Source organism: Delphinus delphis, chromosome 20 (genome assembly GCF_949987515.2).
Source record: "Delphinus delphis chromosome 20, mDelDel1.2, whole genome shotgun sequence".
Lineage (NCBI taxonomy): Eukaryota > Metazoa > Chordata > Mammalia > Artiodactyla > Delphinidae > Delphinus > Delphinus delphis.
The window spans coordinates 56,293,673-56,365,179 of record NC_082702.1 but is presented as its reverse complement, the minus strand read 5'-3'; positions in this window follow the sequence as shown (position 1 = coordinate 56,365,179).

Sequence of the window (71,507 nt, the reverse complement as noted above, 5' to 3'; positions counted from 1 at the left end):
CATTGAGTCTCATTTGCAAAACGAGGATAATAAGGCAACCAGCTCCTTCGGTCGGGGTGAGGCTTATGTGGGTGAGGCACGCGCGTGTTCAACCCATGCTGGCTTTTCCCATCGCCATTTGGTCACCAAAAGGGACTCTTCGCACCAGCCTGGCCAGCTGTAACCAAATCAAAGTGGAGGAGATGGAGAGGAAGAGGGAGGAAGGGGGTGGGGGGAGAAGGCCGGGGGGAGGAAGAAGCTGGCTTGAGCGCAGAGAAGGCCGCCCTAGAACCTCCAGGCTTCATCTCAAATACCGGCTTTAATTACATAGGGGCCGGCAAAGAAAAACACGAACTGCAAGGGGGTCATGACCTCAGAATATATCTTTAAATATACAGAGGAAATTCCCAATTTGATTGTGCTGGATGGGCGATGTTTTTGTGCTCTCCCCTCACTAAAATCTGCTGCGTGACCTTCAGCCGAAAATCAGTGCTACCTTGACACTCAGCTTTGAACGTTGAAACAGGTTCCTAGCTGATGTCTGTGGTTGTGGGTGAGATGCTCACCCCTATGAGTGGTCCTGCGGCCCGAAACCCAGGCCCCCGCCTACCCCTGTCACAGCGGGTACACCTTCCGTTCAGGAGAAGAACTGAAGAGGTGCCTTAGGAAGGAGAGAGGTGGAGCCAAGTATACCGGCATCTCCAACTTTCAAATGAGGTTACGGGTCTCACTCCTTACTCAGTGGAACCTGGGCCGCTAGGCCTGGTGGTTGGTTTCCTTGGCAACAGACCTGTCCGTGACCGCACTGCAGACAAGTGACTCAATCAGGTCCCCACATTGTTTGTGCCGCTTTAATCAACCAAACTTTTTTTTTTTAATTTCAACCGTTTTCATGGAATTTTGTTTTCCGAAACGACTTGCACATTTCTCAGGCGGTTTAGTCATAGTTTGAATTTCTTCAGATGCCGCAGGGCTGCCGCTGTGAGTCTGGACCACTGGGCTGGCCTTCATTCATTTCACCCGTTATGCTCCAGAGCTGCTGCGGGCGCTGGGGACTCACGGGGAGACAGAACAGACGAGCTCCCTGCCCACCGGGAAGGCCAGCACGAATCCCAAGTGACGTGGTGCTGGTCTTAGGAGGTGCTGAGTGCTGTGGAGACCAGACAGGAGGCGCAGGTGCTGAAAGATGGGCCGCATTCCTCCGAGATGCAGGGTATTTGCCTCGGTGCTAAATTGTCCCCGCCCGCTACTCCTTGCATGATCATGTTGATTCTTTTCTATAATATTTTTCTTTCTCCTACTGTGGTCATCCTTGAATGGGAATTTCTGAGCAACCAGGAGAAATGGCAGGAAGTCCAGTCCATTGAAAGCCCTTACACTCCCCCCAGGCCCTCAGCGGTTGCAGGCTGTGGACCTACTTTGCTTATCTGGTTGTCACGTCAGTGCCCATTAGAGCTGAAAGGTAAAAGGACTGCCCGAGGTGGGAAAGCAGCCGGCGATAAAAAGCAGCATCTGGGCTCTTAACCCCTCGTCATGGCTCAGAAACTTTTAAATTTACTTTCAGATACGTGCCTAAATTCTGAAGAAAAGTTCCTGGCTATGAAGGCTGTTTCTGCTGTATTCTGACTTAGATGGGTTTTCCTGGATTAACCGGGAAACTTAAAAACTAAACGAACGGTCGTGAGAGAGGAATGCTTTCATGGCAAAAACAACATGGTGCCTGGGAATGTGTCCTGCCCCCAGTGAACCGCTGGCTGTCCAGGCCTCGGTCCCGCGGGCACAGGGCAGCACTGTGACAACGGGTCCTGAGGCCACACTGTGTGCTGGGCACTGGAGCTGGCCATCCTGCTACAACAAGGGGGACCCTCACCGTGCCTGGGGCAGGGTAGCCTGGGTGGGGAGGCCGACGGGGCTGCAGATCTCAGTGTGGACGAGCTACTTAACCTGGCTTTCAACCTCAGTGTTTCCGTCTCTAAAGTGGGGATAAAAGTGCTTCGTCAGAACGCTGAGAGAAGAAAATGGGTTAACCCATGCGAAATACTTAGAACAGTGCCGGAGGGCTTCCCTGGTGGCGCCGTGGGTAAGAACCCGCCTGCCAGTGCAGGGGACACGGGTTCGAGCCCCGGTCCGGGAAGATCCCACATGCCACGGAGCAACTAAGGCTGTGCGCCACAACTACTGAGCCCACGTGCTGCAACTACTGAAGCCCGCACGCCTAGAGCCCGTGCTCTGCAACAAGAGAAGCCACTGCAGTGAGAAGCCTGCGCACCACAACGAAGAATAGCCCCGCTCACCGCAACTAGAGGAAGCCCACACGCAGCAACGAAGACCCGACGCAGCCAAAAATAAATAAATAAATTTTTTTAATTGTAAAAAAAAAACCCCAAAACAGTTCCGTGATGTAGTAAGTGCCCGATGATTGTTACTTTCATTGCTACTGTTAATACTTAGCTTGGGAGATTTGTGAATTAGGCATTGATGTCAGTTTTGGGGACCTACAGCTGACGACCCCGCACAGCGCCGGACACATCAAGAAATAGCCACAATGAATGAATCTCCAACGGGCGTCACTCTGCCACCCCTCAGAATCAGCTGGTGACCTTGAAAACTCCCGCTGCCCCAGACAAATAGATACCAGTTCGCCCGAATCTCAGGGGTGGGACCCAGGCAGCAGGAGACAGCTCAGCTCCCAGATTATCTCGACGTGCGGCCCAGCCGGGACCCATGTTGATCTAAAGCACACGTTCTCGGAGCGGGTCCTCAGACCAGCCGGGAGCTTGGGAGCTTGCTAGAAATGCAGGTGCTCGGGCCCCACCCAGACCTCCTGAATCAGAAATGCTGGGGAGTCTTTCACAAGATGGGTTACTGATGAGAACCTTCCTTACACCTGGAAGCACCTGGGTCACGGCAATGGCAGAGGGCGCTTCCCGCAGGGCTGTGGGCCTTGCTGGGCCCCACGGCGGGCAGATCACCGAGGGTCCCTCCCACGCCCAGCTATCTCTTTCCTGAGCCCCCAGCTCCCACACACCCTCCCCGCCGACACAGCCGCCACTCCCGACCCTGCCGCCTCCTTCGCGGCTCACCAGGAAGCAGCCTATCACAGCCATTTTTCTCCTGTCTCGGCTCTGCTGTGTGGGTGATAAAGGCGGCCCTTCCTTGTGGCGGCTCCGCGGCTAATTAGATCCAGATGCGGCCTCATTAGGCCGTCGGCAGCAGGGCCTGGGCCGGCGTTGCGGGGCGCTTAAGCCCCCGACTGCCCGGGGGCAGGTCTGCACGGGGACAGCGGCCCAGGCGTGGGTGTGCCCCAAGGCCTCTCGGTCCCCAAGGCTGGGTCATGGCTGTCGTGCGCGCGCGTGTGTGTGCACGTGTGTGTGTGCACGTGTGTGTGCATGTGCGTGCGTGCGTGTGTGGAGCCCCAAGCCGGGGAGACAGGAGCACCTGCTGAGGAGGGCGCAGGTGTGCTAGGGCTACCTCAGGGCCGCTGGGACACCTCCACGGGGAGCACCCTTCCTCCAAGCCCATCAACCCAGCTGTCCCTGCAACCTCCTCAGGGGGACTGTCCCCTAGTTCTCCCAGCCCAGCGGGGTCCCCTGGAAGCCACTGGACTTTATGGCCAGGCTCAGACCTGCGGGGCGTGTTCCCTCTCACAGGGCTTGCCCAGGAAGGAAAGGGTGTATGTTTTCCTCCGCACCTTAGAAGCTTCTAGATCGGTAGTTCTCCAACCATAGTGCTGTCAAGATCACCTGGAGGGAGGGCGTGTTCATGGACACACTGCCTGACCGCACGCCAGCATTTCTGGTTCAGGCGGTCTGGGCTGGAACCCAAGAGTCTACATTTCTAGCAAGTTCCCCGGTGACCCTGATGCCTGCTTGTGCAAGCACCTCACTGACACTCTCTGATCTGCACTGACACAGGGTCTCCAACTTGGCTGCAGGCAGAAATCACCTGGGAAGGCTCCAGTGTTTCGTGACCTTCCGCTCTCTATGCTGGAAAGTAAGAAAGGGTGGTGGCCTTTCTTACTTTGGGGTGGCCTCGCCAGTCATTTCTTCCGCTAAGAGGGGAGACAGACAGGCAACACTGAGGACAGAGGGAACCAGTCAGGAGGCTCCGGAGATGCCCCCGGGACTTGCTGGTGGCCCTTATCAGTCCCAGTTTGCAGATGTGGACACTGAGGCTCAGGAAGCGCTGGGACTCGCTTGGGGTCACTCCTAGTCAGGCCCCGCCTGATACCAAGTTGATGCTGTTTCCGTGAAGTCCTGCGGCCTCTCTAGGGGCTCTGTGGCCTCGGCTCTGTCCCCACCTTGGTCTTGGGAGAGCGCCTTCCAAGGGAGAGTGCCTGGAGAAGCAACGCAGCGCTGAGGCTGTAACTGGAAAGCCCACATGTGGGCAGGGTCGCTTCCTGTTCTCAGAGCCCAGGATGAGTGATCCCACCTGGCCCAGTGGCCGCCATCCTAACTACGATCAGAGACCCACGTTCCTTCTGGCTCCTGGCTCTTCGACCACTGGTTTCCGAGGCGGACACGTGCGTCTGAGCCAGGCTGGCAAGAGGGCAAAGAGAGCGGAGGATGCAGGGAGGTTTGGGACCAGGCCGGGGAGTGGTGCCCGTCACTTCTGCTCAGTCCCGTGGATACAGCCTGGCCCATGCAAGGGCCGCTGGGAACGTGGTCCAGCTGGGAGCCCAAGAAGAATAGGAAACCAGGTGTGAACTGCAAGCAGGTCTCCACCACATCTGAAGACTGAACTTAAAATAACACCAGGCGGATTCCACTCCTAGATATGTTTACCCCTAAGAAATGAAAATCTTTCCACGAAAGACTTGGTCGCAAAATGTTCGTAACAGCCTTAATCGTAAGAGCCCCGAACTGGAGACGGCCCAGTGTCCATCTGCAGGTGGGAGGGTGACCGCGTGATGGTTCTCCATGGCGTGGGGCCCCACTCAGCAGGCACAGTGGACCAAGTGCCGACCCACGCACACGTGGGCAAATCCCCGAAACGCCACCAAGCACAAGAAACCAGAAAGGAAGGGGTACGTGCATGACCCCACGTGTGAAACTCCACAGCAGGCAAAGCCACTTTCGAGTGACAGAAAGCAGATCATGGGTGCCTGAGGCCGGGATGGGGAGACGGGTGGGTGGCAGAGGGCTGGGGGCCTTTTCTAGGAAGGCAACGCTCTATGTCTTCACAGGGGTGGTTACAGGGGCATGCGCCCGTGTCAAAGTTCATCAGACGGCATGCTTGTTCGGGTTGACCCTCGGACAGCACAGGGTTTGGGGCGGTGGCCCTACACACAGTTGAAAATCCAAGTATAACTTACCGTTATCCCTCCCTATCCATGGTCCCTCTGTATCCAAGGCACCGCGTCTGCAGATTCAACCCGCCCGGATGGTACAGGACTGTAGTGTTCACTATTGAAACAATCCCCGTACAGTGGACCCATGCAGTTTAACATACGCGTGTGCAGGCAGCTACCCGGCTTCACGGATGCCATGTCCGTGTTTTCTGCCCCGCACCCTGGGAAGCTCCCTGGGAAGCATCTCATCCCTCGTGGCCAGTGCCGCACCTCACGGATTGCAGCCTTTGAGTAAGTACCAGCAGTACCCAGATTTTACTGTTCAGAAAATGGGGTCCCAAAGAGGCTAAAATTTCCTGGAGGTCAGCAAACCAGTAAATGGCAGGGATGGGATTTGAATCCAGGCAGTCTGGCATCAATGACCCTGATCTTCACAGTCACATGATTCTGTGTCCAGTTAGCCTTCCATCCAGCCATCTGTCCATCAGGAGTCCCCCCAGCCATCCTGCCAGCCCCCCATCCATCCACACACCCAACCATCCAGCCATCTGTCTGCTCAGCCGTCCTTCCATCCAAACATCCTTCCACCCAGCTGTCCACCCACTGAGCCATTCAACCAACTCAACCAACCAGCCATCATTCATCAAAACAAACCACACTTATTGGCCGCCAGCTGTGTGCAAGGCCCTGGAGACGTGACAGTGAACACACACTCCTCACACTCCAGGAAGCTGTAGTCCACAAGAGGAGACTGACGTGACAGTGGACCTTGGCGGGTGAGCGGGCGTGAGCCAGAGTGTACACAGGGACACAGCTGGTGGCCAGCGGAACTGGCTCCACCTGGAGTGAACTGTCCTTGCACATGGAAGCCAGAGCTTGGCCTGGAGGGCCTGAGAATTTGCTGAAAGTCCTGCCCTGCTGGGGCTGACCCAGGAGCGAAATTGTGCAATCATGCAGCTTGCCCGCAAACCTCTCCCTCTGTTTGGAAAGTTCCAGCACCCACACCAGGGGCTGTCACGCCATCCTCTGAACGTCAGAGCCTCCCACAGAGACTTCCTGACCTCCAGAAGGCTCTCCCTGTCATAGCTTACTTGTCCCCTGCTCCAGACCTCAAGTCCCTGCCTGTGCTGATGACAGTGGGTGTTGGCGCCTTATTCAGCTAACCCCCGTCCCTGTTAATATACTAATGGCGGTCACCCCGTTAGAGTAGCAGAAGGTTACCACCCAGGAAAAGGGCCCTGTTCCTCAGAAGGTCTTGAAGGGGATGTGTTACGTGGTGGTGTTTCAGACACCAGACTGGACAGTCCGCTTCAGGGATCAGCCTCTCAATTTCCTTCCGGGAACTCTTCCTTCCCCACTCTCACTCCACGAGACTCAGGTGGTGGATGGCACCACTCGACTCCCATTTCAGGGGTGAACACAGGACCCAGACAACCCAAGTCACAGTGATCGGTTGGGAGATGTCACATGATGAGCCAGTGAGCATCAACCCCAGGATGTCGTGGGGACAACGGAATAGAGCACGCTCTTCACGTTTGCATCACGAGACTGGTGGAGTATAGTCGGAGCTTCCAGAGGCCAGGACATGGGGGAAAGCTCTGTAAGTGAAAACAACCTAGAACAAAGTAGAACCCCGGGAAGGGAGAGAGGCAGACTGCCACATTATTCAAGCACCTGGATCGAGCTGTACCTGAACTCCTAGGACTGAGTCCTTGTATTATTTGAGTCATAAAGACTGTTCTCTTTAATTTAAATGCGAAGTGAGTCTCTGTCACTTAAAACGGAGAGAACCTTGAGCGGGGGGATCACATAGAAACACAACACGCAGACTGAAGCCCTGACGTCACTCCCTCTGAGAACGTTCCCCAACGCCATCCTCTTGTCTTCCACGTAGATACAGCACCCCTCCAGGAGGGTCTGGAGATGCTGCTTCTGGTAGTCGTGTGACCCAGAGCAAGGCACTTGCCCTCTCCCAAGCTTCCTATCCTCATCTATAAAGGGTGGGTAAAGCTAGCAGCCACGGCGCACCGCAGCGTCGCTGGAGAATCGGCGGGCTGCTGCAGGGAGGCCGTGCAGAGCTCACCTGCAACCTGGACACGCAAATGCGGGGGAGGGGGCTGACGCGGGCGGCGACCTCGTCCCTGGGCCCTGACCCACTCTGGTCACCGCAGTGACTGTGCTGTTCTCTGTTTAGGCTTTGCAACCCCAGGGCATCTCATTTCCTCAGTGAAGCCATGCGCTTGTCAGCTTGTCATTATAATTTCAAATGAGTGAAATTAGGCAATGTGTACACATAGGTCAGCTTCCTCTCCCGATGTCAAGGAGAGAAGTGGAGCAGGGGCTGGGAGAGTGAGAGAGAGTCTGGAAGGACATAACCGGAGAGCTAAAGGTGAATTATTTCTGGGTGATGGGATTTCAGACGATTTTAATTTAATTCCTTATGCCTTTTTGCTTAGCATTTTCCCAGTTTTCTGTCAGGAAGGTGTATCCCTTTTCTAATCAGACCAAAACTGAATTTTATTTTAAAGGAAAAAAGGAATTTAAAACAGAAATAGCCTGGACTTCAAAGTTGGCGGGAGGGAAGAAGTCGGCCACTGACATAATACGAGGGGATTTTCCTCCTGAGGAACACTAAGTTGCTGGCGTTCTCCTTGTCCTCTGGAATTTCATTCTGCTGTACTTCATCTAACATGGCAGAGAACATGAGGTCTTCTTGCTAAGCCTGTAAAGAAAGTGGGCTGCTAAACCCCAGTACGGCCCGGGCGACAGAAAGGGACAAGCCGCCTCTGCCCCGCCTCACTCCCCATCAAAGATGATCAGAGTTTTCCGATGATAAACTCTGCTGGTACGGAAGGAAGAGTTTTACCTAAACCTAGGCTGCAGACGCTGAGCCAGGAGCTCCAAAGCTCTCCACACCCTCTTCCATGCAGACATGACTAATGGACCACCACACTCCTCCCGCCGAGTCTGGGCAGGGCTTTGTGGTGCTTCTCAGGAAGCCACCTCGGTGGATCGAGTTGGCATAGGGTGTGAGACGTGTGTACCCTCCCCAGGCCTCAGGGAGAGTGTCAGACTTGGGGAGTAAGTGCTCAGCCGGGGCGAGGCTGGGAGCCCCAGAGCCGAGAGCAAGCGGACCTGTTTTGTGGCTCAGGGCAGAGCCTGCCGCAGGATCACCTGGAGAGCTTGTGCGCAGATGGGTACAGTTACTGACTCAACGGGTCTGGGGTGGGGCCTGAGAACATGCATTTCCTGCAGGTTCCCAGGGGATGTGGATGCTGTTGGTCCAGGACCCCGCTTTAAGAATCACTGGATTAGAGCAAGAAGAACTGAGAATTAGTTACTTAGTGAAGGAGATTGACTAGGCGCCGGTGGTTCTCAACATTAACTGCGTTCAGATAAGCTGGGAAGCAACAAAGCCATCCGACCTGATTCCCCACCCCATCCTCGAGGCTTCGACTTGGTTGGTTTTAGCTGGGACCAATGGGGATCTCTTTTTAAAACCTCCTCAAGTGATTCAAAGATGCAGCTAGATTTTGAAACCACCACTCTAGACCTCTCTAAAGTATTAGGTTTCTATTTCCTTTACCTCTTGCTCCTTAGGATGTCTTTTCCTTTTTACTTGTTTCTTTTTTGGGCGGGGGAGGGTACACATTAGTTATAAGTGATCATGGCTGTAACACAGCAGCTCCTAAGATGGAGTTTGGTGGTGGACACTTAACAATTACTTGTTGAATGACTCATTCTCTGATGAGTGACACAGAGGTCCTAATATGGATCTAATAGGAACTACTGCATCTAGTGGGGACTACTGAGATGACAGCCCTATGAAGTCTGAAGAAGGGATACACAGTCTTGTAAATCCAGAACATGCTGTCTGGTCCACGAACAAGGTGGTTAAATTGGCCATATTGCAAAGCTTGTTATAATGAGTGTAATGGAAGGAAGGAAGGAAGGAAAGGGTGAAGAGAAGAAGGAAGGAAGGGGAAAAACACGGCAGGGAGGAAGGGAGAGGGCAGGAAGGAGGGAGGCGTTGTTCCGGAGCTCCCTAGCTGTGTTCTAAAGTTGCTGTCCCCCAGCTACCAGCTGACCCCTCAGCTGAAGTGCGCTCCCCCCGCCCCACCCCAGTCACTCCAAATCCCATGGCTCGGACCCCAGTCCCATGATAACCACACTGCATGTCCGCCGTGTGACCCTCCCCGCTCCCTCAGTCTCAGCTTTGAACCGCACAGATGAGGAAAACGAAGCTCCCGCAGGCGACACTGGACAAAGCTAGGGTTGGAACCTGTGATGGTTTGATTCCAAAGCCCAGTTCTTTCCAGGAAACCGAGCCCAAGGGAGCCCAGCTTCCACATGGAGCCGGAGTCCAGACTCCAGAGCCCAGGTCTGAGGGTGGAGCCTGCCAGGAGGGCCCCGGTCTGGAAGTGTCCACGAGGGAGAGGCAGACTGCACAGGGGCCTGGGCAGCACAGGTGGGGACCTGCCGCAGGTGCGGGCACAGGCAGGCCAGAGGGCACGGGCTCCACGACCACCGGGCTTCTCTGTGGGTTTGAGGGGGCTGCATGCGGGACCCTGGGCCGGGAGAGGTGTCGCCTGTGTCATTTCCCCGTTATCCTCGCCCTGCGGGCTACCTGCATTCCAGGACGGCTGGAACGCCATCCAAGGGGGCAGAGGACAGGCCGAGATCCTTCTGGTGGGAGTGTGCCCCGAGGAGGAAGCAGGAGGAGGGGCTGGCAGGCCCCAGAGCCCAGCCCGAGGCCACACGCGATCGAGGGGCTATTTTTAAACCAATACCAATCTCTGCGCTAGGGCCAGGGCATGGCAGGTCCCTCCTCCCAGGGGCACTGCTGCAGGCCGGGGAGAGCGAGACTGCTGCAGCCCAATCACAGTTTTGGGCATTGAGTCGTCTTTCTCTAAATAAGTAAATTAGCTCTAATACCCTTATTTGCTATCAACCTTATAAACCTAATGCAAACCAGATGGGCCTCACTTCCCGAGCCCCCCATGCCGTGTGGCCCAGCCTCCTCGGGTCTGCCCATGGCTAACTGGCTTCCTTGGCCCCCGTGCCCCTCCCTCCTCGTTCCCACGTTAACAGCCCCTTGGAAAGGAAAAGGCTTTTGGGTTACTGCCCGCGCAAGAGGCTTCCTGGGGTCCTTCCAGGCCCTCCTGGGAAGCAGGCTCAGGAGCCAGAGATGACTCATTTTCAGGGTCAGCCCAGTGGTACCTTCCACTGCCCTATCTCATACTTTATTATTTTGTAGTAAAAAAGCATTGAGGGTTTTTCTTCCTTATTGCCAAAGTAATGTTTTCATTTCCGACACTGAAGAAACATTTGAAAGAGACATAAAAAGAAGAAAAATGCAAAATCGCCTATGATCTCTCCGTAGAGATAGTTAACATTCTGGGAACCAGCCATCCAGACTTTCATCTCGAGCAGAGGTCGGCAGATTTTTTCTGTAAGAGGCCAGATAGTGAACATTCAGGCCTTCGTGGCTCATACCATCTCTGCTGCAACTGCTGAACTCTGCTTGTAGAGGAACTATGCCAAGGAATGGCTGGGCTGTGTACCAATAAAACTTTATTTACAAAAAAATCCCACGGACAAACAGGCTTCGGGCCACACTGAGCCCAGGAGCCGTAACTTACTGACCCCTGCTCTAGGTCAGTGCCGTACGACAGAAACAAAGTCTGAGCCACACTGTAACTAACGTTTTCCAGGAGCCCGTTAGAAAAAGTAAAAAGCAGGTGAAATTAGTATTCATAATAGGTTTTACTTAACCCAATATAGACAAAATACTATTTCAGCATGAAACACAATTTTAAAAACTTATCAATGAGATGTCTTACATTTTTCGGTACCGAGTCTTCAAAATCCAGATCTCATTTCATGCTGCCAGCGCATTTCAATTCAGAATAGTCACATTTCAGAAGTTCAGTAGCCGCGTGTGGCCAGTGGCCACTGTGCTGGGTGGTGTGAGACGACACCCCGCTTCACCTCCCACTTGGTTTTGCAAGGCGGCATCCTCCACTCGTTCCATACCTGGGCACAATCAGCTACTTAGCCTCTCTCGGTTCTAGTTCCCTCATCTGTCAAGTGAAGGTTGTAAACGCACATCTCTTAATGTTGGTGTAAGGACCGAAAGAGAAGAGGCTTAGAAGGCCAGCCTCGGGTCTGAAGAACGACAGATATCCCGTAAGTGTACACTCTTTGGTTAGCCGTTGGCGTGAAGGCAGAGGCAGAGAAAAGCTGGTTCTTGTCGGCATTCTCAGCGTCCCCGTCACCAAGACCGCGAGGGCCTCCAGCCATCAGCCATCCAGCCCCCCTCGCCATGTAGGGAGGGGCCAGCCTGACGTCAAATGACTTCTCCGAAGTCGCTCAGCCAGAAAAACCTAGAAGCCATTAGTAATAATGGGTACATAAAGCACTTCAAAATGTAGTTTTTTTGTTCATCAAAAATTCAATGAACTTGAAAATCGATGAGTAGTATTTACTACATTAATAGATTAAACAAGAGAAGGCATAGGATAATTTTAGTAGATGCTGAAACGGCATTTGACAAAATTCAGTATCCATTCACGACCAAAAAGAAAAGTAGGAGTACAAGGGTGCTTTGGGACAGAAAACCCACAGTTAACCTCAGACTTAACAGTGAGAGGCTAAGACCGGGGACAGGGCGAGGAGGACTTCTCCCACCAGTCCTGTCCCCATCTTACTGGAGTCCTGGCCAGTGCAGTAAGGTCAGAAAAAGCACTAAAGAGCATATGCAGACTGGAAAGGAAGAAATAAAACTGTCTTTGTTTGCGGTTGACGTGATTATCTATTCAGAAAATCCCCAAAAATCTTTAAATATATATATTTTTTAGAAGAAGTAAATGAGCTTTAGCGAGGTCACAGGACACAAGGTCAAGATATATAAAGAACTCTTAAAACTCAACAATTTGACACATACCTCACACTTGACCCAAAAAGTAGCTCAAAATGGATCACTCACCTAAATGTAAGACGTAAAGCCGTAAAGTTCCCGGGAAGGAAACACGTCATGAAATCTGCATCACCTTGTGTTTGGCAAGGAGTGTTTAGACATGGCGCCAAAAGCACAATCTATAAACGAACAAAATGAACGCATCGTCCCGTATCAAAGTTAAAAGCATTTACTTTATGAAAGACAATGTTAAGAGAACGAAAAGACAAGCAACAGACTTGGAGAAAATACTTGAAATCATATATCTGATAAAAAGGACTGGTATCCAGAATATATAAAGAACTCTTAAAACTCAACAATAAGAAAACAAACCAAAGAAAAATGGGCAGAAGATCTAAACGGACACAGCTTCACCAAAGGAGATATACGGATGGCAAATAAACATGAAAAAGATGTTCAGCGTCGTGTGTCGTGAAGGAAATGCACATTAAAACCTAAAGAGATATCGTGACGTGCCTCTCAGAATGGCTAAAATCCAAAAACCTGACGCGAATTCCCATTCCCCGCTGGTGCCGCAAAATGACACGGTCGCCTTTGAAGACCGCTTGGTGGTTTCTTATACAGTTAAACATACACTCATTATACAGCCTAGCAACTCTGCTCCTAGGATTCATGTCATTGCCATGAGGGTCTGTCAATTAAATGTCAGGGCCACGAGGTGGGAGTCCCACTGGCAGGTGGTTGGGCGCAGAGAGCCGGAGTTTGAGTTTCCTGAGCCCCCAGCCCACCCGCGTGGGTTCTGCACACCTCACCCCTGCAGCGCAGTCCTGTTTCTCTTCGTAGAGTCCTGTTATCTGTACGGTTTCTCCCGAATTTATAACTTGTAATCAACTCAGCCTATTTCTCCTGACTCATCTTGTAACTTCCCACCCCAGACGCCCCTCGGACGACTGTTATCAGTGCCACACACGGGTTTCAAAGTTTTCTTGACGCTGGGCTTCTCAGAACCTTGCTGCTCTGGACAGCACGTGACCGGCCGGCAGGGAGACGAGGATAAAGCGTCCAATTTGTTCAGACTTATCTGACCACAAAGCGGTTTTTTCCCACCGAGCCTTTCATGGGATTTGAAGGTGGTAGTTGAGGGTGCGGGATCCTCACCGAGCCCCCCAGCGGTCCTCCAGATGGGACCTGTTATCAGTCCCATTTTGCAGATAAGAAAGTCGAGACCTGGAGAAGTTAAGAGACTTGGTTTGTTTGAGGCCACGAGTGCGTAAACGGACCGGATTCTGACCCACGTGTCCAGGCTCCACAGCCCACCTGGGGCCTAGCCCACCTTCCCTTTGGGGTCCCGTCCCAGCCTGCAGGGAGCTTTCGGCCACCCAGGCCCTCTCCCACCTTCAGCTGCCCAGTCACCCCATCGCCGATGCTCTCAGACCCACCGCCGTACGAGGCTCATAGGTGCACCCTCCCGTCCAAGATGCCAGCACCCCGGAGCTTGGCCTTCTGCCCGGCGGGAGCTGCAACTACCAAGACTTGTCTGGGAGTCCTGAGGGTCCAGATGCTCCAGGAAGCTGACCTGTTGTCAAACTTGGTGGAGGCCTTTTTGGGAAAATGAGTCAGAGCTGTGTCCTCCCGAAGGGCCAGAGGTCCCAAGCCTGCCAGCATCCCTGGGGCTCCAGTCTCCCTGGGTCTGGAGAAGGCCAAGGGCCGTGGGCAGGCGCGGTGTGGGAGGCCGGCTTGCAGGCTGTAGCCGGGTTTGCGCTTATCACGTCTGTGGGCACCCTGGCCCTCTGTGTTTGCTCCGAGACCTCAGGAAAGTGCGAGGTCTTTCCTATGCTCCTGGCAGCCTCTTGTGTCCTGGTAAGTTGGGCCACCCAAGGCCATGGCCTTGTCTGGGACCCGGCACTCCTCCTGGCCCTTGAGCTCCTGGGGAGCCCCTTTGCCCAAAACCCGCAAGAACCCTCAACAGCTCCCCTCTCAGAGGCCTCACTTCCGTCCGGGTAAAAAAGACCCCCATCAAATTTCTTCTGGAAGCACACCATCCTGTAGGGGAGCCGAGGGAGGGAGTGGGAACTGAGTTCATGACGGAGATGGAATTCTCCAGACAGAAAAGGTGGAAGTGAGTAAGTAGTTATCAGTTTCCTTAACTGTAGAACGGGGCTAAGGTGGTTCTTATCTGGGAGGGTAAATCGTGAAGACAGACGAGGCCATAAACACACAGCTCTTAGAAGAAAACAGGGCACAGGGTCACCCTACACCTGATCATCATGGTGACTTAACTGCTTTAATAATGACCATTGTAACGATAGCAACATGCTCATCACAACACGCCCACGTCACGCGTGTGCCACACACGGTGCTGGATCCCCTCCCGCTTCGTCCCGCCCCTGCTCTGTGACGATGAACGTTGCTGGCCCAGCTCCCCCGCCCCGGCCTTCTGCCTCTCAGACTCTTGCACAATTTTGCCGTGTCCGGGGAGGAGGAGTTCAGGAGAAATCCAGACCTCCCCCCGCGGACGTCTGTCCACATCCCATGGGAGGCAAGGAGGACATCTGGTGAACTGAGTCAGCTTCCCCGGCCTCAGCGCCTGCCCGTGGTGCTGCCTGGCCTCGGGCAGGGGCTCAGATGGCCCCGGACTCAGTTGCCTCCATTGAGATGAGGGTTGTTTTAAGGATTAAGAGTTTGGATAAAGAGCACAGAGCCCATGAAGTGGGCTGATAACCTCTAAAAATCTATGTCCAAACCCCGGAATCTGTGGATGGGACCTTTTTTGGAAAAAGGTCTTTGAGGGGGCGATTAAGTGAAGGATCTCGAGGTGAGATCCTCCTGGAATATCTGCGTGGAGCCTATAGATCTAATGACAGGTGTCTTAATAAGAGAAGAGCAGGGAGAGTTTTGTGACAGGCACACAGGGGGAGGCCACGTGAGGATGGAGGCAGAGACTAGAGCCATGTGGCCACAAGCCAAGGGACACCCAGAGCCCCCAAGAGCTGGAAGCCACAGGAAGGACGCTTCCCTAGAGCCTCCGAGGGAGCCAACCCCTTGATGTCCCACCTCTTCCTTCCAGAACTGGGAGAGCACATTTGTGGTGTCATAAGCACCCCGGCCTGGGCCCCCCAGTTTTGTTACAGCAGCTCAGGCGGCTCCCGGCACGTGGCTCACACTCAGTAAGCGGCAGCTGTTCTTCCATCAGCGGGTGTGTCTCCGGTACCTGCGTGCCTCCATCCACCCCCAGCCTGGCACCCGGGACGCAGCGGCGACCACTGTTGGCATCACCGTTAGTGACACCGCACCGTGGGTTCTTCTTAGCCATCTTAGTGAACACCCTCACGGCCGAGTCCAAAACACAGCAGTCTTACCCGCACGCCAGCACAGTGGAACCCAAAGCCCAAACACCCCCATTCCCTCCATCCAGTTGCCTCAATCCTCAAGGCTCCGCCCACTTTGCAGGCTCTTCCAGCCTGGAATTTGAGATGGGCCTTCAGCTCCCAACGCAAGGGCCCAGGAAGCACGAGACCCGGTTACACACGGCCGCGTAGTCAGAGGATGCGTCAGACCTTGGGTAAGCTGGGGTCCCCCAGGTCTACAGAGAATTCTGGAGTTTCCCACTTCCCAGTTAGGGTTCAAGCTGCCCCCTTGGACTGGAGAGCTCAGGAAACCAGAGACCTCCGAGATCACAGGACCTTGAGATCCTTGTCAGAAAGGAGGAAACCAGAGAGGTGCCTGGGCTCCCGTCACCCATCCCACTAAAGGCCTGCAGCGCTCACACCCCCAGAAGCCAACTAGAGCCAGGCTGCTGGGGCCAGTGACACTGCCTCCCGGGCCTCAGTTTCCTCACCTGTAAAATGGGCTTATTAGGAGCGCTTCACCTGCAAAGCACCTGCACGTTGGATAGTATTATATCATCTGCATTAAATTGTGGAGGTAGACACCAAAGTCTGTTCAAGTCAAGTACACCCTGATTCTAAGAGAAGCATCCACTGGCTTTTTCCTCCCAGAGAAAAACCAGATCAGTCCTCCTGGATGTGAGTCCTGAGATCCCGGGGAAGTGACTTGAGCGGGGGCTGGCCCAGGAGTGACTGAGTCCTCCCGCGGCTGCCCTCCACCAAGCCCGGCGGTGACTTAATCCGTCCCACATGGAGCCCTGGTAGGCGCTGACCTTTGCCCATTAACCCCGAGCCCCGGCTGCCCTGGCGGAGAACTACCGTCTGTCCCCGATAACCTCCCCAGCATAATTCAACCGGCCTCGCACAGGCTGCAGAGATGGGCCGATAACGCCGCCCCTTCTGGGGTCAAGGTAGCGGGGGCACGGCTGCCAGCCCTCTCTGCCTGTAAAAAAAAAAAAAAAAAAAAAAAGCCCACGTCACGGGGCCCCTCGGAACAGATCCTGCCACACTTTCAAACGCCTTCTCTCTGGAAACCTGGAGGAAACAACAGAAGGCGTGCGGGACTGCAAGGAGACGCCGTCCTTGCAGCCGCTGGCCAAGCCTGCCCCAGAGAAGTTTCTCGCACATTCCTGAGCCCTGGGATTTGGCCAGGGAGGCACACCATGGCGCTGGCCTTGCTTGTTTTCTTCAAATATAAGTTGTAAAAATGGACCCAGGGTAGTAAGGGAGAGGCCCAGGGACTGAGGCCACAGCCGTCTTCCCCAGGGAGCGGTGCAGGGCCCTGAAGCTCTCGGCATGAAGACGGGCGGTCGCCACATCGCAGGGGCTCCGGGAACTCAGCTGGGAGGTGGCCTCTGGGTGGGGAGCAGATCCCCCCCTGGGGGCTCGGGAGCCACCAGGCCCGGGTCCAAGCCCAGCTCCCCACCCCCACCTGAGCAACCTTGGGGGAGTCCCATGGCCTCTCTTGGCCTCAGTTTTCTCATCTGTAAAATGGGGATAATGGGTGGGGGTGGGGGATTGGCACTCCTAGAAGCTCCCAGCGCAGAAGCTAATGGGGTAATAGTTCAATCAGTAGCATCTCCCGCTCCTCCCAGCCTCACCTGAGTCACCCCGAAGGCAGGAGAGCCAGGACATGACACCGCAAGGCCGGCCAACCCCCTCGGGCCTGGATCCCTGCAGGCGACACTGCAGGAACAAGGTCTCCCCCCAGCCCGCCTGACTCCCCCATCTGGGCCCCGCTTCTCACCTGTGAATGCGGGGTCACGCCACATGTCCTCTGAGCCTCTCCACTGTGAGCCCTGACCCCATGTGTCCTTCCTGGGGAAACCCAGATCCAGGGAGAAAAGAGCACGTCCACCGGGCGTGATTCAAAGCCCCAAAGCGTCGGTGGCCGTGGAGGAGGATGCCGTGTCAGGGTGAGGGCCGTGCCTGCCTCCGGGAGTCCCGGTGTCCTCACCACTACCCCAGGCTGGCCACCGGGACTGGTGCCAACACAGCGAGGCATCACCCGAGGCAGTGCACGCTGCCCTCTCCCGCGGGTGGAGGCCGCTCACCCCATGGCCGGGCCCTCAGGAAGCAGTCAGGTCTTGGATACCTGGACGTGGGAAGCAGGTAAAATGGACCTGAAAACGTGGACGTGGCTTTGGAGCTGGCTAGTGGGTAGAGGCTGGGAGAACCTCGAGGAGCTTGATGGGAAAAGCAAGATGGCCTTGAACTGACTGTTGACGGAAATGTGGACATGGGGGGCAGCCGGCGAGGACTCAGAAGGGGGGAGGTACGGGGGAGGCAGCCTGTCTCGTCTGAGAGAAGACCTGCACCCATGAGCAGGCTGTCTGTGCCTTTGGAGCCCAAGCCTGCCCTGCATCTCGTTCCTCTGGGCCTGAAAAAGCACGAGATGAAGGAAGGAAGGAGGAATGAGGTTGCAGGAGTCCAAATGCCGTGAAAAACCACACCCAGGCCGGTCTTGGCCACGGAACCGCAGCGACAGGAGCTTCCGGAGGACGCCGTGTTGGGCTCGTTTTGGTTCCAGAATAGAGAGAAGGGGGCCACTTTCTGTGAACCCACTTTGCCAGTCTGGACTGAGCAGTTTAGAGACTTGCTACTCAGAATGGGGTCCCTGGACCAGCAGCTGCAGCATCACCGGGAAGCTCGCTAGAAATGCAGAGTCTCGGGCCCCACCCCAGACCCTCTGAATCAGAGACTCTGAGGGGGGTCCTGCGACCTGTGTTCTGACAGCCCTCCTCCAGGCACGGATGCCATAAACCACTGAGAAGCCATGCTATAGCCATCAGAACCCCGGGGAAGTTGAGGGGCCTCGTCCCAGACCTGCTATTGTCCTTGTAACATGTGGGGTTTTCTGTTTCTATGTACGTCTTGAACCTGTTTAGCAAGAGAAAAATATATTTGTACTTAAGCGTATGTTATGTATGAATATATATATAAAATATAAACATATATAGGAATATATATATTTATAAATCCAGTATTCATAAGATTTCTTGATAGAAAGATTCTCTTTTATAGGAATTTAACTCGTGAGTGGTCTTTTCAAAAATGCTGAGCAGTGGGCTTCCCGGGTGGCGCAGTGGTTGAGAGTCCACCTGCCGGTGCAGGGGATGCGGGTTCGTGCCCCGGTCCGGGAGGATCCCACATGCCGCGGAGCGGCTGGGCCCGTGAGCCATGGCCACTGGGCCTGCGCGTCCGTAGCCTGCGCTCCGCAACGGGAGAGGCCACAGCAGTGAGAGGCCCGCCTTACGCCAAAAAAAAAAAAAAAGCTGAGCAGTAATGTTATTGTTCAGCAGCTCCACGTTCATTTAGCTTTGATTTTTAGAATGCTTTTTTGAGGTATAAAGTACGTACAGAAAAGTGCGTTAACCACGAGTGCATGGATGGGTGAATCCTCGTAAAGTGGCCCATCGTGTACCCAGCCCGCAGACCAGGAGACAGAAGGTGGCCCGTCGACCCCCAAACCCCCCTTGCGGCCCCTGCCAGTCACTGCTGCCCACTGGGACCCGTGATCCTGACTTTGACAGCCTCGTTTTGGCCTCCCGCCGTTTCTCATTCAAACAAGAAAAGTGTGAGGAAGTCCATCAACGTTCTGATTTCTCCCATATAACTTTTTAGACACGGCTACGACAACATCTCTTTAAATTTATTGCAAAAGACAATGTCAGCCCCCGCTTTGCTGGGCACCCCTTCTGTCACTGTAACCTGGGATCCCTGCTCTGGACAGCCCCTCCCTCCCTCTGGCCTGTGCTCTGTGTGCCCAGAGCCTCCTCCGTTTGTTCAGGGACCGACATCCCGATGCAGGAGGACACGGGTCGGAGTTCCATTCCCATCTCCACCGTTCGGCACGTCACAACTTCTCTGACCCTCAGTCTCCTCGCCTGCAAAACAGGCACCCTAGCAGGACCTCCCTCCCAGGGGGCTGTGAAGGTTCAGTACATGAGCTGGTGTGGAAGAGCGGGCAACCCAGCCCCTGCGGAGGGGACGCCGGCGCCGGCGGCTGGCCCTGGGAGCAGGGGCATAGCTGCCTGCTCGAACCCCAGCTCCCTCAACTGCACCATGGGCCTGATGACAACTCCCCGTACAGGGTTACCGGGAAGAGCGAGGTCTGTAAAGCGTCTGGCACGTAGGGAGTGAGTGTGGCCGCCACAATTTGCTATTTATTTATTTTATTATTGTTATCGACATCTACCTGGCTGAGGGCCGCCTCCTCGAGGCAGGTGGAGGTCACCCACAGGGCAGCTGGGGAGGTCTGGCCCCCGGCCACCTCCCCTCCTTCCGGGAGATAAAGTCCATCACGGACCATCTGGGCTGGGACGTGTCCGTCGTAACCTCTAGGAGAGCAGATGTGTCATCAGCCAGAGGCCAGCTCTCTGGGCGGCAGATAACCCAGAGACCCCTCGTGGACGGCTCTCACCCACGGAGGGGCCGGGAGGCACCCCCCGCCCGCCTCACGTGTCCCCATGCAGATCCCGTCAGCCCCGGCCTCCCCCAGTCCCGCCTCCCCGCCTTCAGCTGGCCACTGCTCAGCAGCAGGAGATGCTCAAAGACACTTTGATGAGTGGGCCAGAGGGATGCCGGGTCCCCTCGGCCACTTGGCCCATTATAAATCACCACCTTCCCAGTAACCCCAACTTTCCTCTGCCTAGGACGCCGGCCCCAGGAATTCCACCTGCCTTTTGAGATCAGCTGAGTGTGTGGTCCAGCTACCCAAAGTCTAGCTGTGTGTTCTCAGAAACTCTCCAACCAGGAAGCAAAGGTGTATCTGTTGTCCACCTCAAGTTATTTAAAAGGCAAAAAAAACTGTCTGGCATGACAGAAGCCTCACAGTCATGGCGATGGTGATGATTCTCACGTTGCCCACTGTCTCAAGGGGCCAGTCTGCCAACAGTGGGTTTAATGATATTGATTAGCTGTGTTTAATTCCGTCCACTGGAAGCCGTGCAGCAGGGACGTTTGTGTGGCCTGGCCTGCCACAGCGCAGACGAGCACCATTGCCATTTGGGATGACAAAACCTCTCCAAAAGCCAGAGGTGACGAGGCGGTTACAGGACGGAGGGCCTGAGAGAGGAGCGAGGGCATCTCAGGCCCAGGCTGAGGGCAGCCACCGCATATGACTAATGGACCGGCTCGCAGGCTCCAGGCCAGATAAACGCATCCCCTGTCCAGGCCATTTTTCCTCCGCTATCTCTTGTTGAGGCCACACTAACAACCCCGTCAGCCCGCCGAGTGATGGATGGCCTCGGGAAGGCCCCGGCACACCCCTCATGCCGACCCTTGCAGGGGCTTTGCAGAGCCCGCCTGCGAACCTTCAAGACTGGTTCTCTTTGGCGTGAGAAGTGAGCACCCCAGACTGGAGCTTCTCACCCTCCACAGACACCTATGCACACACACCCGTGTGCACACACACACACGCACACACCACTGCGTCCGGTCAGCCAGATTTTACAGCTTGGAGCTCTGCAAGCTCAGCTCCCAGGAACCTGCCTGAGATCACACCACCAGACACTGAGCTTCTTACTGACCCTTCGTGGGTCTCTATAGGGGTCGTGCTCAAGTTCCCAAGGGGTCAGGGTGTCCACAGAGCGATTTTGGATGAGGAGGCAAGCTGACCACCACCTCCTGGGAAAGGCCCACACCGGCCCACCTTGGTCTGTCCAAATGCCAGATGACTCAGACCCCACTATTTCCTGGGGAAAGTTGGCCAGCGGTCCGTGTGCCCCCAAATCCTCAAAGGCGGTCAGAAACGGGAGAGCAATTACAAAGCCTCACGCCAAACACTCCACCTTCAGGCCGTAAACTTCCTGTCGAGCAAAATAGAATGAGCTGCGCGGGCTCCAGTTACAAACTGAATGTGGGAGCGTCACGCGGCCACACTGGATAAACAGTGGGCTCCCCGTCTATCCTGGCCTCTCTGCGTCTCATCCGTGCCCGTCTCAAATCCCACCCCTCGCCCCGGCCGTCTCCGGGGAAATGACAAACACCGGATGGAACCGATGGGACCCCGGAGGCCGGATGCCCACCGTCCAGGACTGTTTATGCCTGAGGCCATCCTGGAAGAAAAATGTGAGAACGCCTTTTCGGAACATGGTGGCCAAGCGAGGTCCGACCGGGTGCCAGGGAAGGCCATACAATAGGGGCAAGTGCGTAGCGGAAGGATAGGGCTGGGCACGGCCGCCACGGGGACGGAGTGGGGCCGACGGGGCCCTTCCCTCCTCTCTCTGTCCAGACGCTGCAAAAGCCTCCCAGGGTCTGTTCCCCTACCTGGTACCCAGGGTTTGACCTCCCTCGACCCAGCAAGTCATGGGAACCAAATCCAGCTTCCCGCTGACTGGCCGTAAAAACACCGAGGTTTGGGCAGCGGACGTTCAAGATGGACACACGGTTTCCTTGCGAGAGTTATGGGTACCGGTCCTTTCTAGAAGCAGGCTTTTTATTTTATTTCAGCTCAAATGCATTGTTCGTTCAGAGGTAGGCAAGTTTCTCCAAAAAGAGAGGTATTTCTGAACTCTGCGGCCACGTCCGCAGCTCAGACGATGCTCGTCACAGAAGCCTCAACTTTTTAGCAAGGAGGAATCACGAGGCACGTGGCTTCCCAAGGAGCTGCAGGAGAACCAGGCACCTTGGCAGCCGCCATTACGAGTCTCACGTCTTAATAAGAACCAAATTTCTGGGGCTATCAACCCAGAAAAAAAGCCACTCTATCAATGAAAGCCCCACCCCGTACAAAGTGCCGCACGTAAGACTCATCAATGCCCGAGGGAAAAGTTGGTTGCTTCTGTGAACCAGGAAAACTCATATTGGATTTCCAGAAGACTAGCTCTGGGGGCGCCTCAGATACTGTGTTTCAAGTAAGGGCTCTGCCTTTTGAGTAGCTACGTGACTGCGGCCGCGTGGTTTCGCCCGTCTGCCTGGATCTTCTCGTCTGGGAAATGGAGAGAGTAATCGTGCCTTCCCCTCTTCAAGGGTCGGTTATGAAAACTGAATGACCAGATGCACGTGAAACTCATAGCCTTGCTCTCGGCCTCATCAATCGGCACTGGGGAGTGGAGGTCTGGGGGCGAGCTGTGTCTAACAGACCCCAACCAACAAGTCCATATTCTCTTTCATAGAAGTCCAAGCTCTGTTCCACAGAGCCCACGGGGGGCAAGGGTCCCTCCATCCTGCTCTTCCCACACCTCGTGTGTCCTCACTCGCTGGGTCCACAGTGGCTCCTCCGCAGTACGGCCCGAGGGGAGGGATACAGGGACCCCGGGCAGGTGCAGAATCACATCGTCACGACCCACTGGCCAGCGCCCATTCACACGACCACAGCCAGCTGCAGGGGAGGCTGGAAAGCGAAGTCTTTATTTGGGGCCATCATTTCCCTTGCTCAGAATCGGGGGGTGTTATTATATCGAGGAAGGGAAGATGGATATTGGGGGCCTACAGGCAGTCTAGTTACTCTATGAGATAAGTATTGTTAGCTCCGTTTTACAGATGAAGAGGCCAGAGAGGCTCAGAGAGGTGAAGTACATTTCTCCAAAGCACACAGCTTTGTCACACGTCCAGCCTTACCCACTGGGCTACACCACCGCCTCAGCAATGGCCAGAAGGGGGTATGTTTTCTCCGTGCGAACTCATGGAATCTCATTGAACGAACAGTGTGGTCATCTGGGGGCAGAGTGGGCTGCAGGCCGACATCCGCACGTCATCCAGGCCTTCCAGGAAGAGACCACAACTCCCCAGGCCAGGCAGGGCGTCTTCGGGAATGCAGCTGCTCCAAGGTGGGAGCCGCCCAGGGAGGCCCCTTCCACACTGGCCATTTTTTTCAGCGTCTCAAGGGATTAAGATAGCAGAGAGGGAGCCTCTCCCAGAGAGCTGAGGCTCCCTCGCCCCGCTCCGGCCCTCAAGCTCTCCTCCCCCGGCCTCGCTCGGCAGTGTCCAGCGGGGCGGCGAGGCCCGGCAGGGGCAGACCCTTGAGCCCTGCCCTCGTCTAACGCGCTGACGTGGGCCGGGGGCCGCTCACACACTGCGCCAGACACTCCACACGCATCGCTAGCCCACGAGGACTGGCAACAGCTCCACGAAGCAGGCACTGCCGCCACCCCATCCCCAGCAAGAAAACAAGGCCCGGGTCACGGAGGCGGCCCGGGAGGGGCTTGGAATCCGGGTCGCCGGGCACCTTTACGCCAGCCTCGTCCCACTGTCTTCTTCCTCGAGGTAAAGTTCAGCGGACCTGCGGCTCAAGGCGACCTCCCGGTAAAGGCTTTGACACAGGAATTCCGGAGGCACCTCGCGGACAGGTCTCAGACTCCACGAGATTTAGGTTCACGCGAACACTGTTGCCACGCTGGGTGTTAGGCCTGGGCGGCCTGTGTGCAAACCTTGCCTCTGCCCTTCCTGGCGGTGCTTCGTCTGCTAAGACACGTCACCCTCTGGACCACAGTGTCCTCATCTGTGACATGGGCAGGAGAGCGACTGCTGGTTAGGGCTGCTGGGAGAAAGCTGTCTCTTCAGTAGTGGCAGTGGTGGGCATTGGTACCTTTGTGTTTTTCTTGACTTTTTTCTTTACATGCGAAATGAGATCAAAAGTTAAAATAATTAAATGCGTGAGAAAAGAGGTGGAGGTCAATCTACAGATTAAAGGCGACTTAGATGAGATCGTGGCCCATCAGAGCGGAAACCATGCCATCACCTTTCTGTCTACCTGGTGATCGCAGAACCCTACAAGTGCATGGCTGGCAGAAAAGAAATACAGCTAAGTTTTAAAACTTCTTGAAATTTAAAGCACAATTCTAGCCCTCAGAGAATCTGGTCTGGGACACAGATAACCCCAACCCAGCGAGAGGGGGCAGGAGGGCGATGCTGAGACCAGCCCTCGAGCCTGGATGGCCCTCCTGTGAGGTCATAGGGGAGGCCTGGTTCCCACACTGTTACCTCCTCAAAACAAAAAGTGCCTGTTGGGCTTCTCTGGTGGCGCAGTGGTTGAGAGTCTGCCTGCCGATGCAGGGGACACGGGTTCGTGCCCCGGTCTGGGAGGATCCCACATGCCGCGGAGCGGCTGAGCCCGTGAGCCATGGCCGCTGAGCCTGTGCGTCCGGAGCCTGTGCTCCGCAACGGGAGAGGCCACAACAGTGAGAGGCCCGCGTACCGCAAAAAAAAAAAAAAAAAAAAAAAAAGTGCCTGTTGCAGGGACCTCACTTCCCCCGTGAGGAGACTGAACCTCAGGGGTGCCAGGGTACGGGTCACCCCCTCGTCCGTGGCGGCTGGGATCACACCCCCAGTGTTGTCGGTCCAGGGCCCCCTGTTCCCAGGAGGACCAAGGTGCCAGACGGTGTGCCTGAGGTGTCCGACGACACGTACAGAGACTCACATGGGGGAAGGGGGACTTGCGTCCATCCCAGCGGCCAGGGAGCCGACGTGTGTATCCACCAGCTCCCACCTGTACTGGGCTCAGGGTAGGAAGCCAGCCGTCCAGCTTGAGGGCCGAGGGGATGTAGGCGGGGCTGCCCCGCGTGAGCCCACACACCTACGCCTGCATCTGCACCTGCGCTCTCACTCTTTCCGCCCCTCTCCCCAACCACAGTTTCCTAAGTCGTAATATCCTTGATAACAATAGAAGAGCAACAAAAGTCACTGAATTTTTTAAAAAACACAAGGAATGTTTGCCCAGAACTTCTCCCCAGAAGAGCTGGCTCACAGTGGGGCGCCTGGACGCAGCCTGGACGCAGCCTCCTTCCAACCAGGTCCCGCCTCTGGCCACACTCCCCCACCCTGCTTCCGTGGCCCATCAGGTGACACGTCATTATATACTTGAACAACAGTGGTATCCATCAGCAGCCTGAGGCCACCGCTGCCTGGCTGTGATGACGCGGTCCTGACAAGGCCCGTTTTAGACAGAAATTCCTCACTCTTGGTGATCAGCCTTGGACTGACCCTCATGTGGGAGTTTTTGCGTTTTTCGTTTTGGGTCATTGAAATTATTATTAAACATCGCCCGGGCAGGGAGTGAGGGGAGCATTCACGATGCAGTGAGTGTCTGGGCTGTGGGGGGGCTGCAGTCCCACGAGTTCCTTCTCTTCCTGGGCCCCGACTAACCTTGGGATGCCCCACAGCAGTGAGAATGAGGCGTCAGGCCAACCCAGAGAATTCCAAACCAGCTCCTGGCAGGTCTGGGGAACCATTTGTGCATTTGCCCCCGATAGAGAACCGGAGTCACCCCCTGAGCAGAATAAATGGAGAGCCACTTCCTGGAACTCTGTGCCTCAGGGGACAGAGGCTGAACCTGAAACCCGGCAGGGACCAGCCATGCTGTGTGACCTTGGGCAAGTGACTTAAAGTCTCTGTGCCTTTGGTTCCTCCTCTGAAAAAAAAATGGCTATAATGATCCTTGCTACTAATATAGATAACACCTAATCTTGTAAATGTAATAAAATAATAGGGCAAGGGTAATAACTGGGAGCCGTGGTGGTTGTGGTGGGGATTGGATGAATTTCTATATTTAGAGAACTCAGAACTTTGCTGGGCACAGAGCTAGGGTCTCAAGGTGATTATTATTATTAGCGACATTGTCATTACGAGGCAGGGTGTCGTGTAGGAGAAAGATGGTAGAGGCTTCGGAGACTGAGAAATCCGTGGGCTCAGCCACTTACTGTGTGTCTTTAGGAGAATCACCTAACCTCTCTGAGCTTAGTTCCCCATCCGTAAAATGGATTGTTGTTGGGGCAAATAAGATAATGCAGCACTTTCAGAAATGTACAGCATAGGTCCTTGGGTGGCAACAGGAGATGATTTTAGGTGATCAATGAGCAGATTTTTATTTTAATGGTAAATGTATTTCTTTTCATGTTTACCAAGGAAAAGAATGCAGAATTGTATCCAACCCGTCATTTTTCAGGAATTATTACTGGGACCGAGATTCCTTTTACGTATACTTGAATGTCTTCTGTAGTGAATCTATTTATAGAAAAATATTAGGAAAAAGTACAGGAGAAAGACTCCCCTGGTGGCTCAGTGGTTAAGAATCCGCCTGCCAACGCAGGGTACGCAGGCTCGAGCCCTGGTCCGGGAGGATCCCACATGCTGCAGAGCAGCTAAGCCCGTGCGCCACAACTACTGAGCCTGCGCTCTAGAGCCCACAAGTCACAACTACTGAAGCCTGCGTGCCACAACTACTGAAGCCCACGTGCCTAGAGCCCGTGCTCTGCAACAAGAGAAGCCACCGCAATGAGAAGCCCGCGCACCGCAACAAAGAGTAGCCCCCGCTCGCCGCAAGTAGAGAAAACCCAAGCACAGCAACAAAGACCCAACGCAGCCCAAAATAAATAAATAAATATGTACAGCTTTAAAAAAAAAATAAACTCAATTTATTTTATTTATTTTTAAAATTTATTTATTTATTTTTAAAAGTTATTTATTTATTTTGGGCTGCGTTGGGTCTTCGTTGCTGCACACTGGCTTTCTCTAGTTGTGGCGAGTGGCGGCTACTCTTCATCGTGGTGCGTGGGCTTCTCACTGCTGTGGCTTCTCGTTGCAGAGCACGGGCTTAGGCATGCGGGCTTCAGTAGTTGTGGCACACGGGCTCAGTAGTGTGGCACACGGGCTCAGTAGTTGTAGCACGTGGGCTTCAGTAGTTGTGGCTCCGGGCTCTACAGCACAGGCTCAGTAGTTGTGGCATACGGGATTAGTCGCTCTGCAGCATGTGGGATCTTCCCGGACCAGTGCTCGAACCCGTGTCCCCTGCATCGGCAGGCAGATTCTTAACCACTGTGCCACCAGGGAAGCCCCCAAAAATAAACTCAATTTATTAAAAAAAAAAAAAAGTACAGAGGAAACGACACATGGCAGAAATGGGGGAGGCGGTACTTGGATGAAGTTAGGTTTGTGCCATGCGTAGCCCTGGGGGCACTGGCATCCCCGCAGCTGTGTCCGCATCTCTCTGCTTCTCACCCGTGCCAGGGAATTGTGCCACACTGCAGAGGGAAGCCTGGGAGTGGCGGAAGCCTTCCCACAGTGAGCGACGGGCTCTGGGGATGAATGCGTCGCTTCCCATCTAGCCCCTCGTGGCACAGCTCTGAGGCACCTGATGGTCCCTCAGAGGGTCCCCGGTGGGGCTGAGCCCCAGTTGCCTGCACACTTACTAATGAACTTCTCCAGCATTCCTGGGCTCATGGCCCCTTCTCTGTCTTCAGAGTCGGCAGGGTAACATCTTCAAGTTTCACTTCCATCTTTCAAGGATCTTCATGATTACTCTGGGCCTACTCAGATAATCTAAGCCTCTCTATTCTCTTTTCTTTTTTTCCTTTTTTTTTTTTAAATTTTTATTGAAGTGTAGTTGGTTTACACTGTTGTGTTAATTTCTGCTGCACAGCAAAGTGACCCAGTTGTACATATACATTCTTTTCCATATTCTTTTCCATTCTGCTCTATCACAGGATATTGAATACAGTTGCCTGTGCTCCACAGTAGGACCTTGTTGTTACCCATCCTCTATGCAAAGACATAGCTGCTCACCCCAAGCTCCCACGGTCCCCTCCCCCTTGGCAACCACAAGTCTGTTCTCTATGCCTGAGAGTCTGTTTGTGCTTCAGAGATGTGTTCACTTGTGTCATATTTTAGATTCCGCATATAAGTGATATCATATGGTAGTTGTCTTTCTCTTTCTGACTGACTTTGCTTATATGGTAATCTCTAGGTCCATCCATGTTGCTGTGAATGGCATTATTTCATTCTTTTTTATGGCTGAGTAATATTCCACGCTATATTATGTATGTATGTATATGTGTGTGTATATATATATATATATATATATATATATATATATATACACCACACCTTCTTTATCCATTTATCTGTCGATGGACATTTAGGTTGTTTCCATGCTTTGGCTATTGTAAATAGTGCTGCTCTGAACATAGGTATACCTGTATATTTTCAAATTATAGTTTTGTCTGGGTATATTCCCAGGAGTGGGATTGCTGGATCATATGGTAGCTCTATTTTTAGTTTTTTGAGGAACCTCCGTACTGTTCTCCATAGTGGCTGCACCAATTTACGTTCCCACCGACAGTGCAGGAGGGTTCCCTTTTCTCCACACCCTCTCCAGCGTTTGTGGTTTGCAGACTTTTTAATGATGGCCATTCTGACTGGTGTGAGGTAGTACCTCATTGTAGTTTTGATTTCTCTAATAATTAGCAGTGATGAGCATCTTTTCATGTGCCTATTGGCCATCTGTATGTCTTCTTTGGAATCTCTCTATTTTAAAATGTTTAACTCAATTATACCTGCAAAGTCCCTTTCGCTGTGTAATGTCACATAGTCACAGGTTCCAGGGATTAGGGTGTGGACGTCTTTGGGGGCCATTATCCTATCGACCACAGGCTTCCTGGATCACACTCCCTGAAAAGCTACCCATACCCAGATCCTTATCTCAGGCTCTGCTTCTGGAGGACCCAACCCCCGCCCCAAGATAAAGCACACCACCACTCGGCCTCAAGGGTCCCTTGTTCTGTGCTCTTGGGAGTCCGTGTGAGGCTTCTGTGTATGGAATTGGACTTCACGCTGCTGTGACTCCGACTCAGGTGCAGACACACCCACCGGCAGCCATGGTTCCCGGCTGCTCTTGAGTTTCAGCTGCAGGAATATCAATTTTATCTCAAAGTTACCCTAACGGCCTGTTCACCTAAAAGAAAGACCCCGAATAAGACAATATTGGCTGCTTTTCCCAGGCTTCTCAGAGCCCCTCTGTCTCCAGTAGCTGGGATCCCCGAGCCACTGGCAGTCAGGCACATATGTGGGACAGAACAGACACCCTGCTTGCCTGAGGTGGGGAGGCGGCAGGAAATGGGGTCCTTGTTGTGAGAGGGGAAGACTTTTCCCCAAGCTCCTGGACTTGGGAGTGGAGTGTGGTTGCCCTGCCTTTGAACCCAGCTCTTCCGCTTCCTAGCTAAGTGAAACTTGATTCCCCCAAGACTCCACTTACCCATCTGTGAAATGGGATAACAATATTCACCCACCTGCAAGGGGTGATAGTCAAAATATCTAGCAGCTCACAGAGAACAGGCATCAAACATTCTGAGCAGGGCCAGGCATAAACAACCAACACGACGGATCCAGCACTGCGAGCTGAGCACCAGCCTTGCCCGCCCCCAGGGCCGTCGTGAGGGTGTGATGAGAACGCAGGAAAAGCAGTGTGTCCTCCAGCAGCGGGGCCGCGATGAGCTGCCCGTATCCTACCAAGGCCATCAGGTCATATCACTGTGCTGAGGATGAGTCCCTCAGCTGGACGCAAACTGAGTCTTTCGAAAAGCAAGTCCAAAGAATTGCACGGAAGGCAGGCCTTGCTGATTCCATGCCTGGACGAGGCAGCAGAGGCCGCTACGCTCGAGGAAAAGGCAGGACCGGGACTGGTCCCAGCTCCACCACGTCTGGACTTTATCTTGAAAATCAGGACATGTCTCACTTGAGGCTTGCCCCAAATTGCTCAACGAGAGCATCAGATCTTGGCATCGACTGTCTGGACAGAGGGCCATGTGGAATTGAGTCTCTGAAGCCAGGGTCCTAGAGGGGGCAGGCGGGCACTGGTACAGGGCAGCTGCCCCCCTGCTCTGGGGAGGGAGGCAGAGGGCAGGAGAGGGTGGCTGGCCAGGTTCCGAAGCTCTGGAAGACTCAGGGACAGTGTGACCTGGAGCCCAGAGAGGCCGACATCTGCAGATTCCGTCTGAGCCGAAGCCAGAGCCCAGCCGTCCTGTTACCTATTAGGGGACACGAACCCTGCAGAGGCCCAGCCTGGCTTTGGAAACCAAATGTGGGTGATTCCTACGCCCTGAGTCACGCCTGGGAAAGAGCGTTGGTGGGCCACGTTGCACGGGGTGGATTCCTGTTTCCCATTTTGTTCCTCCACATTTGCATCCTGTCCTGGGCCTGCAGGAAGGTGGGGTGGGTTGTGGAAGGAGGGTAGGCCCTCACTTCGGGGGTCCTGGCGGAGAAACAGAACAGAGGAAAACGATGGATGGGACACAGCGCCACCCCTGCTGGCCTCACGGAAGCAATCTACCAGAGAGGACCTTCCGTGTGGCTAGCCTGGGAGGAGGGGCGGGAGTTCAGAGCCAGCCCTGCAGCTCTGTCCCTAAGCAACTCAGAGAACTCAACCACCGGCTCACACACAGCCACCAAACAAAAGAGTGGCACCGTTTATGCACAGAACACTTTACATATGTTATCACATATATGATCTCATTCAATCTTCACAGTAACCCTGCAATAGAAACCGAGGCCCAGAGGGGTTAAGTAACTTGCCCAAGGACACACAGCCAGTGAGTAGTGGAGCCCGGACTCACCCTCTGGTCCATGAGATGCTAAAACCCCTTCAACACGCAGAGGGGGGAGAGCGGTAGATGCAGTGTGTCTTCTAGACATGCCTCCAGTGAAGCCCCATTGACGGCATTAACCAGAGGGAGCAAAGAATGTGGTCATTCAAAGGAGGAGTTGTTTGCTCAGAATCAAGGACCTTTTTGAGCAGATGAGATCCTGATACCAGGAGATCCTGACACCAGGGCCAAGCCCTCTGACCGCTGAGCCCCCAGCTGAAAGCCCGTGCTTTGGTTCCCGGTCTGAGTGAACGCCGGCCGGGACCATCCCTTTCAGTGCTGGAAAATTCCAACTGCCAGGGCCAGCATCTCCACGCCCGGAAGCTGCGTGAAGCTTGCCCTCAAAACGCTTGTCCACCCAGAACCTGTGAATGGGACCTTATTTGGAATTTGGATCTTTGCTGAGGTGATTAATTAAAATGAGGTTATAGCGGACTTGCGCGGGCGGTAAAAGCACCAACTGCTGTCCGAGAGGAAGGCCACGTGAGGACGGAGGCAGAGACTGGAGTGATGCGGCCAGAGCCAAGTATCACCAAGGGTGGCCGGAACCACCCAAAGCTAGTAGCAAGGCCAGGAAGGGCTCTTCCCTAGAGCCATCAGAGCGTGGCCCTGCGACACGCTGATTTCACGCTTCTGGCCTCCAAAAGTATGAGAGAGTAGATTTCTGTTGTTTTAAGACACAATTTATGACGGCGGCCCTAGACATCTGGAAATAGCCGTTATACCTGAGCACAGGTAAACTGGAGGTGCTGGGTATTAACACCCCTCAGAGCAGCCCTCAGCCAATGACAGACGAGAGCCGATGACGAGAGACTTGGCTCCTCACCCCTTGGGTGAGACGGTCCACTTCCTAAAGCCTTGGCGGGAAGCAGCGACCATCTTCACCACTCGCTCCTATTGATGAGAACCAGTCACGTGACCACCTGGACGCAAAGAAGTCTGGGAAATGTAGTCCCTGGCCAGGCAGCCACAACTAAAGAGAGTTCTATAGAAAGGGGAGCAGTTTTTGGAGGACAACTAGCCATGAATGCATAATAAATATTTGTTTGACTCATTAATGTATTAACTAATGAATGAGCAAACAGACCACTTGGAAAGGCTCTTTCATAAATGGTGGCTGGATGCTGAGCTCACTTAGGGACCCTCACATTGAATAGATCCGGATACGGATCTGGAAGAGAGTCTGCCATGGGCCCCCCTCAGCCCCCTGCCTACTTCCCTCCCTACACATCCACCAGGTACGTCACCCACCGAGGGGCCTTAGAGGGGTCTCAGAGGCCAGCTCGCCGGCCTCCGCCTTTCCCACGCAGAGAAACAGGCCCAGGGTGGCACGGGGACAGGCCGGGGTCACACGGCAAGTTTGTCAGTGAGGAGCCGGGCCCCTGGCCGCTTGACCCCACGCCAGTGCCTGAGCCACTCAGTAGCTGCTGGACCCTCATTGTTCAGCTAATTACTGCAAGTCCAGGCCTGTGCAGCATCTGCGTGGGGACGCTGTGTAAACATTTCCTCTTTGGCAGAGCAGGAAATGAAGGGATGATGAGGTCAAGTGACTTTGCTGGGCTCCTGCTGTCCTGCCTATCATCCAGGCCCCACCCGAGCTGCCCGCGGCCCTTCCCAAGGCTCCTGAGTCGGGTCAGAGGGACGGCCGCGAGGCCTGGGCCCTCCCTCGCCTTCTGCGCCCGGGCCAGGGAGGCCTGGGGTTGAACCCTGCTCTGCACTTCCTGGCTGGGTGCTCTTGAGCAGGTTGCTCAACCCCTCTGAGCTTCCATCTCCTCCCCTGCCAAGTCCCTTCGTCCCTCGTGCAGTGGTGAGGATCAGAGGACGCCATGTGGGCAAAACATTTGGCACAGACCCTGACAGTCCTCACCACTGTTTTCCTAATTTTTAAGCTCTTTTGAAAAGATTAGTCACTGAACTGTACACTTTAAAATAGATAATTGTGTGTTATGTGAGTTCCACCCCAATTAAAAAAGGATTATGTAGTAGATGTTTTTCCCCACTGTCGCCCCATCACATACACACTCATACACATATGCACACTCACGACTCCCACATCCACATACTCTCACACACTAATACAGTCACACTCACACACACACACACATACATATATACTCTCATTTGTTATCACACTGAAAATTCACAACAGCCCCGCAAATGTACACCCTGATCCCAGCCTGCAGATGGGTAAACTGAGGCTCAGAGAAACAAGCCACTGGAGGTCACCCAGCCAGTTAGTGGCAGGGCCAAGAATCAGCCTCAGTTCCACTCCAAAGCTGGAGGTAAACACTGACTGCAGATCCATCCAGGTCCGCCCCTGAGTCCCACACAATCCGCCAGCATTTATGAAGTACCTCCAAGGCCTGCTCTATCCCAGGCACTGGGCTAGGAGCCCTCCCCTCCCCATGGACTTTCGTGCTCAAAGAAACTTCAAGATGAGTTGATGCAATCTGGCACCCCATTTAAAGAAAAGTAAACAGAACAGAGAGGTTAAGTGACTTGCCCAAGGTCACACAGCTAATTAGTACCAGACCAGACACACAGCCGAGGCTTCCTGTTCCCCCGCCCCCTTCCTGGCCAGGGCGGCCCCTGGACTTGCTGCAGACATCTCCTGGGGAATTCTGCTCCAAAGACAGAGCTCTGTGACTGTGACGCCAGCAGGCAGGCCAGCAGTGATGGGCTGTGGCAGATCCGATGGACTTTTAAAAGTCTTTAGATAACAAGCGCCATTCCCGAGCTAGTCAAAATCTAAGACCCGTGCCACAGGTCTCTCTGTGTCCTGAACAAAGAAAAGTCACTTTGAAACTTAGGAGGAAACAATTTCCCAAGTGCCTGTGTATTAGATCAAGTAATCTTCCCCCCTCGTGTGGACTGTGGGAGTTTTGAAAAAAATATTTCCCATTAAACTTCAAAAATAAGTTCAAAGAGGAAAAAAAGAAATGAGCCCTTCTGAGCATGGCAAGATTTCCAAGCTGTCAGGAACGGGTTGCCCTCTGCTGGACAAAAGGGGCACGGCCACTTTATAATCAGAACCGTCTCACTCCCCCAGGTATCCTGGATCCAACATGATAGTAGCTGTGCTTTGCACAAGTGGGTTTGCATTTTCTCCGTAACTAACGGCTACTCAGAAATCAGAAACGCGTTCAGTGTGTCATCTGTGTTGTTCACTCACTCACTCATCTATCCATTCGCCCTGCCTCACATCTTTATGGAGCGGCTCCTGTCTGTTGAGCAATGTCCCGGGATTTTCTACATAGCCAACACATTCCAGAGGAGACCACAGACAAGAAGCAACTTAGAAATTAACAGACAAAGCAAATTAACCAAAAAAAAAATCCAGGTGGCTATAAATGCTGTGAGAATAAATCAGAGGCAGGGAAGGGGCGGTGGGGGTGAGGTGGGCAGGGAGGCCACACGGAGCCCAGACGGAATGCAGGGAGGGATGGAGTCGCGTGGGCTTGGGGGGACAGTGCTCCTGGCAGAGGGAACAGCCCGGGCAAAGGCAGCGCCGATGGGGTGCATCTGCCCGGACGGAGGAGAGAAAGGGGGCCCGTTGGCTGGGACTCAGGGATGAGGGAGAAGCAGGAGGACACGCCACGGATGGGGCCGTCCCCGCCGCCCTGCAAGGAATTGGAGCTGTGTCCAGCAAACACACGAGAGAACCGGACCGTGGACAGAGGAAGCGGGGGCTCTTTGCACTGACGGACCCCCGAGGGCTGGACCTTAGAGGAGTGAGGGGTGAGAGCAGGGACTGCACACGCCACCTCCGGCGGGGAGTCCCAGAGCCTCCCGGGAAAGAGGAAACACACGGCCTGAGATGCAGCCTCTCCCTCTGTCAGAGGGAAGTCGTGGCCTTGCTCACGGTTCGAGAGAACTAACTAGATTCTAAACCTTAGTAAGGGATCGGGGGCCAGTTTCGCTGACTGCTTCCCACTGTTAACCCGCATGGAAGTGGTCCTCGTGGGAAGCTAGAGCATCCAGAGGCTGCCGAGCACTGGAGGGAGGGTGGGCTTCGCTGGAGGACACGGTGCAGCAGCCCCGCCCACCCCCCATTGACCCCACCGCCCCCAGGCTGCAGGCCGGGCCGCCGTGCTGAGCACAGGCCTCCGTGTCCCACACCCGGTTTCCTCTTGGGAAGGGGCCTTGCCTCCCTCCAGCTCAGGCCATGATGACGAGTGGAGGACAGCTGAGCCCTGGCCCCAGGGTCAGGCGCCCATGGGCACCCAAGGCCAGGCAGCACCCGAGGGGCTCAGGCTGGAGCCCCACAGGCAGGCACTTGGTCCCTGTGAGGCGTGAGGGTAGGGCAGGGTTCCTTCCTATTCCTGGGCCCCTCTGGAGCTGGCTTCCCTTACCGCAAAGGAAAGAGTGGCCCCGGCCGGAGGCATCTGCATTGCCAAGGAGCTGAGAGAAATGCAGAGTCTCAGGCCCACCCACCCCCCGAATATGCCCACCTCACCGGGTCCTGTTGCACCGGGCAGGTGAGACCAGCCTGCGCCCAGCCAGCTGCTCCCGGCTTCTGGCATCATCCGAAGTGAGGGCTCACTTTCTCTCTCCACCAAGGCCATTCCACACAGAACACAAGAGCCAGCTCTAGTCTAGTGCCGGGTGCCCACCCCGGGACGGCTCCGGGCCAGCCCTGTGCCCACCGTGCCGAGGCCACAAAACTCAAGTGCCAGGGTTCTCCTCCTGCCCTCCCACCACCAAGCTAAACCCTGGCCTTCCGGGCAGCTCCCAAAATGCCCCCGACGTCCCCTCCCGCCAGGCGGCAGCGGGGCCACAGCTAGCTCACACCCACCAGCACTTTCCAGCAGGCCCCGAGAGGAAAGCGCTCCTCAGACACTGACATCTGAGTGTCCGGAAGGGAGAGGTGTCTCCACTGCCCCGGGGTCCAGGGCAGCTCCTGGGACAGCCGGGCACGAGGGGACCCTTCAGGCGGAAGCAGCGTTGTGGGAACGAGGCCAGAGCCCCCGAGGTGCAGCCCGGGACCCCAGGGCAGGAGGCGGGCAGCCCAGCCAGGTGGGCCGGGCCTGTGGTCAGCCAGTGGCTCAGGTGGAGACGGCTCCCCCCGGCTGAGCCCTCAGCACGTGCAGACACTTGCCATGGGGGTTTTCTGCCCTCAAACGAGTATTTCGAAGTTCAATATGTGAGAAAATTAGTAATAAAAGCAAATGGTTCCCATATATCCACGACTTAGACTCAACAATTATGATCTTTTTGCCGGATTTTCTGCTCAGCAGAAAGGCGGACAGATGTGGTTGAACCATTTTAAAGTATCTCACAGACAGCAGGACACTTTCACCCTGAATACTGCGGCAGGCGTCTCCGAAACCAGAAGGGCATCCTCCTGTGTGCTCACAACGCTATTAGCTCACCCAGCAAAATTAGCAAGACTTTCCTGATATCGTCTGATACCCGGTCCACATCCAGATTTCTCCCGGTTGTCCCCAACGTGTCCTTCATGGCTAGCCTTTTAACCAGGACGCAGGCAAGGGCTGCACGCGGCGCTCGGCAGTCACGACGTCTTGTCGCTCCGGAGCGGTGTCCCCGCCCCTCCCGGTTTCACCGCTGCCGCCCGCCCCGCTGCCGTGGGCTGTTGAGGAGGCCAGGCTGTGGCTGCAGAGCGGCCTGTCTTCATCTTCAGGATGGGCCCAGCGCTCATCAGGAGGGCCTGTCCTTCCTGGCAAGAAGGGGCCCTGTGACGCCCTCAGGGCGGCATCCACGGCACAGGCCAGCCGACCAGCAGCAGCCTGGACACAGCTGCAGCCATGCAGGGACAAAGGACCCCGAGGGATACTGGCCGGAGCTGCCCAGACCCCTGCAACCGCAGCTCCCGATTGTGGGGGGCCCAGGGGTGGGCTGCACAGGTGCCCCCCCGGGGGGTCTCGGCTGGGCAGAACTGGAGGGAGATAGAGGCCGGGAGGCCCGGGCGCCGACGGGGCCGCAGGAAGGTGGGCCAGCAACACGCTGGACCCGGGCCTGTCCGTTCACTCGCTCCGCCTGGGCATTTGCGGGCTCCCCGAAGGGCGCTCTCCACACCGTTCTCCATCAGCGCTGACTTCAGCTCGCCAGCATCGCCTCCTCCAGCCCCACCCTGTCCCCCACACCGTGAACTCCCCAGGGAGGGGCTTCTTGCCCCCTCCGCCCCACCCCCACGGCTTCTGCGGAGCCGAGCCCAACACCAGTACTTGGAAGGTGCTCAGAAATGTTGAGGCCGAGGGCGTGAGTGAACAAGAAACAGAACAGCAGCAGCGACAGCTCACCCGCTCACCAGGCTGAGCCGGCCTCTGATCTGAGCACATCGCCGTCCACGCTTCACAAGAGAGGAAACTGAGCCCTGAGAGGGGAGTGACTGCCCCAGGTCCCACAGCCAGTAAGCGGCGTAAGGTGGTTCACCTGCGCTCCGGGCAGCTCGCAGACCCAGACCGGGAGGAGGAAGGTGGGCACGATCCGCGTGGTGCTGGGGGCTGCGTGAGCACCGGGCCTGGGGCTGCAGAGACTCGCCCCCTCCCCGCCGACCCAGGCGAGCTGACACCTAAAGGGAAACGTGAAAGGGGGCAGGTGACAGCCCAGGGCAGACAGGTGAGCAGTCGGCTGGGGAGGGACTGGAACAGAAAACAGGGTGCAGGGGCCTAGGGGGAGAGTCTCAGCTCCGGGATGCCTTGTGCAGAGACACATTCAGTTTTGTTTGCTTGTTGTTGTTGTTTAAACTCCTGCAAGGTAAGGAATTCCTGGCTTTGGGGGTGGCAGAGATTGGGGTTCGATTCATATGCACTTAGAAGAGCCACAGCGAGCAAAGTGGAAACAGATGAGCCCGAGAGGCGGGCAGCGGCCAGATCCCACCCTCAGGAGCTCGGGAGAGAACTTGCGTGGGGTGGGCACACGAGGGTGCTGTGCCTGTAGGTCTCCCTGCGGGGTCAAGGCCCACTGTGAGGGCTGGAGGCCTCAGGGTCTCCAGCAACAGGGGCCCGACCCTTGTCTGCAAGCCTGCGGGAACCTGGGTCCCTACCTGGCGTCACCATGGCATGCACTTGAGTGGGGTCTAACCCCCTAGAACGTGAGCCCCATGAAAAAACAGGCTGCCCCAGGGGTCACTGCTGGACCCCCAGCAAGTGGCCCAGTGCCTGCCCACAGTAGGAGCTCAAAAATATGTGATGACTTGGCCAGAAGCTCGACATGGGGCAAAGGGAACTTGGCAACCGCCCAGACGACAAAGAACCAGGCCCCGTGTGCGACTTTGCACTAGGAACGTGCAGGCCACCCTGCGTTGAGGGGCGCTGGCCCCTCCCCCTGCTGTGACTCCTAGCACCCGCCTCTCTCCCCTCCCCTCCATCTTCCTCACCCCCTTCCCTCTGTCTGTCTTCACCTTCTCACCCTCCTGGACAGGCTGAGGCAGCACGTGTCCGGGACACCTGTTCCGTGGCACATGGCCGAGGCCGGAGCCGTCTGCAAACGCACAAGGAGAGTCAGGCTGAGGGCAGCCGCATAGGCAATGTTACTGAGAGCGGGAAGGGAGTCACAGAGGTGCAGCAGGAAGAAACGAGGGAATCTCAGTGGATGGGGAACGGAGAGGCAAGGGAGAAAGTCGCCCAGATTCCCCAGCAAATTGGAGCAGAGTGCGCCCTGAATCCTGGCGGCTCCGTGTAGGTCACACTAGTCCCAGCCCGATTTCCAGCAGCAGCGGTCAACCTACAAACAGGCAGCAGATACCGCTGGTGCCCCAGCCGGGTGATGCCCCACCACTTTTAAGGTTTTGGTGTGTTCTTCCGCCGGCTTCTCTGTGTTTCTGCTTCTCCAGGCTTTCACCTGGGACTCTCTTCCGAGAACTGGCCAAGGGCTTCTGGAACCGTCTGACAGTCCTCCGGGCAGCCCTTAGCCGCCGGCTTAGCGTGTGGGGCTAGGAAAGCAGCTCTGCGGTGTGGCTCACCCTCCAGAGCCCCCCCCCCCACCGCCCCCACGGGATCAGGCTGAGGCTGCGTCTTTGCCTTGAAGTCGCTGGTGGCCTTTTTCTCCTGTTTGCTTCACCCCTTCCTGGTTTCTCCCGGAGTCTATCTCTAGGGAACCCAATATATGCCAGTCAGTTGATTACCTTCCCAATTAGCCTGTTTAGAAATCTTATAAATCAATGCAGCTGCTCGTCAGGGAGAAAGAATTCATATTTACATCCATTTGCATACAGCTCTGGATCCCCCAGAAGTCTGCCCGCACCTGCCTTCCAGACCCTGAGCCCCAGGTCATGATCTGCTGCCACAGTGTGTGTGTCCAGTGGAGGGTGGGGGCAAGACAGGGGTCTGCATTTGGATACCAGCCACCCGCCGGCAGTGTGAGTGATCTGGGGCAATTCATCCCCCTCTCTCAGCTCAGTTTCCTTGCTGCAAAGTGGGTATAACAATACCACAATCGCAGGTTCTCATGGCGACTGGTTATACTAATCTATACGAAGCGCTGAGCACAGTGCCCGGCACCTGGTAAGCATAGTATAAGTGCTGACACTATTATCGCTGTTATTTTACTGTAAGCTTCTGCAAATCCTTACTGACTTGCTTGTTATTAGAATAATTAAATGTGCCAAACCACTTAGAGGCTATTGGGAAGGTCTGATTCACTTAAAGGATCCAGAAATTCAACATCAGGTGTAGTAGCTACTTTCTACATACAGTCTCAATTAAATCTGTAGACAGGTCCCACGAGGGGTGATGTTACCAGCCAAGGACACCCAGGTGCAGAGCCGGGGCTGAGGTCACCTGCCCCAGGTCACACAGCTAGCAGGGGTGACGTGGGCTGCCTTGGGACCTGCCATGACATGGGAGACTCCCAGGTGCCACGTACAGTGTTTGCCGCTTTTCTGGAAAGACTTCTTGAGGACCGGAAATCTGGATCTGTTGTCTTAACTGCCACGTATTCTGCTGTTCATCAACCTTGGAAAGCAGCTGCTAAAATATCGTTTCCGCCTCGTGGGTTCCCATGCAAATCACTCCCAGAGCTGGGGAAAGTGCAGCGCTGTCAATAGTTCACAGCCTTCGCTCTTTCCTCTCCTTTCCAATTCAGGAACTGAGTCTAGTTCCTTTCTCCACAATGCGGGCAAGAGAGGAAGCAGTTTCTGCCCACCGCAGCCTGTGCAGGCAGAGACTTGGGTGGGCTGCTGGCTTCCTGCCTGCCCTTTGCCCCCTGACACCCCCTGCCCATCCTCCACTAATGAATGGGCTGCCTCCAGACACAAGTTCCTGCTGCTTCTGCCAGGCAGCCCACCTGGATTTCACCCACTCACCAGACAAGAACAGGCAAGGGTGGCCAGGGTTGGCAGAGGGATCTCCTTTGAAACAAAACGATGAGCTTCACTCGCCAGTGACACAACCATCTGTCCCTCTCCTCAAGGCAGCCACCAACCACGCTGGGGTCCCCAGAGCTCACAGGTAGGACATTTTTACATGGCCTCTCTATTGCACCACTAATGTCTGCTCAATGGAGAAACACCTAGCAGCACGGAGGAAATAAATCACCCACAATGATCTCAATAAAATAAGAACAATAACCAGTAACTGTGAAGGACTTACTGGACCAGGCACTGTGTGATAGACTCTCTCTTTGTGTCCATCCACTGGCTAGATTCTAGTCTAACTCCTTGCCTGGTCCAAAGCTTGAGTCAAGAAGCTGTCATCCGGAACTTCCCTGGAGGTCCAGTGGTTAGGACTCCGCACTTCCAATGCAGGGGCGCGGGTTCGATCCCTGGTCGGGGAACTAAGATCCCACATGCCAATGCAGCACGGCCAAAAAAAAAAAAAAAAAAAAAAAAGCTGTCATCCGGCTTGTATGCCTCCAGGAGTAGGGAGCTCATTCCCTCGGGAAAGTTCTTCCACGTGATGAGATGAAACTGGACTCCTGCCCCTTTCTCCATGGGACCTTTGGAGCCAACCCCACAAAGCAAGCCTGGTTACAGCCCGTGAGACACCTGAACATAGCTGGCCTTCTGCCTTCAGTTCCTTCGCCCTTTCTCTGGCTTCGTCCCCATCGCACCACCTCTCCCTGGACATTGAAGCCAACACTGACTGAAGGTGTCCTTTATGCCAGGAGCTGGGCCGTCCTCTGAGTCTTCACAACAGAATGGCCACGTGGGCACTGTTCTCATCCCTGTGTCACAGGTGAGGATACCTGAGTGTCACAGAAGTAAGCTATGCACCCCCCAAGGTGCACGGTCGGAGCCCAAAGACCCTCTCAACCCTTAGCCCTCAGGCCGGAAGTACTTTCCATAAACCCGGAAGTGTTTCCATGAACGCGGAAGTGCGTGTCCGCAAAGCTGAGGAGTGCGTCTGTGAACCCAGAAGTACTTTTCAAAGCCTGGGTGTTTCCGTGAACTCTGAAGACTTGGGGATCTTCCAGAGCACCTATTAAAGGGCTGTGAGCCTGAAAAGACGGAGGGAGTGTCTTAGGAACTGATGCGGAATGTTCTCCATGACATCCGTGTGTGTGTGTGTGTGTGTGTGTGTGTGTGTGTGCGTGCATGTGTGTGTCTGCGCCTGTGCGTGTCTGCCTGGAGACTGTTACAACTCATCTCCTGGGAGGGCACGGGGACCAGGAGGCAAGAAGGGAGGGGAGAGCTCCTTTTCACCCTCTGTCCTTTTCACTGTTTGAAATTAGTTTTACCCTATGTAATTATTGCCTCTTCGAAATGATTTTTGTTTTTTTGTTTTTTGCGGTACGCGGGCCTCTCACTGCTGGGGCCTCTCCCGTTGCGGAGCACAGGCTCCGGACGCGCAGGCTCAGCGGCCATGGCTCACGGGCCCAGCCGCTCCGCGGCATGTGGGATCTTCCCGGACCGGGGCACGAACCCGTGTCCCCTGCATCGGCAGGCGGACCCTCAACCACTGTGCCGCCAGGGAAGCACTCTTTGAAATGTTTTTTAAAATGGAAAGATTCGAACTCCTGGAGGGGAGAGACCATGGAATAGTCCTCTGTCCCCCCACCGGAGAGGGAGGGGGGCCTAATATCTGTTTGAAAGGAGAAGGGTGGAGGGGAAGAAGAATAGCCTTTTGGAAAATTTTAGCCAAATTTTATCACATGGCAGGCATCACGTGTTGTGTAGGGAGAGCACTGGAATGAGCTAGAAAAGGGCCAGAGACCTGTTTTTGTAGCTTCTTTCCTGGTGTGGCCAGCCCTGTAGCGATACAGTGGACATATGACTTACCAAAATCATTACCTTTCTTGCTGACCGTGGCAACCATTTCTCAGACACCAGCAGGAAAAGATGAGGAAAGTTTCTAATTTGGGGTGTGCTCTGGCCCTTGGCCACCAGCTCCACCCCCAGCCCCAGGCCAGGTCCCTGGGCAATGCCCCAGCTAACGCTGCTTCGGGAATGACCTGGACCAGAGGTGTTTGCTCCGGAGTGTGGCTCCAGGCCTGGCCTGCCTCCCAGCCCTTCCAGGCAAAGGGCCTCCCACCAGCAGGCCTCCCTGAGCGCCAGACGGAGGAAAAAATGCTCCTGGCAGCTCAAACATTTCTCCCGGCAGGTGCCAGGTCCCTCCCCCGCACACCTCCACTCACACGCCCCCTAGAAGAGCAGATTCTGCAGGTTTTCCTCAGTTCTTGTCTCTGATAGAACTAAGGTGGGAAGCCAACAGGAAAGAGGCTGGCTGGCTCCTGGAATTCGTCCTCAAGGGCAGCTCACACACTGATGAAGGAAATCCAGATCCCTACAATGATGGGGTCCTGGGAGGCAGGGGTAGTACTCATCAACAGCCTTAACAATGCCCCTATCTTTAACCCAGCCGCCTCCACTGCTCGGAATTCAACCAGGGAAGCCATTTGACAAGCAAAGAGACATAACTCTGGGGATGTTTAGCCCAGCATGGTTTTGATAGCAAACAATGGGAAACAGCCTAAGTGTCCCACAGGCAGGGCCAGGTGATATAAGTGAGGATATAGTCATAGGAGGCAATTCTGCCACTCCTATTAAAAGTGCAGGTATAGGAATGCTTTTGTGGATGTGGAAATACGCTTTCAAGATGTTGTTAAACGGAAAAAGGAAGTTACAAAATAGTAAATGTAACATGACTCTGATTTTGTAAAACACTACATATGCATGACCTATGTACAAAGAAAATGTCTGCAGTGTCATTGGGGCTATAGGCCAAAACACTTACACGATTATTTCCAAAGGGTAGGATTACAGGTGATGTGTTTTGTTTTTGTTTTTTAATTTCAGTTAATCTGTGCATTCTAATTGTTTGTGAAATGATAACTATTCTTGAACTTCTTAAAGGTAGAATTTGTGTACAATGAAAAGCATTCATTTTAAGTGTATGTTTCCACAAATTTCGAAAAATTCATGCCATCCATGTAAATACCACCACGAACAAGATATAGAACATCCCATCATCACCCAAAACAATTTCCCTTGAGCCCCTCTTCAGGCAATCCTTGCCCCCTCCCCCAATCCTGGCTCCAAACAACCGTTGATCTGCTTTCGGTGGCTAAATGAGATTTGTCTTTTCTAGAGTTTCATATAAGGGGAATCATACTGTACGTTCTCTTCTGTGTACGCCCTCTTTCACTCAGCATAATGTTTTTGAGATTCACCCACATGTATCAGTCGGGGTTTTTTCCCTTTTAAAGCTGAGTAGTATTCCACTGTATGGACTTGCCGTACTTTATTTATCCATTTACCTCTTCATGGGCGTGTAGATTGTTTCCAGTTTGGGGATACAATTACAAAGTGATGGTGAGCATTGTTGTTCAAGTATTTCTGTGGTCCTCTGTTTCCATTTCTCTTGGGGGGAAAATGCATAGGAGTGGAATTATTGGGTCACATGGTAAATGTAAGCTTGGTTCTGTAAGAAATTATGAAACTGTTTTCCACAGTTACTATATAATTGCACACGCCCATCAGCAACAGAAGTTCTAGTTGTTCCAGTCTTTGCCAGTCGTTGGTATTATTAGCTATCTTAATGGGTTGTATCTCATTGTGGTTTTAATTTGCATTTCCCTGATAACTAGTGAGGCTGAACATCTTTATTGTGTTTATCGACCTTTCATACATCGTTTTGTGTGCCGATACCTTCACACACCTCTAATAATTCTTCCGTTTTTTCGTGGTGCTGTTGGCTTATTATTCAGCGTAACAGGTTTTTGGTTTGGGTTCGTTTTTTTTTTTCATATTACTGGATACAAGTCCTTCATTAAATATATACATTGTGAATATTTTCTCCCAGTCAGGGACTGACATAGGCTTTTTTGTTTTCTGAAGAACATAAGTTTAAAATTTTGATTAAGTTCACTTATCAGTGTTTTTCTTTTATGGTTTATGCTTTTTGTGCCTTATCTAAGAAATCTTTGACTGTCCCAAGGTTATAAAGATAGTCTCTTGTGTTTTCTTCTTGAAGTTTTATAGTTTTGGCTTTTATACGTAGGTCGATGATCCATTTCAACTTAATTTTATAAATGGTGTGAGACAATGTTCAGGGTACTGTTTTTGTCCATAGTGTGCATTGTACAGAATGGTAGCCACTGACCACAGGTAGCTCTTGTGCCCTGAAGATGTGGCTAGTCTGGATTGAGATGTGTTGTAACCATAAAACATACACCAGATTTCGAAGACTTGGGACCAAAAGAAAATGTAAAGTGTCAATGTTGAAATGACGCGGTTTTGGATATATTGGGTTAAGTTTTATATATATATATATATACACATACATATATATACACACACATATATATACATATATGTGTGTGTATATATATGTATGTATATATATATGTATATATATATATATATTTAGTAGATCTTAATTGGAGTATAATTGCTTCACAATACTGTGTTAGTTTCTGTTACACAGCAAAGCAAATCAGCCGTATGCATACACATGTCCCCATATCCCCTCCCTCTTGAGCCTCCCTCCCACCCTCCCTATCCCACCCCTCTAGGTCATCACAAAGCACCGAGCTGATCTCCCTGTGCTATGCTGCTGGTTCCCACCAGTCAACTATTTTACATGCGGTAGTGTATGTACGTTGATGCCACTGTCACTTCGCCCCTGCTTTTCCTACCACACAATGTCCTCAAGTCCATTCTCCATGTCTACCTCTTTACTCCTGCCCTGCAACTAGGTTCATCAGTACCTTTTTTTTTTTTTTAGATTCCATATATATGCGTTAGCATACAGTATTTGTTTTTCTCTTTCTGACTTACTTCATTCCGTATGACAGACTCTAGGTCCATCCACTTCACTACAAATAACTCAATTTCATTTCTTTTTATGGCTGAGTAATATTCCATTGTATGTATGTGCCACATCTTCTTTAGCCATTCATCTGTCAATGGACACTTAGGTTGCTTCCATGACCTGGCTATGGTAAATAGTGCTGCAGTGAACATTGGGGTGCATGTGTCTTTTTGAATTATGGTTTTCTCAGGGTATATGCCCAATAGTGGGATTGCTGGGTCGTATGGTAGTTCTATTTTTAGTTTTTTAAGGAACCTCCATACTGTTTTCCATAGTGGTTGTATCAATTTATATTCCCACCAACAGTGCAGGAGGGTTCCCTTTCACCACACCCTATCCAGCATTTATTGTTTCTTAGATTTTTTGATAATGTCCATCTGACCAGCATGAGGTGATATCTCACTGTAGTTTTGATTTGCATTTCTCTAATAATTAGTGATGTTGAGCATCTTTTCATGTGCTTCTTGGCCATCTGTATGTCTTCCTTGGTGAAATGTCTATTTAGGTCTTCTGCCCATTTTTTAGCAGGTCTGTTTGGTTTTTTTGATATTGAACTCCATGAGCTGTTTGTATATTTTGGAGATTAATCCCTTGTCTGTTGTTTCATTTGCAAATATTTTCTCCTGCTCTGAGGGTTGTCTTTTTGTCTTGTTTATGGTTTCCTTTGCTGTATAAAAGCTTTTAATTAAGTCCCATTTGTTTATTTTTGTTTTTATTTCCATTACGCTAGGAGGTGGGTCAAAAAAGATCTTGCTGTGGTTTATGTCAAAGAGTATTTTCCTATGTTTTCCTCTAAGAGTTTTATAGTGTCTGGTCTTATATTTAAGCCTTTAATCCATGTTTATTTTTGTATATGGTGTTAGGGAGTGTTCCAATTTTCATTCTTTTACATGTAGCTGTCCAATTTTCCCAGCACCACTTATTGAACAGGCTGTCTATTCTCCATTGTATGTTCTCGCCTCCTTTGTCATAAATTAGGTGCCCATATGTGTGGGGGTTTATCTCTGGGCATTCTATCCTGTACCATTGATCTATATTTCTGTTTTTGTGCCAGTACCATACTGTCTTGATTACTGTAGCTTTGTGGTATAGTTTGAGGTCAGGGAGCCTGATTCCTCCAACTCTGTTTTGCTTTCTCAAGATTGCTTTGGTTATTCGGGGTCTTTTTTGTTTCCATACGAATTGTTAAAATTTTTTGTTCTAATTCTGTGAAGAATGCCGTTGGTAGTTTGATAGAGACTGCCCTGAATCTGTAGATTGCTTTGGGTAGTATAGTCATTTTCACAATATTGATTCTTCCAATCCAAGAAGATGGCATATTTCTCCACCTGTTTATGTCATCTTTGATTTCTTTCATCAGTGTTTTACAGTTTTCTGAGTACCAGTCTTTCACCTCCTTAGGCAGGTTTATTCCTAGGTATTTTATTCTTTTTGTTGCAGTGATAAATGGGAGTGTTTCCTTAATTTCTCTGATTTTTCATTGTTGGTGTATAGGAATGCCAGAGATTTCTGTGCATTAATTTTGTATCCTGCAACCTTACCAAATTCATTGATTAGTTTTAGTAGTTTTCTGTGGCATCTTTAGGATTTTCTATGTATAGTATCATGTCATCAGCGAACAGTGACAGTTTTACTTCTTCTTTTCCAATTTGTATTCCTTTTATTACTTTTTTCTTCTATGACTGCCATGGTTAAGACGTCCAAAACTATGTTGAATAATAGTGGTGAGAGTAGACATCCTTGTCTTGTTCCTGATCTTAGAGGAAACGCTTTCAGTTTTCACCATTGAGAATGATGTTTGCTGAGGGTTTGTCATATATGGGCTTTATTGTGTTGAGGTAGGTTCCCTCTATGCCCACTTTCTGGAGATTTTTTATCATAAATTTGTGTTGAATTTTGTCAAAAGCTTTTTCTGCATCTATTGAGATAATCATATTATTTTTATTCTTCAGTTTGTTAATATGGTGTGTCACATTGATTGATTTGTGTATATTGAAGAATCGTTGCATCCCTGGGATAAATCCCACTTGATCATGGTGTATGATCCTTTTAACGTGTTGTTGGATTCTGCTTCCTAGTATTTTGTTGAGGATTTTTGCATCTCAGTATTCATCAGTGATATTGGTCGGTAGTTTTCTTTTTTTGTAGTATCTCTGTCTGGTTGTGGTATCAGGGTATTGGTGGCCTCATAGAATGAGTTTGGGAGTGTTCCTTCCTCTGCAATTTTTTGGAAGAGTTTGAGAAGGATGGGTGTTAGTTCTTCTCTAAATGTTTGATAGAATTCACCCGTGAAGCCATCTGGTCCTGGACTTTTGTTGGAAGATTTTTAATCACAGTTTCAATTTCATGACTTGTGATTGGTCTGTTCATATTTTCTATTTCTTCCTGGTTCAGTCTTGGAAAGTTTTACCTGAATTCCAAGAATTGTCCATTTCTTCCAGGTTGTCCATTTTATTGGCATAGAGTTGCTTGTAGTAGTCTCTTATGATGCTTTGTATTTCTATGGTGTCCATTGTAACTTCTCCTTTTTCATTTCTAATTTTATGGATTTGAGTCCTCTCCCTCTTTTTCTTGATGCATCTGGCTGAAGGTTTATCAATTTTGTTTACCGTCTCAAAGAACCAGCTTTTAGTTTTATTGATTTTTGCTATTGTTTTCTTTGTTTCTATTTCATTTATTTCTGCTCTGATCTTTATGATTTCTTTCCTTCTACTAACTTTGAGTTTTCTTTGTTCTTCTTTCTCTAGTTCCTTTAGGTGTAAGGTTAGATTGTTTATTTGAGATTTTTCTTGTTTCTTGAGGTAGGCTTGTATAGCTATAAAATTCCCTCTTAGAGCTGCTTTTGCTGCATCCCATAGGTTTTGGATCATCGTGTTTTCATTGTCATTTGTCTCTAGGTATTCTTTGATTTCTTCAGTGATCTCTTGGTTATTTAGTAACATATTGTGTAGCCTCCATGTGTTTGTGTTTTTTTACATTATTTTCCCTGTAATTGATTTCTGATCTCATAGCATTGTGGTTGGAAAAGATGCTTGATATGATATCAGTTTTCTTAAATTTACTGAGGCTTGACTTGATGTGATCTATCCTGGAGAATGTTCCATGAACACTTGAGAAGAAAGTGTAATCTGCTGTTTTCGGGTCGAATGTCCTATAAATATCAATTAAATCTATCTGGTCTATTGTATCATTTAAAGCTTGTGTTTCCTTATTAATTTTCTGTCTGGATGATCTGTCCACTGGTGTAACTGAGGTGTTAAAGTTCCCTACTATTATTGTGTTACTGTTGATTTCCTCTTTTATAGCTGTTAGCAGTTACCTTATGTCTTGAGGTGCTCCTACGTTGGGTGCATATATATTTATAATTGTTATATCTTCTTCTTTGATTGACCCCTTGATCATTATGTAGTGTCCTTCCTTGTCTCTTGTAACATTCTTTATTTTAAACTCTATTTTATCTGATATGAGTATTGCTACTCCAGCTTTCTTTTGATTTCCATTTGCATGGAAAATCTTTTTTCATCCCCTCACTTTCAGTCTGTGTTTATCCCTAGGTCTGAAATGGGTCTCTTGTAGACAGCATATATATGAGTCTTGTTTTTGTATCCATTCAGCCAGTCTGTGTCTTTTGGTTGGGGCATTTAATCCATTTACATTCAAGGTTATTATCGATATGTATGTTCCTATTACCATTTTCTTAATTGTTTTGTGTTTGTTTTTGTCTTTTTCTTCTCTTGTGTTTCCCGCTTAGAGAAGATTCTTTAGCATTTGTTGTAAAGCTGGTTTGGTGGTGCTGAATTCTGTTAGCTTTTGCTTGTCTGAAAAGCTTTTGACTTCTCCATCAAATCTGAATGAGATCCTTGCTGGGTACAGTAATCTTGGTTGTAGGTTTTTCTCTTTCATCACTTTAAGTATATCCTGCCACTCCTTTCTGGCCTGCAGAGTTTCCACTGAAAGATCAGCTGATAACATTATGGGGATTCCTTTTTACATTATTTGTTGTTTTCCCTTGCTGCTTTTAATATTTTTTCTGTGAATTTAATTTTTGTTAGTTTGATTAATATGTGTCTTGGTGTATTTTTCCTAGGGTTTATCCTGTATGGGACTCCCTGTGCTTCCTGGACTTGGGTGACTATTTCCTTTCCCATATTAAGGACGTTTTCAACTATAATCTCTTCAAATATTTTCTCAGACCCTTTCTTTTTCTCTTCTTCTTCTGGGACCCCTATAATTTGAATGTTGGTGCATTTAGTGTTGTCCCAGAGATCTCTGAGACTGTCTTCAATTCTTTTCATTCTTTTTTCTTTATTCTGCCCCTTGGCAGTTATTTCCACCATTTTGTCTTCCAGCTCACTTATTCGTTCTTCTGCCTCAGTTATTCTGTTATTGATTCCTTCTAGTGTATTTTTCATTTCAGTTATTGTGTAGTTCCTCTCTGTTTGTTTGTTCTTTAGTTCTTCTAGATCTTTGTTAAACATTTCTTGTATTTTCTCAATCCGTGCCTCCATTCTATTTCCGAGATTCTGGATCATCTTTACTATTGTTACTCTGAATTCTTTTTCAGGTAGACTGCCTATTTCCTCTTTATTTATTTGGTCTTGTAGGTTTTTACCTTGCTCCTTCATCAGTGGCATATTTTTTTACCGTCTCATTTTTTTTTTTTTTTTTTTTTAATGAGTGGGATTGTGTTCCTGTCTTACTGGTTGTTTGGCCTGAGGCTTCCAACACTGGAGTTTGTAGGCTGTTGGGTAGGGATGGATCTTGGTGCCGAGATGAGGACCTCCGTGAGACCTCACTCCGATGAGCATTCCCTGGGGTCTGAGGTTCTCTGTTAGTCCAGTGGTTCCGACACAGAGCTCCCACTGCAGGAGCTTTGGCCCAACCCCGAGCTCATGAACCAGGATCCCGCAAGCCGCGTGGGGCGGCAAAAAAAAATAAAAGCACAATAACAAAGTAAAAAATAAAATTAGACTAGGAAACTAACAGATATGTTAGGAAGGATATAAAAATAAAAATACAGATGAATCAACAACCAGAAGGCACATCGGTACCACAATAGTAAGAAAGAGTAAGAGGGAAAAGAAAAAAAAAAGGGGGGGGGGGAAGGCCTTGGCTGTGGAGGATGGGGCCTAAGCAAGGGTGAGGTTTGGGTGGTGGGCGAGGTCAATGCTCAGGACCCACAGGACGGGAAAAGGCCCTAGGGGCTGTGGGAGGTGGGGCTTAGGCTCAAGGAACAGACGGGGCCCAGGCGTGCCCCCCAGCCCTGGTCTCAGAGGGTGGGGACCTCATCTGGGAGCCCAGCAGGCTCACCGGGCCGAGTGGGCGGGGCAAACGCCCTCCTCTCCCTCCTGCTCCTCTGGTCTAGGAGGGCCCCTCCCGCCTGCCTCTCCTGGCCTCCCCCGCCTCAGGGGTGCTGATCCTGTCTGGCCTCCACTTCTCCTCCCCCCTCAGTTCCCCCACGTCCTACTGGTTCACTTTGGAGTTCCTCCCATCTCCTTGGGCGTCAGAGTCCCCCCCAGCCGTGGCAGGAGCCCTATTTGTGGGGAGATGCTAACTCCAAGTCTTCCCACACCGCCATCTTGACTCCGCCTCTAAAGTATATTATTAATTTCCCTTATTTCCTTTTACTTTTTTAACATGACCACCAGGAACTTAAAATTACCTGTTTAGCTTGCATTATATTTCTGATGGGCAGCAGTGGTCCATATGGATATCCATTCCAGCACAGGTTCTTGAAAACACTATCCTTTCCTTGATTTTCATTGGCACCGTTGTCGAGAATCAACTGACCACACGGATGCAGATCAGTGAGTGGGCTCTCTTCTGTTCCATTGATCTATAAGCGTCCTTGTGCCAATCCCACACTGTCCCAAGTACTGTAGCTTTTTTTTTAATATATATAAATTTATTTATTTGTTTATTTTTGGCTGCATTGGGTCTTTGTTGCTGCACGCGGGCTTTCTCTAGTTGCGGCGAGCAGGGGCTACTCTTCGTTGCGGTGTGCGGCTTCTCATTGAGGTGGCTTCTCTTGTTGCAGAGCACGGGCTCTAGGCGCTCAGGCTTCAGTAGTTGTGGCACACAGGCTCTAGGAGTGCGGGCTCAGTAGTTGTGGCGCATGGGCTTAGTTGCTCCACGGCATGTGGGATCTTCCCGGACCAGGGCTCAAACGCATGTGCCCTGCGTTGGCAGGTAGATTCTTAACCACTGCACCACCAGGGATGTCCCACTGTAGCTTTATAGTAAGGTTTGAAATCAGGTCGTACACTCTCTCCGATTTTATCCTTGTTCTCCAAAATTGTTTTTCTTATCTTAAGCTCTTTCCATTTCTGTGTAAGTTTTAGAGTTGGCTTGTCAATTTCTTTCTTTATGTCTTTCTTTCTTTCTTTCTTTTTTTAGCCCGTTGGAATTTTATTAAGATTGCATTAAATCTATGGTCCATTTGGGGAAAATTGTCTTCTAAATACAGTGACTCTTTTGATCCACAGACGTGGCATATCACTCTATGTAGGTCTTCCTTAATTTCTCTTAGCAATACTTTATGGTGTAATTTATTCTTAAATATGTTATGGGTTTGATATTATTTTAAATGGTACTTTAAAATTTTTATCTTCCAATTATCAATTGCTACTCTGTAGAAACACAACTAAATTTATTTTGGTAAATTGACCTAGTATATTGCTAGCTTACTGCATTCACTTAATACTTCAGGTAGTTTTTTGTAGACTCCTTAGGATTCTGTGTGTACACAGTGATGCCATCTATGAAGACAGTCATTTTCCTTCCTTGTTTCCAATCAACGTTTCTTCTGTTGCCTTCTCCTATTAGCCAGAACCCCCAGGGCAAAGTGCGATATACATGGGCACAGTGGGTATCTTTTCCTCACTCCTGACCTCAGGCGGAATGTGTTCAGTCTTTACTATTAAGCATGATGTCAACTGTAGGTTTTTCATGTAGTCATGACCCTTTATCAGGCTGAGGAAGATTTCCTCTATCCCTAGTTTGCTGAGAGCTTTTATCATGAATTGGTTCTGAATTTTTGAAGTGTTTTTTTCTGGATATATCCAAATAGCCATATGGTTTTTCTCCCTTATTCTGTTAATGTGGTTATTTTCATATGTTTAACCAACCTTGCATTCCTGGAATAAACCACTTGATCATAGTATCATAGATCAGAGATGTGCTAGGCCCATCGCAGACACTGGACACTCTTCTATGGGCTGGTTAACGCTGGATCCCGGCCCTGGTCCTTTCACCTTAGAGCCCAGGAGGTCAGGCGTCCGTGAAGGGCAGGAGTCCGCGAGCCAGGTCAGAGCTGGGGTTGCTCTCCGCGCATCTCGCCGCAGAGTCCTTCTGCACTCTAGGCTGGCCACACTCCCAGTGCTATCAGACCCACATTGTGGGGAGAAAGACTGAGCGCCGACACTTTTGAGAACCTCAGTGGGGCAGCCCCGTCCAGACATCACTGGGATCAAAATGGTTCGGCTGTCCCCATGGATTCACCCTCAGTTTCTGCCATTAGTTCAAAGGGGGCTTCATGGGACACTCACACCCTCTGTACAAGTGGGTGGTCCAGTGCCGATTTGCCAAAACCCTCAGGCAGTAGGGTGTCTGGTCAATTGTGCTTCGAGGTAATTCAGAGGCAGAGAGGCACCTTGATGCTTCAAGCCACTTCCAAGGTCAACCTCCCAGCGTCCTACGCAGCCCTGCAGAGAAAGGCGCCTTTGTAGGGCCGAGACCATGAGGTCGCACCAGTCCAGCCTGACCACAGGAGCTCCAGCCCTGTGCCTGTCATCAGGTTCACTTCATCCCCAGAAAACATCACAATCTGAAGCATCCTCGGCAGGACCGAGGACATAAAGCGTGATTTATTGCCGTGGAAGCACGTCCTTGTGTATTTCCAAACCGCCTTAGGGAGCAATTCCTCACCATGTCAGCAGCTGGCTCAGGAGAGGTGGGAAGCGGGGAGTGTGAGGAAGAGAGACGTGAGACAGCGCATGCGTGCCCGTGTCTGGGCGCCCTCCCCAGGACTGCTGCTGACCACCTCGGCTCAGGAAGACATCTGGCCTCGAAGTCCTTGGGAGGGGGCTCCGAGGTCCCTGGTGTGACCGGGCCCATGGGCTCAGGGGAGCAGCCCTGGCTCTTCTGCACTTCCTGCCCTCCTGGCCCAGCTGCCCCGGTTTTATTAGAACCAGTTGCAGATGCGTTTCCTAGAAACAAAGGGGCTGATCTCATTGGCCTCCCCCTGTGCAGAGGAAATGCGAGTGCAAGAGCCTTGTCCGTGGGCTCAGAGCCTTTCCAACACCGCGTCCTGGGTCCTCACAGACACCCAGGAAGTCACCGGGGGATCGCCTTTGTCCCTGTACAGGAGGGAACACCGAGGCACAGAGAGGCTGGGTGCCCGGCCCAAGGTCCCGGAGCTGGATCTGAACTGGTGCCCTTCAGGCCCTCCGTGGCGTTGCCATTGGCATCAGCAAGCCCGGCCTTCCCCCGGGATCCGGAAGCTTGGCTTCCTGTCCCACGTTCTGCCCAAAGGGAAGAAGAACCCCACAGATACTACAGACCCGTCCCCCGTGCCCCTCTGGCCCTGGGATTCCTCTACGAGGGGACAGTGACACGTAAGAGCCTTCACCTGACGCCGACTCCTCACCTTTCCAGGTGGGGCAGGTCCCCCTCGGGAACAGTCAGTGAACATCAGCGTTTGCTCAGGACTCCCTCCCGGCCGGGCGCTGTGCTGCCAGCTTCCCGGGCTTTATCTCATTTGGTCCTAAGAGCTCTTATTATCAGACGGAGGACAGGGACCTCGAAGGTCGGGGGACCTGAGCTGCAGTAGGCACAGGCAGGACTGAGGCTGGTCGTCCTGGCTGGCGTGGAGGCCCTGGCCTCCCACGAGGAGTGTGGACGCCTCCCCCAGAATGGCACGTGGTACCAAAAAATGGTCGGTGGCGTCTTGGTAAGGCCTCAGCGTAGCCAGATTCTCCCATGGTGCTGAAGGCTCCAGGGCAAGAGTCCCAAGAAAAACTGGCAAGAGCCACACGGCCTTTTCCAGCCCAGACCCCAAGTCACCCAGCGTCACTTCCGCTGCGCTCTTTTCTCCGAGGCAGCCAGCAGCCAGCCCAGGTTCAAGGGAAGGAGACAGATTCACCTCCACATGGGAGGAGGGTCAGAGAATGTGTGGACATGTGTTAAATCCACTGCAGATGAACACTGCTAACATCTCCATTCTACAGATGAGATAACTGAGGCACAGAGAGGTTAAGTGAGCGGCCCAGGGTCACACAGCTGGTCAGTGGAGAACCTAGGAGTTGAACCCAAGAGAATCTGTGCTTTTGACCACCTCACTGTGCTACGGTGTTAGGGGTTCATGTTTTCCTGACATTCCTGCCTGGTCTAATTAGTGCCATACATTGAATCCTCAATTTCTGGTCCACCAATATTTTCCAAGATCCCCTGTGCCCCAGGCCCTGCGTTAACCTGTGGTGACACTAATGAGGACACAGTCCCTGCCGTCAGGGAGCTCCTGGCCAGGCAGGGAGACGGACTCATCCCCATCTAACTGCTGCCCACACAGCTGGCTTCACAGGCCGGAGAGGGGTGGGACACTGATGCCTGGGGATCTGATGGGGCTTCTCTGAGGACACGTGGCATTGATGGGCTTAGAGCAGGCTTGCTGAGCCTCAGCCTGGTTGACACATTTGGGACTGTCCTGTGCATTAGGATGTTGAGTGGCATCCCTAGCTTTGACCAGTAACACACACCGTCAATTTATGACAACCAGAAATAGCTCCAGATACTGCCAGATGTCCCCTGGGAACAAAATTACTCCTAGTTGAGTACCACTGGTTGTGGAGAAGGAGTGATATTTTTTCCAGGTGGAGAATAAAGAAAGAGCGTTCTGGGACTTCCCTGGTGGCGCAGTGGTTAAGAATCCGCCTGCCAATGCAGGGGACACGGGTTCGATCCCAGGTCCGGGAAGATCCCACATGTCGCGGAGCAACTAAGCCTGTGCGCCACAACTACTGAGCCTGCGCTCTAGAGCCCGCACGCCACAACTACTGATCCCACGTGCCACAACTGCTGAGCCTGTGCTCTAGAGCCCGTGTGCCACAACTACTGAGCTCACGTGCCACAACTACTGAGCCTGAGCTCTAGAACCGGCGAGCCACAACTACTGAAGCCCACGCGCCTAGAGCCCGTGCTCCGGAACGAGAGAAGCCACCGCAATGAGAAGCCCGTGCACCGCAACAAAGAGTAGCCCCCGCTCACCACAACTAGAGAAAGCCTGTGTGCAGCAACGAAGACCCAATGCAGCCAAAAATAAATAAATTAATTAATTAATTTTTTTTTAATTAGAAAAAAAAGGGCATTCCAGGTGGAAGAAATGAAATAAACTAAATACAGGCAGGTTCAAGGTGAGGCTGAAAGGTAGGGTGCATCACAAGATATGAAACCAGAAAGGCGAGATTAAGCTAGACTGGGAGAGCCTTGGATATCTTGTTAGGAAATTTGGACTCTATCTTGTAGGCCGTGGGGAGCCATGGAAGGTTATTAAGCAAAGGAGTGGCATGATAGACCTTGCTGTTTAAAAAGATCACTCCGTTAGTGATGTGGAGGGTACTGTAATGGTCCCAGGCGGAGAAGACATGCACGTACACAAAGAGGAATGTCACCATATAGCAATGTCACCAAATGGGAATGTCACCAGGCAAGACCTGTGAACTTGGAGGAGGAAGGTGTAGAAGGTGGAGATGGTTGAGGGAAGTTCCAGGCCATTGGATGCTTTGCCCTGAAGGGGTGGCCAGGAGGGAAGAGGTGCTCCTTGCTATTGAAGAGGCGCGTAGCCCGTGGGGCAGAGCTCCGGGTCCGCCTGGCTGCAGTGCAGGGCCTCTCCTCCCAGAAGCCAAGCTACAGGACCTGGGCTTGGTCTGGGGCCGCCTGCTGGGGAAGGACATTCTCACACAGGGGTTCGGAGGATGGTGTGTAAGACAGATCATGTAGGCATGTGCACATCCACTGCCATGGTGTCACTGGGGGTAGAACCCCAGGATGAAGCCCCCCAGCCCCTATGTCCTTACAGCTGTCTAGCCCAAAGGACCTTGCAGTTGCCCAGAGAACAGGCCAAGGGCTGCCGTGCCCAAGTGTCACCCCATCAGCCAGAACAAAGCCAGCAATTTTCTCAGAGCAGGTGTAAATCCCAAAAGGAGACACCTCCTTTAACGTGACCAAAAATGAGAATTTGGGTGAATCCTGGTATTGCAAAAGCAGGGTCTGGGGGTGTCTTTGTGCAGACCCCTCCACCGTCCCGTCGTGTGCGTCCTCGTGTCTCATCTCACCGGCCCCGCGAGGTCTGGGAGGTCCCGTGGCACACGCCAGAGAACGGGGCGGGGGCCGCTTCACTGCTGCCTGCTCTCCACACCTAGCTCTGCGCCTGGCACGGAATTGATGCTCAGAGAATATGCATGAGTCCCAGCGCCGCTCTGCCCATTAGACGAGTTCTGGAACCACCCCATAAAGACGCCTTAAAAAGACCAGCGTCTTATGCAAAGCTATGTGAACAGTCAGCACATTTTTATCCAAAGAGAGAAGCCTGGGCCTTTTTTAATCTGACCATCGGAGATCCAGCCAGGCCTGAGAGTTTGGAGAAACATGCCCCAACAGAAGGTAGATGTATGAAGGACATACAGATGAACTGGGCAGGGCGCTTCCAGCTGCGGACACCCCGGGTGCCGGCCCACGACTGACCATCTCACGGACAAATACCCGGTGATCGCATTTTTGCTGCCATTTTCCCCCCGAGCCTAACCGCTCCGATGGGTAATGTTTAACGACATCTCGGAAGCGGTGGGTGACACTTACAGAGCTGGCCCTGCAGCCAGCCTCTTGGCTAAGGCCACGGGTCTCATTTGAGCCCTGCTACCATCCCCTGAGGTCATCGCCTCATTTCACAGACAGGCGATGGAGGCCGTGAGATTCAGGCGCCGGCAAGGACTGGAGCCCACGTCCCGAATGCTGTGTTCTGCTGTCTCGGGAGCTCATGGCGGTGGGTGGCGGGGGTGGGCGGAGAGGGGAGCGTGCTCCCCAGCACAGAGCCTGGCGCGTGGGGAGGGGTGTGGAGTTCACAGCATCACTCCCGCATGACTGGTCTCCAGCCCCCTCTGCCTGCGCACTCGGGTGTAGTGGAGCATTGGATGCCCTCATTATCTGCATTTTACAGATGGGGGCACCAAGGCACAGAGAGGTTACACGTCGCGTCCAAGGTCACCCAGCTGATAAGCGGCAAAGCTGGGAACGGCTGCCCTGAACTAGGAAACCACACAGACTTTCAGATCGTTTGTATTCGGTAAACCTGTGCTGTGCGAACAGGAAGTACGTGAACAGAGTGTAATGACCACACTCGCTGCCCAGCTGTGATGACCACAGCCACCGTCATTATTCCAGCACAGGCCATCGTGGGGCCTGCAGCTCAGTCGGCCGCGGGGATGGGGGACAACAGTGCTGCCTGCCTGGCCAGGGTGGGCTGGGGTCGTTGCTGTGGGCCCAGTGGTCATTGCGTGGGCCCGGTGGTCATTGCTGTGGGCCCGGTAGTCATTGTATTGGCCCGGTGGTCATTGCTATGAGCCCGGTGGTCATTGCTGTGAGCCCGGTGGTCATTGCGTGGGCCCGGTGGTCATTGCTGTGAGCCCGGTGGTCATTGCTGTGAGCCCGCTGGTCATTGTATTGGCCCAGTGGTCATTACTATGAGCCCCGTGGTCATTGCTGTGAGCCCGGTGGTCATTGCTATGAGCCCGGTGGTCATTGTGTGGGCCCGGTGGTCATTGCTATGAGCCCGGTGGTCATTGTGTGGGCCCGGTGGTCATTGCTATGAGCCCGGTGGTCATTGTGTGGGCCCGGTGGTCATTGCATGGGTCCGGTGGTCATTGCGTGGGCCCGGTGGTCATTGCGTGGGCCCGGTGGTCATTGCTGTGAGCCCGGTGGTCATTGCTGTGAGCCCGGTGGTCATTGCGTGGGCCCGGTGGTCATTGCTGTGAGCCCGGTGGTCATTGCTGTGAGCCCGGTGGTCATTGCGTGGGCCCGGTGGTCATTGCTGTGAGCCCGGTGGTCATTGCGTGGGCCCGGTGATCATTGCTATGAGCCCGGTGGTCATTGCTGTGAGCCCGGTGGTCATTGCGTGGGCCCAGTAGTCATTGTATTGGCCCAGTGGTCATTGCTATGAGCCCAGTGGTCATTGCTGTGAGTCTGGTGGTCATTGCCTGGGCCCGGTGGTCATTGCTGTGAGCCCGGTGGTCATTGCGTGGGCCCGGTGGTCATTGCTATGAGTCCGGTGGTCATTGCTGTGGGCCCGGTGGTCATTGCGTGGGCCCGGTGGTCATTGCTGTGAGCCCGGTGGTCATTGCGTGGGCCCGGTGGTCATTGCTATGAGTCCGGTGGTCATTGCTGTGAGCCCGGTGGTCATTGCGTGGGCCCGGTGGTCATTGCTATGAGCCCGGTGGTCATTGCCGTGGGCCCGGTGGTCATTGCGTGGGCCCGGTGGTCATTGCTATGAGCCCCGTGCTCATTGCTGTGAGCCCGCTGGTCATTGCTGTGGGCCCGCTGGTCATTGTGTTGGCCCAGTAGTCATTGCCATGGGCACAGTGGTCAAGGTTCTGGAGGTTCATCTGCACCGTGGCCTACATTGATCCTGGAATCTTTCCTGCTGCCTAGTAGTATTCCATTGTCTGAACATCTCACAGTTGACGTACCCATCTACTACCGGTGGACCCTGGGCTTATTCCCAGTGTAGGGCTGTGATCCATGAAGCCACCGTGGACACCTTTGTAGGAGTCTTTTGGTGACCGACGTCCTCATTCTCTTGGGACTGTGTCTAAGGGGGAACTAGTGAACCGTTTCCCTATGTCACTTTGGGCCCCGTGGGCAGGGCGTGAGTCCCGGCTGTTCTGCCCCTTCTCTAGCCCTTGATATTCTGTGGGTGGGAGCCGTGCCTCCTTATGACTTTGTGACATTTCTCCGTGAGCAGTGATGCCCGGGGTGTCGCATTTGCTCCCTGGCCATTCCGTATCCTCCTCATGGAGATGCCGGTTCTAGGCTTTCGCCTGGATTTCACCCAGCTCTTTGTCTTTTTCTTATTGATTTGTGGGATTGTGGGAGTTCTTTGTCTATTCTGTGAGTCCTTTATGAGATACACGTATTTGGAATATTTTCTCCCAGTCTGTGGCTTGTCTTTTCGGGTTCTCAATGGTGTCTTTTGATGAACAGAAGTTTCTTATTTTGATGAGGTCCGTCGTACCAACTTTGTCTCTTAGGGTTGCATTGTCTGGGTCGTGTTTAAGAGACCTTTGCCTGTCCCAAGGTCATCAGCACCCCACAAGTGTGCATATCCTTCAGTCTCAGCCCTGAGAACTTCACACGGTCAGGAAGGCCTCTCTTGCCACTGCACCCCATCCCCGGCACAGCACCTGGCATACCTTGGGGCTCCCCAGATATGTGGCTGAAGGAGTTATTAGGTTCCCCTGCAAAGCCAGAGCCGCCCCCCACTGGCTCCCTCATTGCCCCTCAGATAAGGGAAGACACAGCCGTTTGACAGAGCTTCAGGTTCGGAAGGCGAGATGGCAGAGGCGCCCCCAGCTCCCCATGATAACTGCCCCTACAGTGTCCCCAGGGAGCCCGCCTGGCCAAAGGCCAGGACTCAAGTCACCTCACAGCCTGGCCTGCACCCCAGGCCCTCCGCCGAGCTCAGATCTTCCCCGAAGGGAAGATCAAAGACCCAGCTCCACTTCAGAGGCAGGAATTTGGACTGCGGAGATAATTGGGTCCTGGGGTGAGCGAGCGCAGAGATAACTGTGTGTGGGCGGGGAAGGGGGGGGAGATAGCTGGGTCACTTGAAACCCTGACTCCTTGCACTTGAGGCAGACTCGCCAGACCCTTGCATCCGGGATCCTGGCTGGATTATAAGCCCCGGTTTAGAGGACGCAGTGGGAAAAAACTCACCCAGGCGTCCAAGACCCTAAAAACCCATCGCGAGAGATCCAGAAAACTCCTGCGTTGCAGGTGGGAGCTCACGTTGGTCCCCTGACTTTGGAAAATCATCTTATAGCATTTGCTGCAGTCGAGCCCGAGCGTGGTTGCCCGTGTCGTGTCGTGTGTGCCCCACAGCCCCAAACTGGGACCCACCCAAATGCCTATCTGCAGGGGGATCGGTAAATAAATTGCGTGGAGACCAACATGCTGTCGCTACACGCAACAACACGTATGCGTCTCACACGGGGCTGAGAGAAAGAATCCGGGAAGAGCAGAGTGTTCCGTGAATCTGTTTGTATGATGAATTTCAAGAACAGATAAATTAATCTGCGCTCTTGGAAGTCGAGAGAGGCCAGGGCGTACACGGGGCGGGGGCTCCAGGGGGCTTCAGGGGCTGGTCTCGTTCTGAGTTTTGACCCGGGTGCTGGACTGTGTTCAGTTGGTGAAACTTCCCTGAGATGTCCCTTATCTCCTGTGCATTTTCCCACGTGTATGTTACACTGCAGTTGGCAGGGGGGTTGGGGGAGGCTCTTTTTTTTTTAACGGAAGTATATTCGGTTTACAATGTTGTGCTAGTTTCAGGTACACAGCAAAGTGATTCCGATACACATATATATATTCTTTTTCATATCCTTTTCCGTTGTTGTTTATTACAGGATACGGAATATAGTTCCCTGTGCTATACACGTTACATCCTTGTTTTTATCTATTTTATATATAGTAGCGTGTGTATGTTAATCCCAAACTCCTAATTTATCCCTCCCTCCCCCCTGTCGCCTTTGGTAACCATAGGTTTGTTTTCTACATCTGTGAGTCTATTTTTGTTTTGTAAATAAGTTCATTTGTATCATTTTAGATTCCACATATAAGTAACATCATATGGTCTTTTCTTTCTCTTTCTGACTTACTTCACTTAGTATGATAATCTCTAGTTGCATCCATGTTGCTGCAAATGGCATTATTTCGTTCTTTTTTATGGCTGAGTAGTATTCCATTGTGTATATGTACCACACCTTCTTTATCCATTCATCTGTCGAGGGACACCTAGGTTGCTTCCATGTCTTGGCTATTGTGAATAGGGCTGCAATGAACATAGGGGTGCATGTATCTTTTTGAATTATAGTTTTGTCCAGATATACGCCCAGGAGTGGGATTGCTGGATCATAGTTCTGTTTTTTTCAGGAAGCTCCGTAACTGTTCTCCATAGTGGCTGTACCAATTTACATTCAGAAGGGGTGCTCTTTTGAAAAGGGGAGGGTCATCTTGGCATCAGAAAAACCTGGGCTCCCACCTGGAGTGCCCCCTTGGCAAGCAACTTTGCCCCCTGCCCCTCGGTTCCTCCCCTGTGGAATGGCCGGGCAGCAGCCCCGCTCCTTGTCTTGTGATCAAGATGCTGAGGAGTGAGACTGTCCCACGAGCGTCAGGCTGACCCGTGGAAACTTCATCTGAACCGGAGGAAGCCAGTACCTGCCGAGAGGAATAAAAATGAAAGAAATGTTACATTGTTTGACAGGGTCCCCGAGTCTTACTCAAGGACTGAGAAATAAGGATTGAAACAAGCAGTAACAGAGCAAAGTCTTGCAGTGTGAGGAACAGATTTCCCTTTCAACCCGGAGACAGGCTATTTATTTGAACAAGAACTTGCACAGGTCTCTTTTTATCCCCTTTGGAGCATATTTCATGTCGCCAAGAATTTCACGGCTATTAAAAGCTGCAAAGAAAAAATCCTTTTAAAACTGCCTGTTTGTAGCACGGGGTGGTTTCCAAAGCCCTGAGGACGGGAGGCTTCAGAAGCGCTTTTAAAGTTGACCGTCCTCAGAATCCGCCAAGGCTGTGCGTGCTCCCCGACCCAGGACCCAGCAAGGCCACTTCTGGGTGTCCCCCACACCAAAAGGGGACGTGTGCTCACCAAAAGACAGGTACTAGAATGTTCGCGGCTGCCCTACCCAAACATCCATCGGTGGTAAAGTGGAGAAGTGACTGAGGACATAGTCTCACCATGGAATAGTATACGGCAATGAACATTAAAAAATCAACAGCTACCGAAAAAAAAAATTCATTTGGGCTTCCCTGGTGGTGCAGAGGTTGAGAGTCCGCCTGCCGATGCAGGGGAGGCGGGTTCGTGCCCCGGTCCAGGAAGATCCCACATGCCGCGGAGCGGCTGGGCCCGTGAGCCATGGCCGCTGAGCCTGCGCGTCTGGAGCCTGTGCTCCGCAACGGGAGACGCCACAGCAGTGAGAGGCCCGCATACCGCAAAAAAAAAAAAAAAATCAACAGCCACATACCCACAAACAAAGCCAGACACAGATTTTGATTTGGTCACAAAGCCCAAAAGCAAACAAAGTGCTCTGCAGTGATGGAGGTCAGCATCCTGGGACGGGGTGGCTGTGGGAATGGGGCAAAGAGGGGCTTTGGGGCTGGGTCATGTTCTGTGTCTTCACCTGGGAGCTGGTATCACAGGTGTGCACACAGTGATCATCGCTCAGGGCTGTTCTTACAACACCAAGGCATGGGTGTTCCACGCCAATAAAACATTAGTACAAGTTTAAAACACGTTTTTAAAATATGGCCTAGCTAAACCTGGGAGGCAGAGTTGGAAAATCACCCCGGGTATCTTCCCGAAGGACCCTCTGGGCGGGAGAGCAGGTGCCTCGAGGCTCACACCCAACCAACCACACCCAGGGAAATGCGTGACCACGACTTCTACTCCCCACCCGTCCCCAGCCCGGGCCCTCGGAACACCGGCTCAGAGAAGGAGTGCATCTGACAGACCTCTGTGTCCAGCCTGCCTCTGGCCTGAGGCAGGAGGCTGCGTCTAGCGCCAGAAGCAAGTGCCCCAGACGGTCTCCTGCAAGACTGGAGGACAGGCGGGAGGCAGTGGCCTTTTCGTAGTGCGTGCCCCTCCTCCCGGTTGCTCGTCCAATGCTAGTCTAGTTGCTGCTGGGGAGAGATTTTGCAGATGGGATGTAAGTCCCTAGGAGTTTGTTTTAAATTCATCTAAACAGAGCTCATCTTGGATGGGCCTGGCTTAATCAGGAGGAAGGTCTTTATAAAGGGATGTCAGTTTTCCGCGAAGGAGAGACCCAACAGTCACAGGGTCGTCAATGCCCTCCCTTATCCCTGAATCCTCCCTCCTGCAAGTCTGCCCCCTGGGACAGCTTCACCCGAGCCCACGGGTCCCAACCTGCCCCTCATGTTCCCTTCCTAGGCCTCTGCCCTGCGGACACTGGACATGCTTAGCCCCCACTAGAGTGTAAGCCAGTGCCTTATGCTCTGTCTGTCCATCCCTCTGTGCATCTGTACCTATCCATCTGTATCATATCCATCCACCTAGATAACTAGATCTATCCATGTATCTGTATCCATCTGTATATCCATGTCTATACCTATATCTACATCTTTATCTCTCCACCTGCTTCTGCTTCTCTGGTTGAGCCCTGCTGCAGACGCCTCTGTTCCCCCATCTGACGGATGCTTGCTAGAATGTAGGGGTTAACTACACAGGGTCCCCCCCTACCACTTATTAGGTAATGGTTCTAGGCAGGTTACTTCACCTCTGTGTCTCAGTCTTCTCCTCTGTAAAATGGGGATAAGAAGAAAGTCTCCTCCTCCCAGAGTTCTTGTGAGAATTAAACAAGGTAGTATATTTCAAGTACATAGACAAATAGCAGCACACAATAAGTACCTGATAAGTATTCGCTATTATTTCCTGCAGAATGGAACTGGAAAGACAGTCCATTACGCCCTCCATGTTGCCGTGGGGCCTGGGTTAGATCTGTGTTCCCTAAATTTAGGTCATCGCTATTTTTATTGTATCTGCATGCCACTTGTATTTTTTGTTTACTTAATATATTTATGTTAATCAACTTTTTTTTTTGTAACTTACAACTTGTATTCAGAAGGGAAACTGTGTATCACCAAGATAAAAGGAAAATCAGTTTCACTTTCCATAAATGGAAGGTATGATTTCCCATAAAAATCAACACAGCCCCGCCACCCCTTTTCACAATCCCAAAACCCAAGACTCTGAAAAGCACACAATTGTTTGGGGGTTTTGTTTGCTTCTGGTTCGTTTTGAAAATTTGATGCCAAACCTGACCTGATCTGACTTGAGTCTGTTCAGTCTATTTCTTCCACTTAGCGTGAAAATCACGTTTCACCGGAGAAACAGAAATAGAAAAGAACTAGAATCCACTAAAGGTATTAAATGAATCCCCGTATAAGCACCATATTGTCTTTTTTAAAAATCCAAGAGAGGGCTTCGCGGGTGGCGCAGTGGTTGGGAGTAAACCTGCCGATGCGGGGGACGCGGGTTCGTGCCCCGGTCCGGGAGGATCCCACATGCTGCGGAGCGGCTGGGCCCGTGAGCCGTGGCCGCTGAGCCTGCGCGTCCGGAGCCTGTGCTCCGCAACGGGAGAGGCCACAACGGTGAGGGGCCCGCGTACCACAAAAAAAAAAAATCCAAGGGAAATACGAATTTCAAAGTACGTCTGGCTAAGAATTTTGACTAAGAGAAGACCCTGAAGAAACATTGGTTGTAGAAATGAAGTTATGCGTAAATAGATGGTTCTGCGTATACTCCACACGCAAAGTGAATGGGGAAACGCCTCATGCTCTGCTCACGCTCCAGATTCACATGTCAAGCGGCCGGGACACCCAGGCCGGCAGCTGTTGCTGACGGCCGTCTGGAGCTCGGCTGGGCCGCGGATGGGAGCCCCCAGTGTGGTCCTTCCAATATGGCGGCCTTGGGGAAGTTGGGCGGCTTACGTGGTGGCCGGCAAGCGCCCTGATGGCACTGGGAAGAAGCTGCCTGCTCGTCTGACCCGGCCTAGACAGCCTCATTCCTGCCAGCTCTCTTGGTCAAGTGGCCAGAGAGCCTGCCCATACTCCAGAGGGGGAGATAGAGCCCACCCGCCAGTAAGTGGAGGATCAAAGAAGGCGGGCCATATTTTACAGGCTTTAATGCTGTTTGAATTTGTACAAGCACGTACTTCTTTTCTGAGTAAGAAAGAAGACATTTGCGCATCTATTTTCTCTGCAGTATGGGCTGTAGAGTCCAAAGATCCCAGTTCTGTCATCTACTGAGGATGTGAGGCCGGTGAGTCACTGGGCCTCACAGGGTGACCTTCCCAACCTCAAGTGATGTGGCCCCTTTCCTGTAACTTCGACAGTTCTCTCGTGTCTCCCTCAGTGACAGTTGTGCCTCCATTGGAGGCTGGAATGCTGGCAGGAGGGAGAGACCCCCCTGGAGCCCCCTACCATGCTACGCTGGCGTGGTGACCCTTCGGGGATCTCCCTCGGGCCCCACTCAGTCCTCTTCCTTCCCCACCCCGCCCCCAGTTCCCTCCAGGCCCCTGCACACTGGGAAGTCCAGAAGCCTCCCCATGCTCCATCCTTCCTTCTGGTGCCAAACAAGGGCCCAGAGGGAGAGAAGAGCCTCAAGCCCGAGGAAGGATGGCCATCCCGGCGTTCAGAGGCCAGTGGTCCCTCTGAGACTCCATGAGGACAGTACTCGGCCAAACAGCTTCGGAGTTCTAGGTGGTTTCCAGGGCTTGGAACTTATAACCTTACTTTCTGTTTTCCCATGTAGAGAAAATGCCTTGGCTACTGGCCAGCCTCTGACCAGCAGCTTCTAATTATGCATGTGTGGAGGAGAAGGGCAGGGTGGAGACCGAGAAGGGTGTGCTGGATGGTGGGGGAACAGGGGCAGGAAGCCCAGAAACTTCCCTCCTCCCCAGGCCACCAGGAAGCTCGGCAGGGGAGGTCGGGCCAGTATAGGGAGGCCTGCACATTTTCACTGAGGCCTCACCCACCGGTTCCTGTGACCCGGACATACAGCTCTTCAGGGCAAAGGACTGTAGTTAGTCAAGGCACCAGCTGCTGTAATAAATGGGTCCTGAAATTTCGGTGGCATCTCTCAAGCAAAGTTCATTTTTCACTCTGGACGTAATCCAGGGGCAAGTTAGCACAGAGCACGGCTCCACACGCTTATTAGGGACCCAGGCCTCTTCCACCTGTGGTTATGGGTCCCCAGGTGTTTCCAGTTTCTTCTCTGGGATCCTCACCGTCCCGCCAGCAAACAGGGGAGAAGGAGAAGGTGGAGAACGAACATTGCTCTCAACCCTCCCTCCTTACCTGTGAACTTATTCCTCATCCTGCAGACCTTCCTCCCAGATGCTTAGATGGCCTCAGGAAACAATGGGTTCTAAGTCTATTAACGTCTAGATTACAGGAAATTGCTCTTAAATTTAAAAGTGCTGCGTACATATCTTGTATTCATGTTGAGAGACCTTGACATTCAACTTCACGCCAATCAGGAAAGGCCCTCTTGTGCAGTCAGCAACCTGCACAACTGTGCCCAGCAACTCTGTTGTAAATTCCATCAGCTTCCCAGCTTCAAAGTGGGAATGGTGTGAGCTAGCCCTCAGCCCAACCATAGAATCACAGTGGGAAGGAATCGAGGTCACCGAATCTGGTGGTTTTGAAAGCCCCACCCCCTCGGTTTCCCTCCAATAACCCAAATCCAGTGGTCCAGCCCAACCTCCTCAATGTGGTACTGGGAACTTGAGGTTCAGATAGAGTTGGGGCTTTCCCAAGGTCACAGAGCCCTGTTATTGGTCAACATTACAACGGCAGATAAGTTCAGACTTCCAGTTTAGCCATCTAGACCAGCACTGCCCCACTGCATAATAGAACATAAACCACATGTGTCATTTTAAACCTTCTAGTTACCATATTTTAAAAAGTAAAAAAAAAAAGGGGTGGGGTGGGGGATGGATATTAGTTTTAATAATGTATTTTCTTTAACCCAGTATACCCGAAACATCAACACGTAGTGAATATTAAAAATGGACACATTTTACATTCTTTATTTCACCCTAAGTCTTCAAAATCCTGTGTACTTACACTTACACTCGACGAAATCTGGTGCAATTTCACACTTCCACATCTTAATTTGGGTGGTCAATTTTCACTGAAAATACTTGCTCCGTCTTTCCAGTTCATAAAACTTACAGTTGTAAAGGTAAACTCCCACGCCAAGTGGGTGCGCACACACTTCAGGGTTTTCTTAATCACTGGAGGATCTGTTTTCAAGTTAAAATTAATGGAAGTTAAATACAATTGAAAACGTAGCTCCTGGGCCGCAAGGGCAGCATCTGCGGCGCCGGGAGGCCACGCCAGGCTCGTGGAGACCGTACCCAAAAGAGTAGCTCTGGAACTTGCCCCACATCCTCAGTGACCCTGGGACCCCTCATGACAGGGAAAATCTGTGAGGATTACTGCTTCCCCAAGCGTTGGAGAAAGAAACCATCGTACTGGGAAAATAACGGAGGCTCTGAGACGGCTCCTTACTCTTAGTTTCCTGCGGTCACACCTCTGGTTTGCCAGGGCACTTGTCTGATAAATGGCAGCCTTGCACCCACCGCGGAGGGCGGCCTGAATCTCCGGCAGGAAAGGCCCACAGAGCCTGGGGACACGTGGACGAGCGCCGGACCTGGGTCCCTGTAGACGGGGAGGATTGTGGGTGAGGCACGTGGCTTTGGAGCAGAGCCGATGTCCTGAGACCTCCAACGCCCATGAGCCACGTGGCCAGGGAGAGTCTGGGTGCAGTGATGGGCCCTCAAAGGTTGGGTTTTCTAGGGCTACCGAGTGAGTGTTCTAGGCCTGCCGCCCAAGTACTGTAGCGTGGGGCAGAAGACGGAGATCAGGGTGTCTGCAGGGCTGGCTCCCTTCCAGCGGCTCTGCAGGAAGATCCTTCCTGCCTCTTCCAGCTTCTGGGGTCGCCAGGCATCCTTGGCTTGTGGACGCATCTCTCTGACCTCTCTGTCATCACATGGCCGTCTTCCCTGTGTACGCGTGTCTGTATCCAAATGTCCCTCTTCTTATAAGGACAATGGTCAGCCTGCATTTAGGGCCACCCTAATCCTTCTGAGCTCATCTCTTTTTTTTTTTTTTTTGCTATACGCGGGCCTCTCACTGTCGTGGCCTCTCCCGTCGCGGAGCACAGGCTCCGGACGCGCAGGCCCAGCGGCCATGGCTCACGGGCCCAGCCGCTCCGCGGCATGTGGGATTCTCCCGAACCGGGGCACGAACCCGCGTCCCCTGCATCGGCAGGAGGACTCTCAACCACTGCGCCACCAGGGAAGCCCCCTGAGCTCATCTCTTAATCGCATCTGCAAAGACCTCATTTCCCAAAAAGGTCACATTCACAAGCACTGGGGGTTAGGCCTTGAACGTATCTTCTGGGGGGACCCGAGCCATAACAGTGCTTCACAATCAACTATGCGTTGACCCTCAATCCACCCTAAGAGGTTGGTGTCCCCGGGATCCCCATTTCACAGGCGGGAAATGGAGCCCTGGGGCTGTGGGAACCTTACCCTGCTTGTCGCTGGCATCCTAGGACTCGAAGATGGTCCTTCCCCAGAGCCGTGCTCTTAGGCACTTCCTGGGCCTCGGGCCCTTCTGGCTCAGAAACCAGGATACTTGTTTTGCAAAACAACTTGTAAAACCCAGGTCAGTCTGCTCAGGCTCCAGCCTCCCCCATCCAATGACCCAGGAGGACAATTCTGATTGGTTTCAAATGCTTGCCTAGGGAATCATCCAAGATTCTGGAAAAGATTCTCCGCTCCTTCCAGCTCAGCAAACTGGACCACGATACAGGAAACTGCAGACTCCACACGTGAGCGTGAAGCTTTCCTCTAACGAGCTGGCGAGCACGGCCAGGGATGGCTTGGTTTATTCCTGCCGAGGGGACGTCCCCGCCTCCTGGGACCCCTCCTCCAGTCTCAGCTCGTGGCGCCTTCCTGTCCCCCACACAGCTCAGCCCTCAGCTAAGTGGCACAGAGGACAAGGCAGGTGCTGAGATTGCTCCAGGCAAGTCCTCCACACCAGGACGGGTGCACTGGAAACCACACGGGCACAGCACCCACGAGGGGAGACAGAGAAACAGGAGGCTTTGGAAACGTCCACAGGATCCCTCCTCAAACCTGGCCAGACGTGCTCAGGGGAGAGCGTCTGTGCCAACAGGGGCCATCAGGAGCGACCCTGCTGCCGGGTCCTGCCCTCCTGGCAGGGAGGCCGGGGCAGAGGGCAAGCTGCCCCAGAGAGGTTGGGGACCCCTGCCCCGGACGATTCCCTGGGGAGCCGAAGCCTCTTGCCAGGTGGCAGTGGGAGGGAGGCTCTTCCAAACGCTCCCAGAGCCTGAGTTTGGGGAAGTTGAGGCTTTGATCCCAGGCCTGCGTCTGCCGGCTGGAGCCCGACCACTTTCCTGCCTCTCATTAGGGAGCCCTGTGCGGCCAGCGGATCAGACAAGCCTGGCATTCTCTGTTTGACCTAATAAAGCCTTGCTAAATTGCTCCGCTCTCATTCCTGGAGAAATGAGACCTGCTCCAATTACTCCCATAAGAAAAGGCCTCTTAGAAAACGCCGGAGCACAGGCAAAGGAAGGCTCTTCCTGCCGGCCTGGGAGCGGGGCTCGGAAATCCCAGGCGCCTTCTCCAGACAGACCCAGAGAGGAGCCTGTGTGGAGCTGAGGGTGCTCTGGGAGAAGTGGGGACCTCGGGAGCCTCTCAAGGCGGTGCTTTCCTCCCACAGGATAGGGGGCCGTTGTCTCGCAAGTTGGCAGGTGAAATTGAGCATTAAGAAAAAATTGGCCTGGCCAGGTCAGGGTGGAGACAGAAAGCGCTTGGCTTTGGTAGGAAATAGAGTGGAGAGAGGGAGAGAGAGACAGAGAGAGAGAGAGAGAGAGAGCGAGAGAGAGAGAGAGAGCGCGCCTTTCACAAGGTGTGGGTTTCCGTGAATTAGCGATGGACTGTAGCCCCGCAGGACTTGGTCTGAGATTGTCCAGTCTGGGTTTGGAACACAGGGTGGGATTGATTGAGCTACTGCTCGAAACCTTCACTTCCCCCTCCCCTCCCCTGCACCTTCCAGCAAGGGGGCTTTAGAAAGTGCAGGGTTGGGCTCCCCAGGAGGCTGCCCCCTGGTTTTCAGGAGGCTTGGCGGGGGAGCCCTTCTGGGAAGGGAAAAGAAAGGAAGGACGCAGGCCTGGGCACCCGGAGAAGCTGGGCTGGGATGCCATTTCAGGACCGGCCTCTACTGTCCCCACGGAGAGCACCACGGATCCAGTGACCCTCAGAGCTGTTCCCTGTTGGACACAGGGGTCTGGGCCTTTAACCCCCATGTCGATCAGCCATTGGATGTGAGCTGCCCCACGCTGTGCAGAATGTTATAAAATTATGCAAAGCAACTGTACACATTGGTCTAAGAATTAGCTTAGGTATGCAATTACGCATCAAATTTAATTAAATAGCATATTTTTTAAACGGGCTTATTTTCATAATTTGGGGGTTTGTGGTTTTAAGACAAAGGCTCATCTGACTGAACGTTCAGTTCATTTTAAGCAGATGCACTCTTTCAGTGCGTGGCTTACCTGCCACCGCTCCACACCCATGGCATGCGTTGCTAGTCATTCACAGAGCACGTCAGCCTCCCGCTAATTCACAAGCACCCGTCCTGAGCCTTCCCCCGACTGCGTCTCCATTTAAATTCTCCTCCAGAACTACTTTTCTGGCCGTGGCCACGCTGCGTCAGCGGTCCCTTCCCCATGCTTGCCCTGTCATGTGCATATCCCGCTGCACTGCATATGTCTGCTTTCTTATCTGTCTCTCTAACAGCCTATTGAGCCCCCACCCCCCACCGCCAGGGCCTGGCACAAAGACTGGCACGTGATAGGGGCTCAGGGTGAGCATGGCCCAAGTGTCCCCGAGACCCCTTCCACCCTGCCTCTTTGTGAGTTAGACATAGGTGTTGAGGAGGGGCTGACTGTATGCCAAGGTTTCGGTGTGAATCCTGTCACAGAGATCAGCCCAGGTAAGTCAGACCTAAACCATCAGAGCACATTATTCCTCTGGCCAAAGGTGTTGGTCCAGGAATGGGCACACCACCCAGCTGGGGCCCACGAGACGTGACACGGAGCTTGCTAGAGGCTTCTGGGAAAGAAGAGGCCTCTCCTTAAAACAAGCTTTTTCTCCTTGTAAAGGGATGGTGTTGAGGTGTGATGCCTGGAATTCCTGCCGCCCTTTTGCAACCTAGAGGGCAGTCACCCTGAGAATGACCTGACACTGCAGAAAGAAAGAAATAGGGTCCTTGGTGATACCATCCAGTACTAAACCAAATCAACACCAATGCCCTCCCCATCTCCAGAACATTCCTTACATGAACTGACAAGTAAAATCCTTTATCGCGTCAGCCAATACAAGTGGGCTTAGCCCCCACTGCCCACCTCTCTGACTTGGCCACTTGTTGGAGTCACTTTGTCTCATGGTCTGGGGTCCACAGGTTCCACCGCCAGCT